The sequence below is a fragment of the Thamnophis elegans genome, chromosome 4 (genome assembly GCF_009769535.1).
Source record: "Thamnophis elegans isolate rThaEle1 chromosome 4, rThaEle1.pri, whole genome shotgun sequence".
Taxonomy (NCBI): Eukaryota; Metazoa; Chordata; class Lepidosauria; order Squamata; family Colubridae; genus Thamnophis; species Thamnophis elegans.
In genome coordinates, this window is record NC_045544.1 from 72,664,477 (window position 1) to 72,736,565 (window position 72,089).

Below are 72,089 nucleotides of genomic sequence, written 5' to 3' on the forward strand. Positions count from 1 at the left end.
TGCCTACATAGAAACATACAAGAGTAATTGCTTGCAAAAGATTACATAAAACTAAAGGTTATAGGAAAACAGCTGGAATTTATTATTTAAAGAATAACCAACCTTATTGGTTAGCATCTGCATAATAGTATTCAGTTCATTTGGAAGCAAGCTCACAGGAGAATCATGCAAACACACTACAGGATCTGAGAACATGGATCAGCTGTTTCAGACACAGAGAAGATGCTGGATTTTGTCATCTCTGTTCTTCCTTATCTTTTAGTCAACTGATATATGGAGCCAGAGCTGTTGTATGCAGTACTGTATATACAGAGAAATTTAGGTATCTCTTGAGAAGCATAGAAATTTTGCTATTAGCTTGGCCAGGTGGCAACAGTTTATCTTTTTTGTCTGCACTCTGAAACCGAGCTAAGTCAAAATTGGATCTGTGGGAACTACTCAGAAAACTCTAATTAAAAAGTAAAAGAAAACAAGAAAGTGCAATGAAGAACCATTCTGTGCTATGGATGCATTCAGTCACCAGATATTAGGCTTTTAACACAAAATACCTACCATCTAGATAGGAAGATGGGAGGTGGATTCCTATTTCTTGATTTGCCAAGTAAAAGTAAATGGATTTTTTTATTTAATAGGATGCTTTGTGTAGTGTTTTTTTTAAAAAATGTTTAAAGTTTTACAAAGCACATAACAAATAAAGAGTAGAAGAAAAAGAAATAAAGAAGAAAGAAAGAAAGAAGAAAGAAAGAAAAAAGTACAGAAAGAAAGCAAAGTGCAAAAAGAAAGAAAAAAGAAAGAAAAGCAAAAGTGCAGAAAGAAAGAAAAATGAAAGAAAAGCAAAGTGCAGAAAGAAAAAAAAAAAAACGGAAGAAGCTTCCAATTTTCTTTCCAGGAAATATAATATATATACACTATTAATTCTTATTCTATTATTATAACCAACCCTTTTTTCTATTATCCTTTTTTTCTAATCATCAAAACCACAAATCACAAGCACATTTTGTGTTTCATGCAAAAGGTCTGATTTTTATTTGATGTCATATGCAGCTCATGGATCACACTTATAAAAACACTATTACCAGTTAATTACCTGTTAAAATAACTGAGCGAGTTACATTTCATTTTTGATAATAATTATATACACCATAACTCATTTGAAGAAATACCAACAGAGCATTTATATACGTAGCTTGAAACTGAGTACACTTTTTATAGAATGTTTTTCTTTGTCTTTAGAGAAAGAACAAAGAATAGAGCAATAAACTATAGCTAACAAGCCCTTTTCCCCCTTAACTGATTTTTTCTTATTTTCACTTTCGTGAAAAAGTAGATAGTGCCAACCGTCCAATTTCTCAGACAAGCAGCACTAGTTGCCAACCTGTGTAAATGCAAGTACGATCATTATTTGCTGACTATCTTCATGCTTTTAAGAGCCAGAGGGATTCTATACACAAAATGAAATTATTCAAGGTCTTTATACATTATACTTAACAACAATAAAAAACATATGTAACAATAAAGAACAGATAACACCCTCCATTCGGATAACTGTTCTTCAAATATAAAGGAATCAAGGCTTTCTTGATTTTGGATAGGCTGTGAATGTCTTCAATAATACCTGTAAGAAAACAAACACAAACATGAAGATATGTACCCTAAATTATAATCCTGCTTTAAGAAGATACAATCTCATTTCTCAAATCTCTTCTGGTATGTGGCTCTTCAAAAATGGCTCACAAATGGATCCAAAGTTTTCAAAGAATGTTAACATTTAAATGATAAATAAAAATTACTTTTATATCCTCTCTATCAAAGGACCATCTGCCATGATGGAAATAATTCTAATAACATTAAAAACTCACTCTTTTATATTCAATATTTTACTGCACTTATTTAATTGTTGTAATATTGGTAATTTGTAATGAAAAATTTATCAAATACTACAAAAACTACATGTGACGTTATATATTAAGTTTCCTTTCACTTGTAAGTCGCTTGAGAAAGACTCAATACTTCTGGAAGACAAGATTTAAACATTGGTGTCTTCCAGCAGAGACGGACTCAACTGATATTATTTGTAGAGAACTCCTGTTATTTTGAATAGCGACTAGCTGGTAAATGTTGATCATCATTTGTCAGAGATCTATACTCAGCATTATTTATCCATCATGAGAAGTCCAAGAATAAAACAGTGGAAGAGTTGCCACAGGTAATCCTCAACGTACGAACACAATGAAGCTCAAAATTTCTATTGCTAAGCAAGGCAGTGGTTAACTGAGCCATGGCCCATTTTGCCACCATTGTTACCATGGTTGTTAGGCGATTTACAAGCAAACTGGCTTCCCCATTCATTTTGCGTGTTATAATTGTGGAAACTGGTCATAAGAACCTTTTTCGTCTCTGTTATAACTTTGAATGGTCATTATAAATGAATGGTTGTAATTAAGGATACCTGTATTTCGAGGTATTTTCTAACATGGTTTTTATGCTTGGCCTAAATGAAACTTAAGTAACAGAATAAAAAGTTATACAAAATACAACAAAAAGTTATGTTCCTTATTGAAAGTTTATAAAACCCTCAGCTTTAAGGATAACGTGAAAAGAAAGTTCTTATTCTAATTTTCTAAGTTGTCTATTCAGTGTGGCTCCTACAGAAAGCATTGTGTATATTTATATGACTACCCGATTCAGCATTTGAAGTTTCAGGGCAAAAGTAAAAAGACAATAGACATGCTGTGTGCGAGGTCCTATAAATTACACGTGAAGCAGATCTGTGTGGAAACAAAGAAATAAGGGTAGATGGGGAAAAAGCTATGCTTCAGCGGTTTCTATCCACTTGTAAAAGGCCAAAACTAGATAAATCCATTGACTATCTTTTGTGGTTTGACAATAAGTAAGGTAGCTACAAAATTCCTATCCAGAAACACACACATTTCCATAGACCTGTCTGACTTCTAGAATAAAATATAGAGACACATATGTTCTCATGTGCCTTGTGCGACAGGCAGCTCACACTTAGATTCCTAAAAGAGAGGAGCACAAACAAATTTCACCCAGGCTCACAATGCTCATCCAAACAGAACTGCAATCCACAGCTGCACATGTCAGTTTTAAGGGCCCACAGGAGATTATTTTAGCACACTGAAGTCAATTTGGATCAAAGGCAAAGTATTAATATTTCAAATAAATGGGCATCTTCTTACTCATCCTTTACTGTTTTATCTATTTTGACAGTTCTGGGAGACAATATTTGAGCAAAATAGATTGAAGCATAACTGCATATTGCTTGCTAATAACGCAGCATTAGTTTTGTGAAAAGGGAATTTTAGTGGAAAAGTGGCATCAAAGCAGTTTACAATAGAATAGAATGGAAATGTGGCTGAGAATGTGCACAATCTGTTTCCAGAACAAATGTACACACAGTCACAATATATGTCTGGAAAGGAGAAAGAGCACAAGCACAGCATATAAATCAGTGGGTGCAAAATGAAAAGAGGGATACAACTGCTTTAAGAATTGCTTTGGTTGGTACCCTTTTTCAGACGAGCAGAAGCCTGAAAGACAAATATGGGTTACTTTAATAAAGAGCAGAGAGGCATCACAATCATGAATATTCCGAAGTACTTATTCTGAAGCTTTCACAGTTCTGATCAATTGGCCCTTTAGTTTACTTATTTATTTATAAATCCAGCTTGATATAGAAAGGCTCATATATATTATTCCCTGCTTCTGAGCAATATTATTAACTAGAATGTTGTCAGATACCATATTGTATAATTTATACAGTATAAATACCTATGGTGATGATAAGCACGTGGTCCAATGCAGGAAAGTGTAAAAAATGCAAAGGCTAAAGCAGGTAGAGACCAGGATGCTATAGCATACCCGAACCATTCCAGGATTTCTCCAAGAAAATTTGCTCCTGAAACATATGCAAACAATCCTCCTGCACAGAAGAGATCCGTTTAAATACTCTTGAGAAACAACAGCTAATTATTAGCATCATCATTATTATTATTTGTTTATGGCTCCCTTGAAGAATTATATCCAGGGGTGGGATTCAAAAATTTTAGCAAGCCTGGTTGCTGGGTGGGCGTGACCGTGGCCTACTCAGCCTCCTGCACCACTGGGGGGGGGGGCATTTTTGCCCTCCCCGGCTCCGGAGGCTTTCCCTTGAGTCTCTGGGAGGGCAAAAAACGGCCTCCCCTGGGCTCTGGAGACCCTCCAAAGGCCAGAATGGGCACATTCCAGACTTCCAGGAGGCCATTTTTCACACACACTCCAGAATCTCTGTGTGGGCCCTGCACTTACCTGGCATCCAAAAGGGCCGTGTGGAGACTCGTGTAGTCCCTTGCCAGTTCGGTGAACAGATGTAAAATTAGCATCTGGTTCACCTGAACTGATTCGAACCGACAATCTCATTCTGATTATACCAAAACTGAGTGCTCATGTGAAAGGTCGGACAACACACATAGTTTAATACTAGGGTGTCAAACTGATGGGCAGTGGGCCGGATGTATCATTCATAGGCCATGCCCACCCAGCTCTGCAAATGGAAAAAAACATTGTGAAACGTCATGTGAAGGCATGTGATGCCGCAAGTTTGACACCCATGATGTAAGACAGTTACACTATACTGCCAAAAGTATTCGCTCACCTGCCTTTACTCACATATGAACTTACTGTAAGTGACATCCCATTCCTAATCAATAGGGTTCAATATGAAGTCAGTCCACCCTTTGCAGCTATAACAGTTTCAACTCTTCTGGGAAGGCTGTCCACAAGGTTTAGGAGTGTGTTTATGGAAATTTTTGACCATTCTTTCAGAAGCGCATTTGTGAGGTCACACACTGATGTTGGATGAGTTTACGTGGCCTATCACTTCATGGCTGAGTTGCTGTCATTCCCAAACACTTCCACATTCTTATAATACAGCTGACAGTTAACTGTGGAATATTTAGGACAAGGAAATTCCACGCTGAAATTCACTGAGCTCCTGAGAGCGACCCATTCTTTCACAAATGTTTGTAAAAACAGTCTGCATGCCTAGGTACTTGATTTATACACCTGTGGCCATGGAAGTGATGGAACATCTGATTCTGATTATTTGGATGGGTGAGTGAATTCTTTTGGCAATATAGTGTATTTCCATTTCATTTTAGGCACACCAAAGAGGCTAAATAAATGGTGATCAGCAGGAAACAGGGCTGAGGTGCCAAATAAGTGTGATCTCTTCCAGTTCTTCATTCTGGCATCTGATCAAGACTTTCTCAGAGAATCTCATTAACTGTGTTAATGAACAAAGGCCAATTAAATGATTTCACATTTCCAGCTAGTGTCTTCTTTATCGTGCCCTAAGGACAGGCTCTTGTGATACAAGCAAAGTTTTCAGAGTTATCCTATTTTTCATCAAGTTTGGAAGGAAAATTATATACCTTGTGGAATTTTGTAAGTGAACTCTCCAGGCTTTCTTAGCTGACGTAGAAGAAAATCACTGTAGATATTGATTCCCATGCCAGACAAAACAGCAAAAGACCTAAAGAAAAAAATATTTATGAATTGGATAATACAAATATTTGAATTTCAGACTTTATTCAAACAAATATTGCACTGCTTTATTCTTTGCCGTTGAGAAAATATACTCCCTATTTTTTGTGAAAAATATTCAGAAGAGATACCTCAAGAGCAATTCTACCAGGACCATGTAAGTGTCTTTCTTCAGCTTGCCTTATGGCAATAAAAGTGGTAAAAATACTGTATGCTTATTTCTTAGTCCTCTGTTGGCTGGCTGACTTGATCTCCCTAGTTGGAGGAACCAAGGAGATTCCTATACAGTAGGGGTGAGGAACGATGGCCCTTTTATGACTTGTGGACTTCAACTCCCAGCATGGCTGGCTCAGGAATTAACAGATAGAGATTAACAGAGTTGGAAGGAGCCTTATAGGTCATTTAATCCCACCCCCCTTGAAGCAGGAGACCCTACATCATTTCTGACAAATTGCAGCCCAATCTCTTCTTGAAATTCTCAAGTGATGAAGCTCCCACAACTTCCGAAAACAAGTTGTTCCATTGGTTGATAGTTCTCACTGTCAGAAAGTTCCTCCTTATTTCTAGGTTGAATCTCTCCTTCATCAGTTTTCCATCCATTATTCCTTGTCTGGCCTTCAGGTGCTTGGAAAATAGCTTGATACCCCCGCTCCTGTCTGTGATATCTCTTCAAATATTGGAAGACTGCTATCATGTCTCCCCTGGTCCTTCTCTTCATTAGACTAGCCAGGCTCAGTTCCTGTAACCGTTCTTCATAGGTTTTAGTCTCCAGTTCCATAATCATCCTGGTTGCTGTCCTCTGCACTTTTTCTAGAGTCTCAACATCTTTTTATAGTGTGGTGACCAAAAACTGGATGCAGTACTCTAGGGTGGTCTTACTAGGGCTTTATAGAGTGGTATTCGTACCTCATTTGATCGTGATTGTATCCCTCTGTTAATGCAACTTAGGATAGAATTGGCTTTTTTGGCTGCCGATGCACACTGCTAGCTCATATTTAATTGGTTGTCCACTAAGACTCCAAGATCCATCTCAGTCACTGCTATTAAGCCTGGTTTCACCTTATTCATATGTGTACTTTTGGATTTCTTATCTAAGTGTAGGACTTTATTTTTCTGGGGAGAATTCTGGGAGTTGAAGTTCATAAGTCATAAGGGGCCATGGTTCCTCAGCTCTGCTTTGCAGGATCATCAGGGTGATTATTATCAACATTTGATAGCGTGTTTCTGAGTTTTTCTATAGCAGCTGACACGTTAAAGCAAAATTATATAAATAGATAGTATGTATAATACTCTGTAAATGTTTCATTACAAATGTACCAAATATTTATAAAGTTAAATAAAAGCAATAAAAAATTGAATATAAAAGAGTGAGTTTGGCAGATGTCTGATAGAAACATACTTCCAAAAACAAGAGTATGAGTGGGCAAACTGTTTTATTTTTCTCAGTTCACATTTCCTCATTTCTCATTTTTCAAATCTTAAGTTCATTTTGTCTGCTTGCTGCATAACTTTTCCACGGAAATTATTCTGAGTAGTGAACTGTAGTATCAAATGCCGAAAAATGTTAGTTCTATATCCAACTGCAATTGGATCCATAAGCATAGATTTTAAAAGTACTAATTCCTATTAAACATCATTTCTTTCTTCCATTCTAGGGATAAAGCCCTTTTTATATTAGCCTGAAATGTGATCAGAATCCTCTCTGACAATTATTACCATAAGTACAGAATCCATTTTGTACCTTTGTTCAATTAGTATAAGATTGTGGCAGGAAAACAAGTGTTACGTTTTTTTTAATTCTCTTGTTTTGTTTTTCTGCCTTAAGATTTTCACAAGTACTATGCCTCCATCCCTCCCAATGTTGGCAAAGTTTGGAATGAACTGGAATAGCAGGCATATGACACATCACACAACACAGATAATACCTGACAAAAATCGTATGTCTTTACACCAATCATCAGGATATTCAGCACAATAAATCATGTAGTAACCTTGAAGGAAGCCATTATAGATGCAGAACAGTGTACCACAAAACATTATCTTCATTGGGAAAGGTCTGCCTCTTTGGAAGAATGGATAAATGAATGTCCTGAGGGACATCAGGAAAGAAAGGAAAAGAAACAGAAAATCACATAAAATTAATGTTAAACCTCAGATTTATAACAGATTCAAGATCTTAAATAATCTTACATGTTGCCAAGTATTCTATTTTCAGTAGCACCTTAAAATACTTACCACTATCACTTGGAGAGTGAGTCTGCTATCAGATGAAGTATATAGCAACCCAACCCCATCACAAAAATACCTAATAAAAGTAATCACACAAATAAGATGTTTGACACACTTTTTAAGCACAGGGCATCATGTATGCAAAATAGTTTTCTCCTTTTCAGAGACATCTGCTGCCTGAGTTAGATGTTTTATTTGAGCACTGTGATCCAAAAGAATTGTTGTGAATGGATTAAGTCAGGGCTTGGTTTAACATCTATATAAAACCATCTCCGCGCATGTCAATCTGAGTGATACTGTCTGTCTTCTCATGATGTATGAATGCTCTAGGGGTCTAGATTAAGGACAACAGACTTAGACTGAACCCAAGCAAAACTGAGTGGCTTTGGGTGCATGGAGCCTTAGGATCTGAATGTTTGTCATCCTTAGTTCTGGATGGGTTTGCACTATCCTGTTCAGACCCAGTTTGCGACCTAGGGGTTCTTCTGGGACTCAAGTGTCCTGCTTGAAGAGGCAGGCATGACCAGGAGAGCTTTTGCTTAACTCCTGGTTTGTGCACCAGTTGTGCCTTTCCCTGGATCAAGATTCCCTGTGCTCAGTTTTGGTCTCCACAATGTCAAAAGATGTTGCGATTCTAGAAACATAGAAAGCCACAAAGATGATTAGGAGACCTGAGGCAAAACATATAAAGAAAGCTTGCTGGAATTGGGTATGTCTAATTTAATGAACAGAAGTGAACTAGAGTAACATGATAGCAATATCCAAAACATCTCAGGCCATCCCCCAAAGAAGAAAGAGTCAAGCTATTCTCCAAAGCACCTGAAGGCAGGACAGAATTCATCCTTCTTTTAATAACCCTACTGATGTATGTATTCTTGTTGTGTTCATTTGTCGTTGTTTACTTTATTGTTCTATTCTACTTCGGGTTTTATGCCTTTTAATTTTCTTCCATGAAAATTGTAAGCCTTATTATTGGAAACCTCTCAGAGTAGCTGCATAGCAATAGCAATAGCAGTTAGACTTATATACGCTTCATAGAGCTTTCAGCCCTCTCTAAGCGGTTTACAGAGTCAGCATATTGCCCCCAACAACAATCCGGGTCCTCATTTTACCCACCTCGAAGGATGGAAGGCTGAGTCACCCTGAGCCAGTGAGATTTGAACAGCCAAACTGCAAAACTGCAGTCAGCTGAAGTAGCCTGCAGTGCTGCATTTAACCACTGAGCCACCTCAGCTGCATGGTGAGACAAGAGGCAAATAAATTTGACAAATAATATAACAATAAATAATACTTCAGAAAAGTATTGGCCCTTGGTTTACTCAACTTGACAAAAAATAAAATCCTGAATTCATTCTCTCTATATAGGACAGCAACTGCATTGTGTGAAGATTGTTATTAAGTAATATATATAGCATTTTTCTTTACAACGGCTTGTAAAATACTTTGGGGGGATTGTCATCCTGGAAGGTGGCATATTATAAATAAGTATAATAATTAGCTTAGCTTAGCTTTATTGATTAGCCTATAGGTCATATCAAAACAGAAGATTCAAATACGTATTACCAATAAAATCCAATAAAAACAATTTAAAGTAAGAGTAGGGTAAAATACAATAATTATGGGATAAAATACAATAATTTAATATGTAAATGTATAAAATAGAATAAATTAACATAAAATTATATTTCTGTATCACCCCTACAATCTACCCCAATCAGGCACACATATGCCAATCTCAATTGGACCATTTTAGTCATACTGTGCTGTATTAAATGTCGTTTTCAAATTCTGGCCACACATGAAGTATGTGTTTTAATATGGGCCTCACTGGGCCATACGTTTAATGTATGAATCAAGGTACTTATCTCTCACCCCCTTATACAGACAGCAATCAAATAATATATGATTCAGGTCTTCTACCTCTTCAGCTCTGCAAATACACGTACAGTCATTATATGGGATAGAATGGAATCTCCCATATCTACCATTGTATCAAGTTGTTCTAATCTTGCTCAGGTAAATATCTCCTTGAGATATTTTGGCAATTGTGACTTAAATAGTTGTCCATTTGGAAAGTGCATTTATATTTGCTCAGCCATTCAGGCTACCAGTCTTACTAAGTTTGACTATGCCATTTTTGGGGCTTCTATGTCCGTGATTCTTTGGGCAACGTTTTTAAAAAAAATCTGTTCTCCTGTATACAAGAGGCAGGGAGGCCACAGCTCTTTATGTAATTTGTCAATTTAGTAATCCAGAGGGTTTATGGTTGCCCTTTTATCTAGTAGACATAATTTAGGGAGTTTATAATAATTAAACATGTGCCAATCTGGACCCCAAGGCCATCAAGAAATACTAAGTTTGTTTTATCTGATCACAGACTGCATTCAGATGATTAGGTAAAGCTGTATAAACAAAGAGAAGCAGAACAAAAAACTACTAGAAGTTTCTGTGAAAGCAGATACTGAAAGCTCAACAAAATACATTCTATTGCAGCACAGGAAGATTGAATTGAGTTCTGATAGTCTCCATCGTGCTTCAGTTAAAATATTGCACAAAGCTAATTTGACAAAATAAATGTATTTCTGGAATAATTAGAAAAATGACATTAGAAAATGTATGATTAAAAAATCTTTGAGAAATTTAAAAACTGCAGGTGAAACTCGAAAAATTAGAATATCGTGCAAAAGTTCATTTATTTCAGTAATGCAACTTAAAAGGTGAAACTAATATATGAGATAGACTCATTACATGCAAAGCAAGATAGTTCAAGCCGTGATTTGTCATAATTGTGATGATTATGGCTTACAGCTCATGAAAACCCCAAATCCACAATCTCAGAAACTTAGAATATTACATGCAATCAATAAAACAAGGATTGTACACAATATCGGACCTCTGAAAAGTATAAGCATGCATGTGTACTCAGTACTTGGTTTGGGCCCTTTTGCAGCAATTACTGCCTCAATGCGGCGTGGCATGGAAGCTATCAGCCTGTGCACTGCTGAGGTGTTAAGGAAGACCAGGATGCTTCAATAGCGGCCTTCAGCTCTTCTGCATCGTTCGGTCTTATGTCTCTCATCTTTCTGTTGGCAATGCCCCATAGATTCTCTATGAGGTTCAGGTTAGGTGAGTTTGCTGGCCAATCAAGCACAGTAATCCCATGGTCATTGAACCAAGTTTTGGTGCTTTTGGCAGTGTGGGCAGCTGCTGCCCAGATCCACCTTGTCCCCCATCCTCCCCTCCCTTGGACGATATTGGCCTCCTTAGCGGAGCTCCCATTAAGGTGCTACCCTCCTCAGGAGAGGTGGAAGCAGAGGTGGGTTCCTACCAGTTCGCACCTATTCGGTAGAACCGGTTCGTCAAATCTACCGGACCGGTTAGAAGAGGTTCCACCAGTGGACCCGGAAAGCAGGCCACACCTACAGAAGAGGTTCCAAAATTTTATGAAACCCACCACTGGTCCTTGGATATGATTATTCTACACTATCATGCTCATATTTATAAAACTCAGTGCCTCTGTGAAAGGTAAGGATGACTACTGCGTTTGTGGTGCAATCAGAACATTGCGTTGTGTTGAAGTTGTTTTAACGCAAACCAAAGATGCTTTTAAAAAACAAGTTTACATCCTATTCTTATGCATGCCAGTGCTGTGTGTGAGGTATTTAAGGTGGTTCTGACAAGTGTCGTCGGCATCTTCATATCCGGTCACATGGGCGGCAAGCCACTCCCATCCGGTCACATGGGCGGCAAGCCACTCCACAAAGGAGGCCACACCCACAGAGTAGGTTCGAACAATTGTTGAAACCCACCACTGGGTGGAAGGCCACCTTTGGACTATTACGAACTGCCGCAACTTTTTCCTATATTTCTTTTAATCGGTATGTTGAGTGCATGGGATTGTTTGAGATGATATGAATGATCTCACTTTTTATATTATATAGTTGTATTGGTGTTTTTACTTTTTTAGTGAGGACTGTTTGTGTGGAGAGCTTGGGTATGAGTGATTCGGAGGACATGGCGGGGTATGCGGGGGCCCACCGGGGTGGTTGGGGGGGCTATATCCACGGGAGAGGGTCGGAGCATTGCGGTCATAACAGGGGAGAGGCAGATATGGCGGGGACTTTAGGGCAGGCCATCATTGGGAAGGAGGGCTCGCTGTGTTATAGAGATCCCTCCTTCCGGCCCTCAGGAGTCCCACTCCAAGGTCAGATGGCGCGAGTACTCAGGACCCTGGTCTCAGGCTGCTGTCGCTAAATGCCAGGTCTGTCGTTCATAAGGCCCCCCTCATCCGGGACTTGATAACTGATGAGGGCGCAGACCTGGCATGTATTACTGAGACATGGCTGGGCACGGAGGGAGGAGTCCCCCTCGTTGAGATGTGCCCAGCCGGATTTCAGGTGCTACACCAGCCGAGAGCCCAGGGAAGGGGTGGCGGTGTGGCTATTGTAGTCCGGGAGTCTTTAGTACCTCGTAGGATCCCTGCTCCGGAGCTTGTCGGGTGTGAGTCCCTGCTGGTGAAGCTGGACCTCAAGGGTCAAGTGGGTCTGCTGCTTACGTACCTGCCTCCCAAATGCGTTGCAGCAGCCCTCCCCTCGCTCCTCGAGTCAGTAGCCGAGCTAGCAGTTGAGTTCCCTAGACTTATAGTTCTGGGGGACTTCAACTTGCCTTCGCTCGGTGAACACTCTGATGGAGCGCAGGAGTTCATGGCTTCCATGACAGCCATGGGCTTGACTCAAGTAATCCGAGGCCCAACTCACTCAGCGGGTCACACGCTCGACCTCGTATTCCTCTCGGAGCAGTGGAGTTACGATCTTGGTCTGAGGGGTAATGAGATCATACCCCTGTCGTGGTCAGACCACTACCTACTGAGGCTAGACTTCCGGAGGCCAAACCCCCACCGTAGGGAGGAGGAACCGATCAGCTGGTTCCGCCCCAAGCGACTGATGGATCCTGTTAGGTTCCAGACGGAGCTTGGGGTTATTCCTGATACCCTCGCCCACAGTTCGGCGGAGACCCTCGTCGCTGCCTGGCACTCGGCAGCTTCGGAGTCTCTAGACCGGATTGCGCCGCTACGGCCCCTCCGGGTCAGCGGCCCCCGGAGGCCTCCTTGGTTCACTGAGGAGCTCCGGGAGGTAAAGCGCCGGAGGAGACGCCTAGAACACTCGTGGAGGTCCGATAGGTCCGAGTCGAAACGGGCACTTTTAACAGCATGCACCAAGGAGTATATTCGGACTTTAAGAACAGCAAAAAGAACATATATTGCCTCCTTGGTAGCGTCCGCCGAGTCCCGCCCAGCCACCCTGTTTAGGATAACCCGCTCCCTCCTAAATAGGAGGGAGACGGGGGACTCCCTACAGGGTAAGGCTGAGGAGTATGTCCAGTTCTTGGCGGACAAAGTTGCCCGGTTTCGAGCGGACCTGGACTCCACCCCAGTAGATCCAGCCGAGACACAAGGAGAAGACTTGGCAAACCATCTCTGGGTTGAGTTTCAGGGAGTTGCCTCCGGGGATGTGGACAAGGCTATGCGAGCTGTGAATGCCTCCACCTGCATACTGGACCCGTGTCCCTCCTGGCTGGTTGCCAACAGCAGTGAGGTGACACGAGGCTGGATCCAGGCGGTTGTTACCGCCTCTCTTCGGGAGGGGTACTTTCCCACCGCGCTCAAGACAGCGGTGGTAAGACCCCTCCTGAAGAAACCGTCCTTGGATCCAGCTGTTCTTAATAACTATCGTCCAGTCTCCAACCTCCCCTTTGTAGGGAAGGTTGTTGAGAAGGTGGTGGCTCTCCAGCTTCAGCGTACCTTGGAGGAAGCTAACTATCTTGACCCCTTCCAGTCTGGCTTCAGACCCGGTTACAGCACAGAAACCGCTTTGGTCGCATTGACCGATGATCTCTGGAGAGCTAGGGATGGAGGCCATGCTTCCATCCTAGTTCTCCTGGACCTCTCAGCGGCTGCTAAATAAATAAATAAATAAAATAAATAAATAAAATACAGCACTTTGGGAACATCCAACTTCTTTTGCAATTACCTTTTGAGGCTTTCCCTCCTTATGGAGGGTGTCAATGATGGTTTTCTGCACAACTGTTAGGTCAGCAGTCTTTCCCATGATTGTGATTCCTACTGAACCAGACTGAGAGACCATTTAAAGGCTCAGGAACCCTTTGCAGGTGCTTTGTCTTAATTAGCTGATTAGAGTGGGACACTTTGAGCCTAGAATATTGCATCTTTTCACAATATTCTAATTTTCTGAGATTGTGGATTTGGGGTTTTCATGAGCTGTAAGCCATAATCATCACAATTATGACAAATCACGGCTTGAACTATCTTGCTTTGCATGTAATGAGTCTATCTCATATATTAGTTTCACCTTTTAAGTTGCTTTACTGAAATAAATGAACTTTTGCACGATAGTCTAATTTTTTGAGTTTCACCTGTATGTGCACAATAAAAAGATTTATATAAAAACTCCATGTTTTAGAATTAGAATTAAGTTAGAATAAAGTTAAAATTTGTCTTTTTTAAAAAAAAGTCAACTTAAAACATTGGGAATAAGAACATGATGGACCAGAATTGAACAGTAAAACAGAACAGATTTATATTGATCCATGCATGACTCATTCCAGGTTATTCACAAACTATAATATCAACCTGTTCTAAAGGAACTGATTAGATAACTCCAGCGTAAACACAGCAAAGGCCATTTGTATCTTATCATGCATATTAAGCAGCAAATAAAACAAGTGCTTGCTGTTTTCATTAACTTATCAAACAGGACAAAAAGCCCCATTTTAGACAATTATGCAGGCCTTTCAGGGACAAGGAAAGCACACTGTGTTTTTAAAGTTAACAGCCAACGAACATAGTTTCAGATGAATATTTATGAACACCAGCATTAACCTGACCCTTTTCACCAACTAATTAAAAAAAAAACATACTTTGAAAATTATTGTAACACCTCATTTATTTAATTATTAATCACATTTGCACTGATCCTGTCATTGTTGCCTGTACATTTTTGGAACTTTTTTTCTCTGAAACCTGAGATCAAATAGCTCCTCTAGTGTTGTTTCCGCCTAACTACTGCCATGTAAAAAAAAAAAAAAAAAGGAAGTACATCTCATGAAAGTTTTTTTTCTTTTTTAATATACACTGCAGACATATCAATAAATTAGCTTCATTCACACAATAAATAAAAATAAAGATGACTGAGCAAAGAAAATCCTGTGAACATTTGCTATCATTTATTCAATAAAAAGTGAACAAGCTGTTTCTTTTTATTGCAAAAATAAGCATGCTGTTGGCTGTAATATTTGGTCGTCTTCTTTGGCAAAAACAAATTGAAGCAGGCATTCTTATAACTGTCTGGGGATTGGGAGGAATTTTTTCCTACTCTTCCATGCAGAATGTTTTCAGTTGTGGCCCTCTGAGCTTGCCTCTTTTCTTGCAGACCTTTTATAACCCTAACTAGGTAACATCGTCAGTGCTAGTAAGGAGTGCTGTTTGCTGCCAGTTTATATTCTGGTGTCTTACCTATATGTGTGGATGGAGGCAGTCTTAGGGATTCTTTGTTTGGGCTCTTTGGCAGTTTCTTGATTGGGGTATTGCTTACTTGATTGTTGGTCTGAAATTGACCTTGGAGTTAATCTCGATCCATGATGGTGAACCTATGGCATGCATGCCAGAGACGGCATGCAGAGCCCTGTCTATGGGCATGCACGCCCTCGCCAGCTGCTCTTTTGGTTTCCAGTGCACCAGGTGATCTTTGTGCGCAGCAGAGCACCAGAAACCCAAAGACCAGGTGACCGGCGCATATGCGCACACTGGAAATCTGAAGACCAGGTGGCCAGAACGCATATACACCAGCCAACTGGTCTTCAGGTTTCCGGCCCTCCCGCGCATGCTCTCTGTTTTGGGCACTCAGTGCCAAAAGGGTTCACCACCACTGATCTATACTGATTTGTCAGAGTGCCAGGCTTCTAGAAATTCCTGAGAATTTTTTATTTGGTCTGGTCTAGGATTGTCACATTTTCCCAATTGAAACTATGGTTAAATCTGTCTATATGTTGAGAAATTAAAGACTTTTCATCCTGTCTTCTGACTGCCAGTTGGTGTTCATGGATGCGTTCTGCCAGTCTTCTGCCTGTTTGTCCTACATAGCGGTTATTGCAGTTTTTATATTGTATGTTGTAGACGCCTGTTTTTTCTTCTGGGGCTGCTGGGTCTTTTGGTTTGCTTAGGATGTTTTGAAGGGCATTAGGTGGCTTGGGTTGCTTGTCAGCTGTGCAATCTTGAAGGATTTCTTGCATGCACAGCCCATTTCAGATCACCTCACAGCATCGTGACAGGGTTTAGATGTGGGCTTTAACCTGACCATTCTAGACTCCTCCTCACCCCCATTCCTTCTTTCCTTTCTTTTCCATGGTGTATTTCCTAGAATGTTTACAGCTGCTTTCATGTTGCAGCGTCCAATTGCAGTTGAGCTTCAATCTTCTGACAGATGCTCAATAAACCTCTGGTACAATGAAGAATTCGTGGTTAATTCTAGGATGCTGAGGTGCCCATACCCTGATGCAGCAAAGCAGACCCAAATTATAATATTTTACCACCATGCTTTACAGCTGGTATCGGGTTAGTCTGGTGAAATGCTGTTTTTGCTTTTCATCTAACATGTTTTCTGGTACTATACCAAATAATTCTATCTTTGCCTCGTCTGTCAGAGCACATTGATCCAGAAGTGCTGGTCTTTGCTTAATTATTCAGGAGCAAACTTGCAGATAGTCCTCAATTTGCAACCATTGTTCAGTGACTGTTCAAACGTATAACAGCACTGAAAATGGATTTATGTCCGTTTTTCACATTTATGATCATTGCAGCATCCCCATAGTCACATGATGAAAATTCAGCCACTGGGCAACTGACTCATATTTATGATGGCTGCAAAGTCCTTGGGTGGTGTGATCACCTTTTGCAGCCTTCTGACAAACAAATTCTCAATGAGTCCTCTGCTGATTGTCTTTCCTCAGCTCATTAACCTTTCTCATGTGAAATTCATTAGATGCTGTCATTGACCATCCACTTTTTTCTTGTTCACCACAATCAGCTCTTCCCAATTTATAATTTTCCTATGCTAATAATCATGTTAGAGTTTCTAGCACATTTGTGCTGTTATCTGTTGGTGACTGATAATACTGGTGCAGAGGTGGCTTGTTCCTGGTTCGGCCAAACCAGTAGTGGAATTCAGGCCTGGGTCGCAGAACTGACAGCGACCCAGGCCTGCCATGCCCCTGAACCAGTTCCCTCACCGCTGCTGGGCCGCCACCATTTTAGTTTTTAGTAATTGCGCATAGGCAGTTCACTGTAAATTGTTCTGCGCATGCGCAAAGAACAATTTTCATTGAACAGCACACATCTGGCGGACGGATTGCAAATTGGTAGTAAAACTGGCAGTAACCACCCCTGTGCTGGTGGCACTGTTTTTCATGCAATCTTTCATTTTTTTTCATGAATATTTTAAGCATAGTAATTGTTTACATTTCTTTGTGCCAAATCTGCATAGAAGTTTCAGTGCTATGTACTGAACAATAATTTAGTTAGCTGTCAGTAGCAGGAATATGACCAATTTCTTTTATGGTTTTATTCTGATCATTGAATGTATATGAAAGATATAAAATATCTAAATTTGGAGAATATACCTTCCTTCTTTCCTTTCTTTCTTTTTCTTTCTTCATTTCTCTCTCTCTCTCTCTCTTATCAAAATATACCTCTAGTATTTAAGATTTAGATCACTTTGTAACATGACAAATATCTCTCTTCCTCTTTTTGTCTAACAATATCCTCAATAACACTGCAAGTGAAAAGAGATAACTTTCAGTGTCAGATGTAAAATGTGCCCTTTAGAGAAAAGTTTTCATCATTCAATTATTAAAAAAGGAGTGCTGCCACCTAGCTTTCTCTAATCCTAATGATTTTTCCATAAATGTGAGAGAACATTTTTGATGCTTAGGAATATGTATTTTATTACAATAAACTGATAATTTTCCTTTTAGCCATGCATAATTATTATTAGAGCAAATGTTTTATTAATTCTGGTTCAATATTTTAATAGTTTGCAATGGACTCATCCAGTAGAGGTCTCTTAGAACTCAACAGTCACATATGTTTGGCTAATATATTATAGCCGTTTCCAACTTGGCGGCTTTCTCCTGGCTTTAACTACAAACTTGCCATGATGACTAGGAAAGACAGAAGCTGTAATAAAACATATCAGGTTTAGGAAGGTTGCAAATATAGGTCACATTCAATGTTCTTATTTTGTTTTCACAACTCTAAAAGTAGAGTTTTGTGGAGTGAATTGGGTTATAAATCTTGAAATCTCAACTCCTTTAGAATAGAATTTTCTTCAGAAAAAGTAACTGAAAGCTTAGAATTGCTTCCTACTAAAGTTCCCACACTGAAGATCCATCGACTACCTGTCAGAACACATGTACTTATGGCACTATTTCAAACTTCACATTTGCTGTAATTTTATATATTGGAAAGTAGTTAAGATTGATGGAGAGGACCAGTGGGCCACATAGCAGACATACAGACCAGCTACAAATATCTTGGTATCCCACAGTTTCATGGGAACCACAAGGAGGAGGCAGGGAAGACAACAATGCCCAAATATCATCAAAGGATAATTCATGTCCTGAAAAGACAGCTCAATAGAAAGATAAGATCCATGCCATCAGCACATACGCCCTGCCAGTCATCAGATATCCTGCCAGTATAGTGAGCTAACCAAAGGAGGGATGGACACAGCCTATTTAAAGACCTGAAAACTCCTCACAATTTTTAAGGAGGTTTCCATCCCAGGTCCAACACCAAGAGATTGTACACCAGCTGGAAAGAGTGCATGCATAGTCTGGTGAGTGTGAAAGCCACTGTCCTGGATAAAACCCAGAATATCCAAAAGTAACATCAGTAAGATAGTACTCAAAGATTGATTTCCAAGAGAATGCCCGGGGCAGCAACAGACATGGAAAAATCAAGCAGGGGAAATGCAGATATCCGAGGAGGCTGACATTGGGAAATCCTACCAGTGGTTGGAAAGGGCTGGATTAAAAGAGACCACTGATCAGAACATCACAAGAATGGGTACTAAGCACCAGATCCACAGAAGCAGGGGTCTACTACACTAGACAGGACCCTAGATGCAGACCATGCAGAGAGGCCCCACAGACAATGAAACACATAGTGATAAGGTGAAAGATGCAGGCAAGAAGAGTATACACTGAATAGCACAATCACATAGGTGGAATTGTGTATAGGAACATTTGCCCACTGTATGGGCTAGACCTCCCAAGTCCACATAGGAGATTCCACATGGGAATAACAGGGTCGAATCTTGTAGGACTTCCGGGTCTGGTCAGACATGCAGTAATGATCAATCAAGCAGACATTATGGTAGTAGATGAGATCCACAATTCAGCAGTTGTGGTGGATGTAGCAATGATAAGTTACAGCAACATCAGGAAGAAGGAGAAGGGGAGGCTGGAGAAGTACTGGGTCACAAAGGGGAAACTAGAAAGAATATGGAAAATAAAATGCTCCTATTGGTGGTAGAAGCACTTAGGGCTGCGACTCCTAAGTTGGCTCCAAGAGAGCCCAGGGAAAACACCAGAGCTCTCTGTCCAGAAGAGTGCAATATTAGGAACAGCTAAGATACCGCACAGAACCCTCAAACTCCCATGCCCCTGATAGAGGATCCAAGATTAAAGAAGACACATACCACTGATGGGATGAGAAGGGATTCCCCCTACCCCCAAAGAACATTACATGAGGGTAACATCATACTTTTTTTAACTATTTAACTTTCTTAAATATAAGATTTTGTTGTCAGGAACACATGTCATTGAGATATGTCTATTATGTAATATAGTCAGAGCTTTTTCTATAATTACAACTTAAATAAGACATTTTACTGCAACAGTTTGTTTCTATAGAAGAAATGATGAGTACATACTGTTTGGACTATCTGCTTATAACCTATACATGGGAATCTTCATTCTTGGAAAGTTCTACCAAACTTTCTCCCCCTCATCTACTTTCCAGCTAGACTTATTCTACTAGTCATTTTCTATCTATTAGTTTGAGAGAGAGATTAGTTTACAACCTGGCAGATAATTGAAAATTGCCCTTCTTTTCTTGCCACAAAATATCCCTTACTATTTTTCTAGAAAATAAATGCATGAAATTTTATGAAGATGGATCAGTTTGTTCCTGTTGCTTTAATGTGTCTCATATATCAGCTCAAAGGATGAAAGATGTGCCAGAATGACTTAGCCAGAATAGATACTTCAAAAAGCTAGTTGCTGGAATAGTGCAGAAAATTCTAAGATTTATTATGTGGTTTTAATTATGAGAAGAACAGAAAGGACTTCTTGCATATTAAAATGGAACATAAATGCCATGGCTACATATTAGTTGACTTTTAATCCTCATGCACAATTAAAATTGTGACATTCTCACACAATATGTAATAAGAAAGACTACATGTAATTTATTAACATATACGTATATTAAAATGTTTACAAATGGGCAAATGAAAAGAATGGAGAAATGAAGACCAACTTTTAAGAAACAGAATTTTTGCATTCTGGGTCTTTCATTACTAATTATTTTACATTTTGAAGATTTCGTCTGCAAACATGAAGCAGGATATATGAGAAAACTTTTCAAGGATTTTAAAATCCTTCTATTGTGAGATATAGAATAAAATTGACTCATGTAGAACTTATGATCTTATCTGTTGTTAGCATTCTTTACTGGTAAGCTGTGTACAAGTGAGATGTACAGTTTCATCACTGATGATTTCAAGAAGGCACCCAAACCACCAATAGATAATAGGACTCTCTTTTTTACAAAGAGATAAGTGATATACTATCACTTGTATTTTTAACCGGGTACTATAGGAAACTCTGTACCCATTCAGATATTAAAAGTACACTAGCCAAGTTGTTTACTCATGGCTCCCATTTAGAGTGAATTTCATGAAACAATATTTTCCAACTTAGAACTTAGTGCACTTTAGATATGTTGATGTGTTCCAAAGTCCAATCAATCTGAGGACACAAGGTTAGTTAAGTCAGCTTCAAATTCAAATTCAAATTTATTTGTTAAAGAATAGTGCAACAAAAGTGAATTTACTTTAAAAAATTTACTTTCTTATTTTCATGTAAACATGAAAAGCATTGGTTTGTTATCTTGAGGTCACACTTAGCCTTGAGTATGCACTTATTTTCTTTCATTTTGGAAACAATTTTTGAAGATTTATACCAACCTAACAAACTGACAAGAGGGAGTGCATCAGTATCCTTTCTGATTCTTGCACAATTCTGATGCTCGCCAAAATAAAGTATCCTATCCTATTCTATTCCATGATGCTGCAGGCTATGGTGAATATAGGACTGTTTTGTAATCATATATTTCATAGTCTGTTCCTATATTTATCATATTTATATTTATCCTTATTACTTGGTGATTTATCTCAGAAGGAGCTGCAGAAAATACATGAGAATTTTAAACATTCTATTATAGAGTATGGAAATTGGCAATTTGCAAATAACATTATTTTAACAGAACCCTAACCCACCTTCACTCCCATATTACAATGGACTTCTAAAGAACGTTGAGAAAGTCATAGCAACCTAGTTAAAGTAGTCATAATAGTAAACATAGGAAAGCTATCGTTGTTAGAATATTATTCTCACTGGGGTTTGTACATTCTTAATAACATTAAACCATAACATAGTTTAGTTTAGTTTAGCTTCTTATGAGTCCTAAATAAAACACTTCTTTGCTTGGGATTCTGGACACTAAATTCAGCTTAACAGTACATATGAGACTGCCAGGACAATGCACAGCATGCAAATTAACAAAAGGGAAAACGAATACTGTAACATGGGACTCTAGTGACTAACTTCCATACCACTGATACATGAATCTCATTTTAATTATCAGGCACTAATACTCTTCTCTCTGCTCTAAAGCACCGTGCAGGGTGTCCTACTCACAGAGGCAATGAACCCCATATACTGTATTACGTGACTCTTCTCTATAATGTGAATGTCAAAATAGAGCCCTCTAGGAAGGGAAGCCAGAAATGCAGAGAGAATGGGTAGAAATGCAAATGCATTGCCAAGTATCATTGCCAAGGATCACTCTTCTACTTGGGACAGGAGGAGGGGTTTGACAATGCCGGGAATACATTCTGTAACTGTGATAGGGACCTTGGAGACCTAGTGGACGATCATTTAAACATGAGTGAGTATTGTGCGACAGCAGCCAAAAAAGCTAATATAATCCTGGGTTGTATAAACAGAGGCATAGAATCAAAATCACGTGAAGCATTAGTACCACTTTATAAAGCCTTTATAAAGACTTTGGAAAAAGTGTAAGGAAGAGTAACTAAGATGATTAAAGTCCTGGAGACTCAAACATATGAAGAATAATTGCGGGATTTGTGTTTGACTAGTCTAGAGAAAAGAAGGACTAGGGAGGACATAATAGCAGTATTCCAGTATTTGAGAGGCTGCCACAAAGAAGAGGGGGTCAATTTATTTTCCAAAGGACCAGAAAGCAGGACAAGAAACAATGGATGGAAACTCATTAGGAAATTAATGGAGAATTAAGAAGAAACTTCCTAACAGTGAGGGCAATTAACCAGTGGAACAGCTTGCCTTCAGAAGTTGTGGGTGCTTCATCATTGGAGGTTTTTCAGAAGAGATTGGACAGTCACTTGTCTGAAATGGTATAGGATCTCCTGGTTGAGCAGGAAGCCAGACTAGGAGACCTCCAAGGTCCCTTCCAGCTCTATTCTGGTTCATTGATTTATAATGTAGGATTGTAAATGGGATCATGAATATATTGCCAGGAGTATCTACAAAGTAGAGCAAATTGCCACAACACAATATTCAGTGCCAGCTTGATTAATCATGCCACCTTCTGTCAATGCAGACTTGCATTTCAGAATGCTTTGGAAGGAGGTGCAGCATTGGCGGTGGCAATCAAGCAATTAGCAACATTCTCCAGCTCAAGCATGAGGCCAAAACAAAAGATATATCGGCATCTCTCACCAGCATTATTAGACCAGTATTTTTCAATCATGGCAAATGGAGTGTGTGTGGACTTCACTTTCCAGAATTCTTCAACTATTAGGCTGGCCAGTAGGGTGGCTGAGAATGACCATCACTTACCTGAAGGGTCCTTTTCTGTGTCCTGCAGGAGAGTCCAAGCAATGAGTTAAATTAGTCTGGTTGCCCTGGGACTGAGGAATCTTTTTTCTTTGACCACGCCTCCTGGTGCCTTGTGACGCCAGGTTTTTGACGATCTCTGGATCCAGTGAAGGTAGTAAATTTGTTGATGAATAGAGAAGAGTTCGATGGTAACTGATGGTACAGAATCCCTGGGCACAATAACCCAGGGTGGGTTCGACTCTCCCGCAGTGCACAGAAAAGGACCCTTCAGGTAAGTCAATGGTCATTTTCCTGTGCACTGCTTGGAGAGTCCAAGCAATGGGACATACCCAAGTTACATGTCATTAGGGTGGGAAGAAGGTCTGTCCAGGGATTCGGTCATGGAAACAACCCCTTGGAGAACCCACCTACCGAAAGATGCTTCGGCCGATGTAAACATGTCCAGTTTAGAGAGTCTGACAAAGGGTGACGGAGAGGACCACATAGCCACTCTGCAGATGTCATCTATGATAGCCCGGGTTGCCCAGGTTGCAGTGGTGGTGGCGCTCCTCGTAGAATGAGCAGTGACGTTCCGAGGAACAGTCCTGGACTGATGCTCATAAGCAGCTGCAATGCACGCTCTCAGCCACCTGCTGATGGTAGCAGAGGACACCTTCTTACCCATGGACCCCGGTTGGAATGACAGGAATAGGGCCTCCGATCTGTGGAATTCTGCTGTTCATTTTATGTATCTTCGCAGAGCCCGTCTCACATCTAGTGTGTGCCAGACACGTCCCCTTGGATGCTTGGGATGCGGGCAAAAGTTCGGTAATATGATCCCTTGTGCCTATGGAACCAAGTGTTGATCTTTGGGATGAATGCAGGGTCCAGGTGTAGAACAACCCTATCCGGATGAATGATACAAAGATCTTCACAGACCGAGGGCCGCCAGCTTGGAAATGCGCTTCTCAGATGTTATTGTGACAAGGAAAACTGTTTTGAGAGATAGGTGTTGGAAGGAAAAAGTGTTCAGTGGCTTGAAGGGAGCTGAAGTGAGCGCCTGGAGGACCATGGATAGTTGCCAAGTCGGGTATCGGTGGACCATCAGAGGGCATAAATTGGAAGCACACTTGAGGAAACACCTAATCCTTGGGATCATGCTGAGGGTCTGGGCTGAGCCCCCTGACCAAACGGTGGATAAGGCAGCTACCTGGCAATGGAGGGTGTTAGGAGCGAGTCCCTTGTCGAGGCCCCCCTGAAGAAAGTCCAATACACAGGAAACTGGTGCTGTGACTGGATCAATTTGGAGGTTATCGCACCACTTGGTGAAGCTGGACCACGTGGAATCATAAATCCTGGTCATTGAATGATGCCTGGATGGTATGAATCACCTTCTCCGACAGGCCATCCCTCCTCAGGAGGTCCCCCTCAAGTGCCAGATGGCCAACTGGAGCCACTGGGGGTCCGGATGTACAATGGCTCCCTGGCTTAGGGAGACCTGGCCCTGGGGAATTTGCCACAGGCTGGACACCGACAAGCTGTCAAGATCGGCGTACCAGGACCCCCAAGGCGAGTGAGGACCAACAGTACCTCCGCCCTCTCGGCGATGATTTTGCAGATCACTTGTGGTAGCAGGGGTAGTGGCGGGAAGGCATATAATAGATCCTGGGGCCAACGCAGTGGAGAGCGTCTGTCCCCTCTGCCTCCAATGGTGGAAGTGGGAGAAGACACTGCTGGAGTGCATGTTCTCGCGGGTTGCAAATCGGTCGACCATCGGAGTGCCAAATCTGTGAGACAGCTGGCGAAACATGACCAAGGTGTAATTGCCACTCTGTATTGTCTATGGTGTCCAGCTCAACCAGTCTGGCATGGGGTGTTGTTCACCCCTGAGATGTGATCGAGCGGAGGGACTCGAGGTGACGCTCTGCCCACCTGCCTCCTGCCTCCACCATGAGCTTTCTGGATCGCGTGCCCCCTTGGTGGTTTATGTGGGCTTTGGTGGCCTCATTGTCTGTCATCAAGAGTACGTGTTGGTATAGAATGTCCTGTTGAAAATGACGTAGCTCAGCCAACGTTCGGAGAAAATAGGCTCTTAAAGAGCCTCCGCTGCCATCCAAAGTGTCGCTCCTACCGTCACAAGCCATCGATGAAGTAGAAGAGGAATCAATGAAAAGGGAAACAAAAGGGAATAACAGAAAATAAGAGGCAATGAAAAAAACTGAATAAAAGGAAAAATGCTGAAATATAGAAAAGGAGAGTCCAAGCCTGGTCTAAAAAAGCTGGAGCTCAACTTTTAGTCTGTTATCAGGCCAGACTAAGGAAAAAATCTGGTGTCATGAGGCACCAGGAGGCGTGGTCAAGGAAAAAAGATTCTCAGTCCCAGGTCAACCAGACTAATTTAACCCATTGCTTGACTCTCCAAGCAGTTCACAGAAAATAATGAGAGTTGATATCCACATGTATCCTCCCATTGTTGAGAAACACTGTAGACTGACAAAGGCACAAAAATTTTGAAGTACTAGTTGGCCAAGATCTGTATTTGGTCTTTTGCAACGTTCTGATAAACAAGGTCAAGGCCAGATTTGCTTAACAACCATGTTACTAATGTAACAACTGCAATGATACTTAACAACATGGCAAGAAAGGTTATAAACAGGGCAAACGTCTGACCTCAGCAACATCAATTTTGGGCTCAATTGTGGTTATAAGTCGAGGACTACCTGTATTTCTCCCGGTTAGGTAATACGTAAGAAATACTTTCAGGAAGGAAAATGGGGCTTGAAAATCAGGAAGCCTAAGGCAGGCTTTGAAAAAAAAATGAATGAAGGTGAAAATATTGGAAAAACAACTCTACTGTTGTGGTTATTCCGGTACACAATGTAGTTTCTACCCTAAGAACAAAGTATGCAAACTAACTAATAATTAAAATAACACTATGTAGTAAAATCTGTCTCAAAAAAAAATCTTACTCCGAGACGTTTGCTATTGAGCAATATCTGGCTAACCCTCACAATTGTTCAAGCCTTAACACAGAAAAAATGACTCATATTTGCTAAGTCTATATTCCTTTCCTCAAAATAAATTTTGTCCAAGCAGAAAAGGCATACCCACCCCCTTTGGCAGATTGTTTCTGTGGATGGCATTGCAGTTTGAGATTACAGGGAGGGTAACTGCCTATCATAAACTATTCAATTTCATGTGGTTTTGCTGTATCAACAGTAATCCAGCACAGCTGGAGTCCAGAGGCAGTACATACTGTGAGGCAATTTCATGTGTGGCATATTCTGTTCCCTGTCCTGGGGCAGAGGGAAAGAAGGATATAATAAACCTGTATCAACCATTAGCACTTGTCAATGGTATTTGTGACACATCTTTAAATGTTCAGTTGACTGAGTTTCATGTTTAATGAATAAAGTATATAATAATAGCAGCCTTTATTGTCATTGTACATCATGTATACAATGAAATTGGTTTAGCCTCCACTGGTGCAATCCATAACAGAAAATACAAGACAACATGAATAGTATAGAGCCGTGATGGCAAACCTATGGTTCGCGTGTCACAGGTGGCACACAGAGCTCTCTCTGCGGGAACAAGAGCTCTCACCTCAGCTCAGTTCCATTGCACATGTGTGCGCGACTCCTGCCGGCCAGCTGGTTTTGGGTCGCTGCTGTACATGCGCAGGGGAGAACATGTCTGGTGTGCATGGGATGGCACATGTGGTGGGTTAAGTATGCATGGGGTGGTGGGAGCACTGAGTGTGTGTGCGTATGTGTGGGGTGCATGTGGGGGGGTCATGTGTGCATGCAAAGGGGTGGGGGAACACAGGGTTGCACATGCATGTGCGGGGGCAGGAGAAGTGCAAGGGAGTTGCATGCACATGCATGGGGGAGCATGGGGGATAGCATGCGCATTGCATTATGGGTGCATGTGCACACATGCACTTTCGGCACACAATTACAAAAAGGTTAGCTGTCACTGGTATAGAGAATAATCCTTATACAAGTAATGGGGGGGGAGAAACTAGTCATAGCTTCTATATGTACATGAAGTGTTTGTGATTGTGTTTAGGAGTCTGACAGCCCATGGGTAGAAGCTGTTTTTAAATCTGTTTGTCCAGCTGGCTATGCTTTGATGTCTTCTGCCCAATGGTAAGAGTGTAAAGAGATACTGGCCAGGGTGTGAATCCTCCCTGAGTATCTTCCTTACTCTGCTGAAACAGCGAGGTCTGGCGATATCACTGCTACTGTGTGGATGAGCCCCAGAAGAACCTCTAAAAAAACAATGTTTCTTCTCCTTGACAACCCTAAGATCAGTGGTGGGATTCAAGTTTTTTTACTACATGTGGGTGAGGCTTGGTGGGCGTGGCTTGGTGGACATGGAAGGGGAAGGTTACTGCAAAATCCCCATTTCCCCCCAATCAGCTGGGACTCGGGAGGCAGAGAATAGATGGAGGCGGGGCCAGTCAGAGGTGGTATTTACTGGTTCTCCAAAATACTCAAAATTTCTGCTACCGGTTCTCCAGAACTAGTCAGAACCTGCTGAATACCACCTCTGCTTAAGATGTATGGATTTCAATTCCCCAAATTTCCCAGCTAGCAAAGAGAAGTGCACACATCTTAAAGTTACCAAGATTGAAAAGCATTGCTCTAAAGAGACTTCACTCCATTCTCAATCACATTCAGTTCCCAGAGAATTGGGTGAAAGAGAACTGGCACACCACAAATTAACCTGCATGGTAAAGAGTCATTCTCATTAAATTAACCCTTTAGCATTCTTTGATTTTATCCCTTCTTACACTAGGCCCTTTTTGTTAAATGTACATTTCACATAACTTTATACATTTGAATCCTGTATCTGTCAATACCATACTTTTGTTTTAACCTTTAAAAGTTGGCACAAATGTCATATCTTTATTTAGCTGGAATATAAGCTGTATCTCCCAAAACCAATTTTAAAGGATAATTAGAAACATTCATTTTAATATTTTTATCAAGATTAAAGTGTCAATAACAAATATTTAAAGTGCCTTTAATCTCCTTCTAATGAAATTATGTAACATGACATTTGCACAGTGTCTTTGGCACACACACGTTGAAGGTTTTACTTTACTTGCCCTTTCAAAGTAACTATGTCAGTGGTGTAACGCCAAGCCAATCATTTGCCTTTCAAGAGATGCAACTTCCAAGCATGAGATATAACAATATAGCCTTAAAGTGGCAGTTAGAATTCATCTGCAAGGCTATTACCATTGTTGCTGTACATAGATGGTATTTTGGAAGCAGGTGCCGCTGAATCAGACAGTGTAAGGATTGGAATGGCTCTTCAAGATCATCTAGTCCAGTGGGTCTCAACCTTCCCAATGCCACGATCCCTTAATACAGTTCCTCATGTTGTAGTAACCCCCAATCATAAAATTGGTGTCTCGGTTTCTAAGACCATTGAAAATATGTGTTTTACGATGGTCTTAGGCAACCCCTGTGAAAGGGTCGTTCGACCCCCAAAGGGGTCCCGACCCACAGGTTGAGAACCGCTGATCTAGTCCCTCCTTCTGCCTATATGCAAGAATCCACTTTCACAATAGCAGGAGAACCAGTAGGATTTTGTGCACACCAACACTCATGGATATATCTGCAAATGGGGTTAACAAAAATCTTGGTAGTTCTGTCCCCCCCCCCCCCTTCAATTCCCACAAAACCTAGAGGCAGTTGCTAGATAAGAATTGTGGGAATTGTAGTCCACATCTTGCAGGATACATTGGGATTGGCTATCCTTCATAGGAATTTGGTTGGGGGTTTCTTTTCAAGAAACTTTTATTTTTATATTTTTATTCTTTCACTTTTAATGTAATAATAAAAATATAAAAACATAAGATCTTTAAAAAAAAGATTTTAAAGGATTAGAAAGGCAGCAGCTGAAGCTCTGGAAGGGTACTGGGCATAAAAGGTGAATGGTGTAAATTGTTCAATAAAGTGTTAGAAGTACAAAAAGAGTTTCTTATGGTATCAAGATCTTAGTATGCCAGGGAAAGCAAGCTGTTCCATCAGTACCTTTAATATCTTCTTTCTTCCTCATTCCTGGTTTTTAAAATAGAAGCTGAACATTTATTGCAATAATTGCAGCAGACAGAAAGACTAAGACTTCTCAAGATAACATCTCTACATTTATGGATATTTTTAGACTGCTCTCTTTAAAAAAACCAAACCAAACCATTAGAATTAAGGGTTGCAAAGCTTCAGCATTTCAGCTACTCGAGAATACTATTTGCGGGAACTGCGGACCCTATCCACTAAACCTGGCACTAAAATCACCAGAAATGAAGCTCGACTAGAAAACGTTACCCTATAAACAAACTTTCCTGCGAATTTATTTTGGCTATAGACTTCAATCTCGGCACGCAGGTTCATAAACTGAGCTCAAAATCTGACCTGAGCAACGGAACAAAGGCGATTTCTCAATAACCGCCTCGTAATTCCCACTGAGTTTCAGGCCGGCTTCCTGTACACCTGGCATACCGAAGAATCCCTCGCAAATCTCGGCGACTTTTGCGGAGCTGCGAAGAACGAGCATCCCGCTCAATCCTTCCCCCCCAAAAAAAATCTGCGCGGGGAATCAATCCGAAAGAAACGGAAAAGTTTAACTTGGATCGCCACTCCAGAGCAGAAGCGGAAGCTTCTTGAAGCTCTCCGCGTTCCTACTAGCCCAACGGGCGTTTGAACCTTGGAAACTCAACCCCCCGCCCCCCACAAAAGGATCAGGATGTGTAAGAAGCGCCTAGCAGACTCGACATCCCCACTGCGCTCCCCAATACTTAACTAGGCGAATTCGCCGCAGGCTTAGAAGAGCCAGCATAGACGATCCGACGCATTTGCTTAAAGAAGCGGCGCAAGGGGAGGTCGGCGCGCTCTCCTCTCCCCTCTTTCCAGCCCGACCTCCTTTCCACGCGGGGTACCTGTGGAAATAGTGGCCGCAGAACATGACTCCCAGCAGCCTGCAGCCCAGCGGCGCGAAGCGTGGAGGGTTGCTCAGCGCCAGCAGGAGCGCGGGCACCAGGAAGGCGGGCAGCTCCTGGAGGAACCAGGCGTAGCGGGACGGCAGGTGGGCGCCGCGCGGGGTCCTGGCGGCGTGGTTTTTCCCCGGGGTTGACTGGTGGGGTTCGTGCTTCCCGTAGCAACTGGGCTGTTGCAGGTAGAGCCACAAGTGCAGCACCCCCAAAATCACCAACAGGGCGCTCAGGGTCATCACCAGCTCGGGCAGCAGTGCATGGCCTCGTGTCCTGCCGAAGGGACGCTCAGCCGCGACGGAAGAGGTCAAGGCGAAACCTGCCATGGATTAGAACCGCCTCTCCTCCCACCTAAGACATAGCGAGGTGCGAAGAGAAGGAGGGGCTCGCCCGACCCTGTGTCGTCGGAACCCGCCTCTCTTCCTCGCCCGTGCGCGCGGCTTTAAATCTGCCGGGGATCGCGGGGATGGGACCTCTCCCCCCCCCCATGCGCACACCCCACGCCCCTCCCCACTTCTCGCTAAACTTCAGATTAAAGTTAGCGGCTGGACTTCGCGCCCCTCGTTGGTGACTTTGTCCTGCGCCACGGCATCCCAACAATGTGGTGCTTTCCTGATTCAGGCTGAAGTGCTGCCCGGTTTTCAGGTTTCCCAGCCCGGAGACTTGAGCCAGCTGCGCTCGGACAGCGTGGAAGCTGAATTATCCCATCCGGAGTCGGCAACAGGTCGGAGGAGGCTGCGAGAAGGGAACGCTTACTGAATTTGGCCGGCGTGTTAAAGTTGTAATGATAAACACAAGTCACTCCCGAGTCCCGGGGCGGTTTGTGTTTTCTGCTCCATCCTTATCTCACTAGAGAGAATCCCTTTCCATTCAATCCCATTGATCTTGGCACATTTAGGCATTTCAATCAATCAATCAATCAATCAATCAGAATGGAGCTGGAAGGGTCCTTAGAGGTCTTCTAGTCCACGTCCACCCCGTCCACCCCCTGCTCAAGCAGGAGACCCGATACCATTTCAGACAAATAGCTGTCCACTCTACAGACCCTTTCATATTCGCCTTTTCTTTCGACAGATTGATTATGTACCACCAAGACTTCCTAACATGTAGTGACCATGTATCTAGATTTTCTCCAAACCCCAACCTGGTTTTTCGGTCTTCTCAACTCATCACTACTGTACATCTTCCTTACTGGTCTTCTTCCTCTTCTCTTTCCTTCCACCTTTCCCAGCATAAACTAAAATGTGGAGATATGGCAGCCTCTTCCAAAGGGATGCTGGGACTTTGGGGTTGAGTTTTGTGTCTCCTTGGTGTAAGTGGTTTTCCAGCCCAGGTGGTCCAGAGACCACTTTTTGTTACTTCTCAAAATGGTTCATGCGGACAGAAGTCACCTACTGGTAGAGTTGCAGATGAACTCTCAGCATTCATAGTTGCTATCATGAGTCTGCTGGTTATGTGGCAACCACATCTCTGAACCCAATTTAATAAAGATAAAAGGGTGGCCTGTAAATGTTTATTCTGCAATCAGTCTCTTCCAAGGTGATGTGCAATAAATCATGGTTTACAATCTCCTGGAGTCCAGAGTATAATAAGTCAAAAATATAATAGTCATATAATGGTAGGAGGTGTGGCATTTTTTCTTCTCTATATGATCTTGCAAGAGACAGACACAGAGAGAGCGAGGGGGGGGAGATGGGGGGAGGTTATTGTTGTTGTTAGTCATGAAGTCGTGTCCGCCTTCCTGTCCTCTACCATCCCTTGGAGTCCATTTAAGCTCATGCTTACTGCTTCAGTGACTCCATCCAGCCACCTAATTCTCTGTTGTCCCTTTCTTCTTTTGCCCTCAATCTTTCCCAGCATTAAGCTCTTCTCCAGTGTCCTTCCTTCTCATTAGGTGGCCAAAGTATTTGAGGTTCATCTTCAGGATCTGGCCTTCTAAAGAGCAGCAGGGGTGATCTCCTCTAGGACTGACTGGTTTGATCACCTTGCAGTCCAAAGAACTCGCAGGAGTCTTCTCCAGCACCATAGTTCAAAGGCCTCAATTCTTTGGCACTCAGCCTTCTTTATGGTCCAACTTTCACAGCCATATATTGCAAACTGGGAAAACCATAGCCCTTGACTATAAGCACTTTGTTGGAATGCTATTTAAATGTTTCATGTTTTTTAGAACTTTAAAGTTTTTCACTGTGTCCCATCTCTAAACGATGGAGAAATGTAATAAATAAAATATTGATCATTATCACCAGAAAAGCTTCTGGGAAATATGGAAGTCCACACGCAATCCTGAAGGTTGAGGTTTCTACCATTCTACTATATCATTTGCTCCCACTTGATTCATTCTGATAATGTGAGAAAGTAAATCATTCAGTTTTATATTGCCTAATCTCATTGTTCCAGCTAATTCTAAAATAAATTAATAGTAGGTGTAGGACTGTAAAGGAAGAACAGCTGGGATCTAAGTAAGAAACCAGATGGAAATCATTGTTACCTCTAAATGGTCCATAATTCAGAGATCCCACACGTTTTATTTAACCCATTTAGTGACTGTTTCATTGAACAAGTATCCTGCTACTGCACAGCATTTAAAGATACTAATCAGACTTCCAGAAATACTTTCTTGTTGCCTGAAACAAATACAAACTAGAATAAAATCTCTTGTGTGATTTTACCAAAAGCCAGGTTACCATTTATTTCAAATTGGTTGGGTTTAGTAGCTAAGATGCTGATCTAGAAACTGGGAGACTGAGAGTTCTAGTCTCTCCTGGGCCATGAAAGCCATCTGGGTGACTGGCCCAGTCACTTTCTCTGAGCCCATCCTTACAGGGATGTTAGTGAAGAGAATATAGAAGGAAGAAAGACTATGTTCTCTACCTTGAGTTAAAGTAATAAAAATGAGATTAAGGATCTAATAAATAAATACATTCTCAGAAAGAGGTTTGTGATGCCTCTGGATTTTCTAGGCAAACATCTTGTTCTTGCACTAGGGGATTTTTTCCCCCTGCCCATAAAGTTGTGCATTGTATGTGAAAGATTTATATGTAGCCATTATTTTAAAACATAAAGACTCTTCTTTCCAAATTAGGTTGGCACAAAATCCATAACAAAGTGCTTCAATTGGCAAACAAGCTATTAAATATTTCTTCACTTGTTGAAAAGGAAAGCTGAATTATTTCTGTTTTCTTAGACTTCTGTAAGGCTGGAATGATTTGGCTCTTCCTCCAGGCACTGCTGTCAGGGAGCTATTGAAGTTCTGATATGGGTGCAGGTCAGCTGCTACAGTTTAAGATTTTTTTAAAAAGGGGTTTTGACTATTATTGCTATTTTTGTTATGCCATTTGTTTAATATCATGGATTCTATTATTGCTTTTATTTGCCACCCAGAGTTTTTTGATAGATGGGCAGCCATGTAAATATGTTAAATAAATATATTTTGCCCACATTTTTGAACTTGTAAATAAGGTTTCAACCCACAAAGAAAGAATCAGATTATTCCACCTGATTTTGAGCACATGATCTTCAAAGGGAGACCATGTCAAATTGACCAATACATGTATGAGAAAACACTATTATTATGAATATGAACGATCCCTTTTGAAATTGCTATCTCTGCCAGCAGGGTTTTTCCTAAATATAGAGAGAAGATTATCTTTCCGGCTCCACCTGCCCATCTTCACCGAAAACCATAAAGCATATGATGGCAAGGACTGAAGAAGAAATTGTGTGGAATGCTATTCTCTTAAAAAATGGAGTTGCTCTACCAAAACAGAACGTTTCTGCAAATAGAAAGAGTCATCTTAATTGTGGGTTGCAGATTTTGGACCACTTATTTTACAATAAATGCATAACAGAGGTGGGTTCCTACCGGTTTGGCCCGGTTTGGCCGAACCGGTAGTGGTATGTCGGCCTGGGTTACAGAACTAGCAGCGATCCAGGCTGGCCATGCCTCTGAACAGGTTCCCTGGTCGCTGCTGTTGCCATCTTTTTTTTTAGTTCTGTGCATATGCAGACCAATTTTCATGAAACTGTGCATGCACATGCATGCGTGTGCAGTGCACCCATGAGCAAACCATCAGTAACGCTGGCCAGAACCCACCCCTGATTCATGCTTGATTTAGCAACTCTCTGGTAGTGTCTATGACAATTCACCATGGCCAAATCACCATGGCCAACTCACCATGACCAACTCATTACAGCCAACTCACCACGGCTAATCACCTCAGACCACTTGCTGCAGAACAACTTGCCGCAGCCAACTTGCCACAGGACAACTCATTGTGGGACAAGAGTTACACTAATATCGAAGAAATGGTGGAATAGAATCATTAAAGAAAGGATGCAAAAGGAGGAACAGAACAAAATGTGAATGGCTTTAATTAAAATATTATTTATTTATTTTAAATAATTAAATAGAATTGTTGCATTGTCCCGCAGCTAGTTGTCCCATAGCGAGATGGCCATGGTGCATTGTACTGCAGTGAGTAGGCTGTGGCAAGTTGTCCCATTCCCCTCTGTGGTAATGCCTTTCTACCGGTTATGCCTCAACTGCTTTGTTGTGTTTTCATTCCACCAATGACAATTCAGTGTCCAGTTCCTCCCACCAAAATGGACTCTTCTTCCACTAGCAAGCTTGAAAAAAGAATGCAGAGTAGGTTGTCCTTGTAGTCAGAAATAGCCATCACAATTAGTGGTGGGTTCATACCGGTTCGGTATTGGTTTGGTGGCCTGGGTCTCTGGAACCGGCAGCGACCCATGGCTGCCACGCCTCTGAATCAGTTTTTCTGGTGGCGCCATAGGTGCCACCATCTTGTTTTTTGCTTCTATGCATGTGCAAAACATTTTTTATTGCATTGCACATGCACACGCAGCGCGCATCAAGTTTGCTTGGGCACCGCGCGGCCATGAGCAAACCAGCAGTAGTGCTTGCCAGAACCCACCCCAGATCACAATATAATGTTCCTCAGCAATCACAGAGGAAACAAATTTGGTTATAGTTTAATCCTCAGTGTGGAAACCTATTATGGAAGGATAGACCCTTTTATGTACTTTACTGTTGCTTGATTATTTGAAAACCATTAATGTTAGCAGTTTAAAATAAAAATATATAGATTAAAATAAAAAAAAACCTGGCAGTATACCAGTACCCATTGTTCTAAGCATTTGCCTACGTTTGCCCAACATGTGCTCAACTTTGCTTCCCCTGTCAGAAGATGGGAAAACAAAGCTAGGTACATCCAACCAATCTCTCTCTCTTGATCTTGGCCCTGAAAAGGTTTGTAAAAGCAGCACCAGATCAGTTTCTGTTACAGTATAGTGCTAAACAACGGAGTCAGTGCATAATGTCAGCATTTTTTTCAGCTGGTTTAAAAACTAAGGGATGGTGTCTGTAAGGGATGACTGTGAGAGCTCTAAATACCCACATTTCTATGTTAAGTTTAATGTAATGAGCACAAATGTGTGTGTGTGTTTGTGTGTGTGTGTGTATGTAAGTATGTATGTATGTATGTATGTATGTATGTATGTATGTATGTATGTATATTTGTTTTCTGAGGGTTTCGCGGGTGTTAGTATGTAGGTCTTTGGTTATTCTATTTTTACATAGGAGAAAACCCGAATAATCAAACACACACACACACACACACACACACACACACACACACATATATGTCTCCCTTTATTTATTTATCAGCACAAATATAACTAACATACATACATACATACATACATACATACATACATATATATATATACACACATACACACACACACACAAAAAAACCTGCGTGTATCACAGCATAGAAAGGGTTTTCTGAGAAATCAGGGCCACACTTCGTCCTAAACTTTTAACCATGTGAACATTACAGGTGTTGTGGAAAAACTAAAGAGTTGATAGAGAAGTGTTGCCATTAGAGCACCTGGGAATGTAGTTTTTGTAATGGCCTATTTTAAAAGGTTCTGTCCACCATGCTTTTGAAGGTGGACAAGATGTTTTGGTTAAATCTAAGTTCCTCCACCTCAGTGTTGGATGTATGTCTCTTCTGGCTCTGAATGGGACAACTCTGCTTGACCAGCTCAGTGCGACCAGCTTGCCACTACTTAGCCGTCTCTGCCAATTCACTACCACCAAGTCATCACAGAACAACTCAACATGGCCAATTCTGCCAGAATAACAATTTGCTCCGGGCAGCCGGTGGGAGAGCTGGGTCGGCAGAGTGCACAGCAGCAGTGGTGGTGGCCGGGGGCTTCCATTTTCACACACACATGCCACCATGCCACCACTATGCCAAGCTTTGATCATTCAGAATTCAGGCTGTTTGGCAGTGGCAGTAGTGTTTGGGCCACTCGGGCGTGGCAGCAGTGGGCACAGCAGGTGGTCAGGAGCTGACAGCAACTAGGCACATTTAATTTTCGCACCCTCTGCCATTGCTGCCACTGCTCCCATGCCAAGCTCCTATAGAGTTGGCACAGGAGCAGCAGTAATATGGTGTGTGTGATAATGGGATGCGCCCGGCCTCTGCCCTCTCTCTGCTTCCTGATCTGCCCACCACCACCACCACCCCTGAATGACCCAAACACTGCTGTTGCCATGGAGCAGCCCATAGCAGTGATGGGCCACAACTATCAAGCAGACTGAACTCTGAATGGCCTGGAGCTCAGTGCAATGGCAGCAGGGAGTGTGAAAATGGGAAGCCCCCAGCTGCTGCCATTGCACTCTATGCTCTACCCATCTGCTTGCTCACACACATGCCCTTCCGTCCAGCTGCTATGATGAGTTATCCCCAAGGCAAATTGATCATGCTGAGTTGTCCTGTGACATCTTGGCAGTGGTGAGTTGGCAGAGGTGACTTGGAGTTGGCAAGCTGGCTATGCTGAGCTGGCCAGATCAAGATGGTCCTGCAGAGTTCTCCTGGACTGTTCTGGCTGCCCAGGGCTGCCCAGAGCTGCCCATGAGATGATATGTAGTTAGATCTGGGTGATGATGAATGCATTCTTGTGTTATTCCTTAAGGAGGCAGAATAACCCTTTTCCCCGGAAACCATCCCTAGATTTAGCTTTAGATAAATATCATCCTGTATCCCACTTCTCTTTTTAGGAAAGACTAGTGAGAATATGATTGCCTTGCAGCTTTATAGGGCCCAGAAAGGATTGTCTGTTCCTCTTCCAAATGCGTCCAGGCCAGGATGTGGGACTGAAACAGATTAGCTGCACTTGTGGATAACTTTCAGAGGCAGCAGGATGGGGAAATGTGTCTATTCAATCTCTCCTTGATCTCCCTGTTACTTTTGATACCATGGTCTATGACTCTTAGGTGGGGTGCCTCCAGATTCAATTCTCACTCCACTCATTTTTGACATCTATATGGAAGTTCTGGATGAAGTCATTTGATGGCATAGGGTGATGATACCAGTAGTAGAATTCAAATAATTTAACAACCGGTTCATTGTCCTAATGACCAGCTGGGTAGATGTGGCTCGATGGTCATGTGGCCATGTGAGCATGGCCAACTCAACATTACTCACGTTGATGGGCGCTTTGCCTTAGCTGTTACAATGTAACACCACGTGCCCTCTGCAGGAAGAGGCCCGAGAACTATGGGCCTCATTTGCATACTAATTTTTTTGCTTTTAACCCTTGGTTAACCCTTAAAAGGCAAAAAAAAATCCTTATTCAAAGGAGGCCCCAAATTCTCTGGCCTCCTCCTATACTTAAACACTATGCACACTCCAAATCCCTGTGAGTTGAAGTCTGGTAGCAACTAGCTTCGTCTTAATTATATATATAAAAAAATTTTAAATTCCTTCCTTTCCTGAGGAGACTGGTGAGGCCCCACCTCCCTTGCCTCTAGTGAGTGCACGTCCCTGGATGATACCCAATAGTGCATCTCTGGCCCTGGCTGGTCAACTGGTGCCATTGATGCTCAATGTCAGTGCCTGGAAGCTGTGAGACCTGGATAGAGATGAATGGGCTTCAACTCAACCCTAACAGATGGAGTGACTTTAGATGTTAAAACTTCCTAAATCCAGTGATATCTCATCTTTAATTCTGGATGGAATTGCATCAGCCCAGCTAGAAGTGGTGTTTAGTTTGGGAATGCTCTTGGACTCATAGCTCCTATTAAAAGAGCAGGTGGCAAAACTGGCCAAGGGGCCTTTGGGCCCCTTCCTCAGTCTTGAGCACTGCATTCAGTCACTTGAGCTTTGGTCATTCTTGAATGAATTACTGCACTATGCTGTATTTAGGGCTGCTTTTGAAGAACACCCAGAAGCTTCAATTGGTCCAGAATCCAATGCCCCAGGGAATTATGGGCATTTCTTGCTATATCCATGTAACATTTTTGCTCCATGAGTTGCTCTGGCTTTCAGTTTGCTTCCTGATATAATTCAAAATGCTACTTTAAATCCCTACATGGCATGAGTCCAGGGTATTTGAAACACTTCATTGTTCTATCTGTTAGTTTAGGTTAGGCAGGAAAAACATGCTCTAATCCCATTTATTAAGGACTGCCATCTAACGAGGTATGCCTTTTCTATAGTTGTGCTTTCTCTCTGAAATATATCAATCATAATTAGACCTTGGAGGACTTCTGGTCCAATCTCAGCTCAAGCAGTAAACCCTGGCCTATACCATTTCAGACAAATGGAGGTTTTAAAAGAGGTCAGGTGTCTGCCATGAGCTACTGCCAGCAGAGACAAGAGGCATATTCTTAAGATAGTCAAGAATGCAAGTAAGGACTGTGATGTTGGTGCTATTAATACATCTTGGCACAAATGATCTGTCCCAAAAAGATGTATTTCTGTGAAGAATGATTTCCAGAGCTTGGGGTATGAACTTAGAAGTGTAGGTTGTAGGCTTATCTTTTCAGAGATTTTGCCAGTATATAAAGAACAAAAAGGGAAGGACTAGCATGTAGCAGAGGAAAGGCTTTGGTTTTATTAGTCATGATGCCTACAGTTGGTCCAATGAAAAACTATACAAAAGAGATGATTTGCACCCGTCCAAGAAAGGGACTGAGTTACTTGGCATTAAATTCACAGATTTTCTGGATAAACATTTAAACTGAACAGCGGGGACAGAGAATTAATTGATACAGAACATTTCTGTCCCCAGCAATCTAAAACTCATAGGGTTATCAGTGCATGTAACATAGATGTTTGTGTGAGTAAGATTATCACTCCTGCTGTCAAGCAAAACCAAGCATTTAATAGTGAGTGCCATACCATGTGCATGAATCATACAAGTGGCAAGAAAATAGGGGCAGTCAGGCATAACACACTCCAGAAGATAGGCTTAAGATACAGAAGGATCTTGACAAACTTGAACATTGGCCACTATCTAATAAAATGAAATTCAATGGTGAAAAGAGTAAGGTTCTACATTTAGGCAAGAAAAACGAAATGCACAGGTACAATATAGGTGGTACCTTGTTCAATAGTAGTAACAGTGAGAGGGATCTTGGAGTCCTAGTGGACAGCCATTTAAATAAGAGCCAGCACTATGCAGCAGCTGCCAAAAAAGCCAACACAGTTCTAGGCTACATAAACAGAGGGATAGAATCAAGATCACGTGAAGTGTTAATACCACTTTATATAAGGTGACCAGATTTTAACATTGGTAAAGAGGGACACCATTGACCCGGGGGGGGGGGGGGGTTTCTTGATTAAAAATTTAGTCTATATGGAGCAACAAAAATTTTCATAGAATGCAAAAATAATATTGTAATATATATTTTTTAATATCAACGTAAGTACAATTTACAAATATAACATTAAATATAAACAATTTACAAATATAAACATTAAAAACATTATTATTTTATTCTTTGGCATATTTCACATTTGAGTGAATTTTTTTTAGTAGATTGCTGTCGTTGTTTAAAAGGTCATGAAATTTTTCACAAGAATTTGTTAAATTATATTTCACACATAAAATGGCTTTCAAAGTCTCAACACTTAATTGTGATTTTTCTGATGTCCACACTTTATTTACCATAAAAAAAACACGTTCAGTCGCAGCATTAGTTCCTGGTAAGGACAGCGCGTATTCCACAATTTTTAGTGCATTATTGTATGGAACATGGTTTGTTTTAAAATGATGAAATATTTCTAACCATTTGTTCTCTATTGTGATTTTTGCTGATGCCCAAGATTTAACTTTTCCTTATCAATATATATTTTTAATAATGATACCTCATTAAAAAGATCATTTTCAGAAATATTACTATAAGGGAAATTTTGAGTAATATGATCGAATGATTTTTGCACATCATTTCAATTAAGTTCTTGTTTTAATGCAACCCAATGAAAATGTTCAATATCATTGTAATGTACCGTCCACTCTTCTAAATAATCTATGGAGTTACAATAGAACTTTTTAACGTGATTCATGATATCTGCATGATTTATTGCACCTTGTTCTTCTAGCTGGCTTATACTATTACAGATAGTTAACGGAAGAAAATTATTTTCTAACCGCTCTTGATACTGAAATTTTAAATTATTAACTTCATTTGCTACTTCGATTACCAAAATTTTGTCACCTTCAGTAAGTTTTATAGCATTTTGAAAAAGAGCTGCTTGATTGTGTACAAACTAGCCAAATTTTTGAAGATTCTTTTTCAAAAAACTCTTCTAAAATTCTAGGACATTTATCCTGTGATAGAAAGTAGGATTTCAAAGGATCGTATATTTTCAAAATTCTTTTGACAGCTGGAAAAAGAGCTAACCAGCGCGTTTTACTGTATCCAAGTATTTTGTGATATTCGACTTCCGCAGTTTCACAAACTTCTTTAAGCATTTCAACGCGCACAGTGTATATATAGAAATAAGAATATATTTTAATAATAATATTTTTCACATCTACGGGCAACAAGTCAGCAGCTGTTTGAATGGCGTTATGTATTATGTGTGCTGCACAACCAACACCAATAATGTTTGATTAAGGTTTTGTTTAATTTATAAAAAATATTATTTGTACCTTTTCTCGCTTTTTCTCCAAAATTTGCGTTCGTGTTGTCTGCACAATATGCAATCATTTTATGTTTAAAATTGTTTTTTTTCCAAAATATTAATAATGGAACTGAAAATTATTTCAGAAGTTTCACCGGGCAAAGAAATAAAATCTAAAATTCTAATTTTTATTCCAGTTTCTGAATAAAAAAAAATCTAATAATGGTTGGAAATAACTTTATATCCTTATGATTAGATGCGTCAGAATATATGGATATAAAATTAATTTTTTCTAGATTTTTGTTTAATTCTGAAAATGCTTATGGGGAAAGCACATTACACACAATTGCCTCGGATTTTGTTCTAGCACAGGCAAATTTTTTGTTGAATAACTTTTTGACAACTTGTGATGTACAGTCCATAAATCTGAAGGAATGATTGTGATTAATAGCATGAAAAGATATAAGTCCTTCTGCTAATTTCTTTTCTTCATCTCCATAAGTTGTTTTCCGAAAAAAATCCTGTATTTTGGAGGAAGATGCAGCAGTATTTAAATATCTTTTATGTTTCTGTGTCTCCAAGTGCTTTGAAATATCATTCTTCCTGCTGTGAGAAATAGAAAATTCACCATTACATTTCTCACATTTTACCATGTAATCGCGTTTGGTTTATTTTAATAAAAAAGGCCTTCCCTTGCGAAAGCTAGGCCGTCGTGGCTACTGCCAGCCCGTGGCTTTCGCTAGGAAAGGCCTTCACTAGGGAAGGCCTGCCTGAAGGTCTTCCCTTGCAAAAGCTGGGCCGCCGCCACCCACCCGAAGCCTCCCGAGTCCCACCGCTGGGGTTTAGTTGCTCACCTGAGGAAGAAGCAGCAAGCTCCTGGAAGGTGAAGGGAGTTTTCAAATGGAGGTCAAGCATGAAGCTTTTAAATTTAAACGCTTCGCCTCCAGCCCGCTCACTGATTGGCTGGACTCCAAGCCAAGCGGAAGGCTGGGCTGGCTTAGTGCGGATGGGCGGGGAAGCAAGCGAGTGAGCTGCGATGTGCCAAAAAAATGGGACTTTTTAAAAATGCTGTGGGACGCGGGACAAATTGTGCAAAATCGGGACTGCCCCGCCAAAAGCGGGACGTCTGGTCACTTTAACTTTATAATGCCTTGGTAAGGCCGCACTTGGAATACTGCATTCAGTTTTGGTCACCACGATGTAGAAAAGATGTGGAGACTCTAGAAAGAGTGCAGAGAAGAGCAACAAAGACCATTAGGGGACTGGAGACTAAAACATATGAAGTACGGTTTCAGGAACTGGGTATGTCTAGTTTAATGAAAAGAAAGACTGGGAGAGACATGATAGCAGTGTTCCAACTCAGGAGTTGCCAAAAAGAAGAGGGAGTCAAACTATTCTTCAAGGCACCTGAGGGTAGAACAATAAACAATGGGTGGAAACTAATCAAGGAGAGAAGCAACTTAGAACTGAGGGGAAATTTCCTGACAGTTAGAACAATTAATCAGTGGAACAATTTGATTCAGAAGTATAGGGTTTCCTGCCCAGGCAGGGGCTTGGACTAGAAGACCTCCAAGGTCCCTTCCAACTCTGCTATTGTATTGTATTGTATTAAATGTTGTCCCATCTCTTCTTAAAAACTTCCAGTGTTGGAGCACCCACAGGTTCTGAAGGCAAGTTGCTATCATGTCACCCTTGCTTTTCATTAAACTAGACATACCCAATTCCTGCAACCATTCTTCATATGTTTTAAGTCTTCAGACCCCTATTGTGAGAAATTGTGAGAAAAGATTTGGTGTTTTGGAACTCTGTATTTGTCACAAAAGACAATAGGACAGATATTAGGAAATTATGATTGGAAAGCTAATTAAATATACATACATAAAGGGTCTCCTGAGAAAGTTTTTATCCATTTTGGTTCGAAAATCTTATAAATCTATAATTTGTCACTCTTTCACTTGTCTGGATACAACTCTAGAATCTGGAAATTAGAACAGCTGATTAAAACAAATTTCACTTTAGATTTCATAGACATGGATAAGTAAGTGCTTTGGAATGCTTGTTTTTTCAATTATATTTAAATGGGGGCATTTTTTCTCCTTGGAAAAATCTACCATTGGTCCTCCAGAGCATGGACATATTTGTGAGCAAGACGTGGATCAGAAGTTAAAGTACTTATCCTTTTTTAAGGAATGGAAACCAGTTGTCCATTTTTTTTACAGAAATTTAATGCATTCATGAGTACTTCGTTACTATTAAAATTATGGTGAGGCAGATGTAAAACATAGTTTGCTGCTACCTGCTCACAAATCATTGGGGTGGGGGTTGTTCATTCCTTGTCATTATTAATGAAAATAATGTCATTAGTATTAAAGTAGCTAAATTCTTGTGACTAAAAGAAACGGGGACCTTTGAACTGCAGAAAAATAATATTGAACCAGAGACAAATCAGTGACAAAAGTTTGTAAATTTCTTGGGGACAAAACCTCTATTCATTCATTCATTCATTCATTCATTCATTCATTCATTCATTCATTCATTCATGTTGGATATCATTCAGAAGCTCAGCATTTTTCAGTCACACTCTTTCTCAGTGTGAAGGGCAGAAGTTTGAGGAAAACTAATATACAGAAGATGATGAGGGCTAATTAGATGGACAAATTTGAAAACAGTAGAATCCACTTCCGCTACTGAAATTAGAAGATGATGTCACCTTGAATAGGAACATAAATGTACATGATTGCATCTTGCTAGGCTGGTTTTTAGTACAAAGATTTGTTTTATCTTTCTTTTTCATTTCCCCTGGAAGAATGCTCACCTGAAAATTAGTTTGAATCTCCACAGACAGAACCAATATTACATATATAGGTAGTCCTCGACTTAAGACCACAATTGAGCATAAAATTTCTGTTGCTAAGTGAAACATTTATGAAGTGAATGTTACCCCTTTTACGACCTTCCTTGCCACTGTTGTTAAGTGAATCATTGCAGCTGTTAAGTTAGTAACACGGTTGTTAAGCGAATGTGGCTTCCCCACTGACTTTGCTTTTCAGAAGGTCACCAAAGGAGATCTCACGACAAGGACAGGTCAACCGTCATAAATATGACTCAGTGCCAAGCGCCTGAATTTTAATCACATCACCCCCGGGATGCTGCATTGGTCATAAAGTGTGATAAACGATCAAGAGTCACTTTTTTCAGTGCCGTTGTAACTTTGAATGATGACTAAATGAATTGTTGTAAGTAGAGAACTACCTGTATTTGAACTGTAGTTAAGAACTCGGGAGATATATTGCTGAGATTTAAAGTTTAAAAGTAACTAACAGTTTCTCAAGGACATGAATTCAGAGCTTTCCTGATCCACAGTCCATTGAAAAGGCATCTTCTGTCTGTCTTTTTATTCTTCTTCTTATGCTATATCCATCATCGGATGTTAGTGATTATGTTGGCAATCCTATTTTTGTCAACAGCCACACAAAAAAGTGCTGCTGAGTTTTGTCCAAACCAGTTCCTTAGGTTTTGAAGCCATGATGTTCTTCTTCTGCCTAGATCTCATTTGCCTTCAATCTTTTCCTGGCGGATTAAGTGAAAGATGCTGTATTTTTCTGGGTGTCGCATCACATGTCCAAAATATTCCAACTTTAACTCTTTAATGGCTTTGATGATTTCCCTTGGCTTTCCCAGGTGGCTTATCACCTCCTTATTTGTGATTTTATTAATCCAGTTTATACCTAATAGCCGTCTGTAAATCCACATTTCAAATGCTTCTAGTTTCTTCAAGTGGTTTTCTGTCAGAGACCAACTCTCTACTCCGTAGAGCAGGATAGAAAAGATGTAACATCTGAGTGACAAGATTGATTTTCAGTCTGAGGCTTATGTCTTTTCATAAGATGACTCAAAATCAGTGTTTATCAGCTTGTGCCTGTCCAGTTAGATTTTTCTGCTTAATTCCATTGTAGGCCACCCTCTCCAATTCATTAATGTGCATCGTGGCAGGAAACTTCCCTTCCTCTCCAGTCACTGGTCGCAGTCCTAGTAGCAGATCCCTTTTGGATTGTAGAACTGATGAAACACTAGAATTTCTCTTTAACAGGTCTCAGCTAAAAGGGTGATACAAGGAATGGTTTCCTTCTAACTAAACCACAAGTGGACAAACTAAGAAGGGAACATGTCAAGCATGAACAGAAGCCAGCAGCAGTGGGGCATGTACAAAGTTTGATCGGTGGAAACCACAGGGAAAAACAGGTAAAGAAAAATGGTGTTTGCTTTCCCAGCATGGGTAGGGAGTCTAAAGAAAAAGAAATATTCAACAGCATTGTCTCAGCCAACCATTATGGTTAAAGCAGAAGAACGGATTGAATGCTCAAAAGAGATATCTTAAGCCGCCTTCATTTTTAGCCATTTACACAGAAAAGTAAAATAGCTTTTGGTTGCAATGTGGGAAAGTTATCCATATATAGTCCCAAAGGTGCTTTTTTTCAGGAGGCAACTGGACTTTCTTGTTTTTACTTTGCAGATGTTTAGCTTCTCATCCAAGAAGCTTCTTCAGCTCCGACAGGATAGTGGGGAATGGAAGGATTTATATTCCTTCCATTCCCCACTATCCTGTCAGAGCTGAAGAAGCTTCTTGGATGAGAAGCGAAATGTCTTTAAAGTAAAACAAGAAAGTCCAATTGACTTTTGAAAAAAGCACCTTGGGGAAAACCATGACCTAGATGACTGAGAATCTCTATACAGATATATATTCTGCTTTAATCATAATTTAAGTATGATTTTGGATGTTACATCCTATGGTTAGGCAAATTTAATTTGAAATGGAAACCATATTTGCTCACTCATTTATTTCAAAGGTTCATATGGCTTCCCAATCTTAAGCACCTCTGGGCAGTTCACATGCAACATTATAATTATACAAGGATTAATTGAAACATCTAATTTTCTTTCTACAGTTTGAAGTGGTTTCAGTTTTGCATCTATCTAACCTACATCTTAGATAGATGCAAATGCTACTAACATAGCCTAATAGCAATTTTACTATCATAGCCTAGTAGCATTTTTGGTTTCTGCCATGTCCCAACCTATTGTAAGTCATCCTTAGCATCATGTATTAATGCAATAGTTTCCTCATTACGCTCCATCAAAGAACTGCCCTAAAGTGTGCTAATGTGTGCAATCAAGTCACTATAGATTCTTAGCAATCACACAAATAGATTTTTCCCCATCACAATCTGTCCCTAAACTGGTCCCTCATGTTTTACATTACATGTACTGCCTATGTATAAGTACTCCTTGCTTACCAACTGACCATTTGAAGTTGCAATGCGGTTGAATGAGTGGTGCTTTGGTATTTAAAGTTTTGGCTGTTGCACCATCTCATGACTGCCTAGTTAAGAGAGGGTTGTTATTAAGTTAGGGCTACCTATAACATAGGTAGCTCAGTGGCTAAGACTCTGAGTTTGTCAATCAGAAGGTCAGCAATTCAGCAGTTCAAATCCCTAGTGCTTACGGAGTGAGCTCCCGTTACTTGTCCCAGTTCTGCCAACCTAGCAGTTCAAAAGCACGTAAAGAATGCAAGTAGAAAAATAGGAACCACCTTTGGTGGGAAGGTAACAGCGTTCCATGCGCCTTCAGATTTTAGTCATGCTGGCCACATAACCACAGAGACATCTTCGGACAGAGTTGGATCATTGGTTTTGAAATGGAGATGATCACCACCCCCTAGAGTTGGGAACGACTAGCATATATGTGTGAGGCAGGGATGGGTTTATCACCCCGTTCCAACCGGTTTGGTTGGAACGGGGCCGGCGGTGTCCTCGTGCACACACACAACGCGCACGTGCATGCGTGCGGCGCATGCATGCATACTAGCATCTGTGCGATGCTCCAGCTGCTCCTGGAGGATCGCGCAGGCGCTGTATGCGTCCTGTGCATGTGTGGAAGCTCAGAACTCATCAAAACCGGGTAAGGAGCGCGGGCGGGCGTGTGCGCCCTTCGCTGTTCCCGGAAGTTACTTACTTCCGGGTTCGCCGACCAACCGGTTCGCAGGGACCGCCGCGAACCGGTTGAAACCTACCCCTGGTGTGAGGGGAACCTTTACTTTACCTATAACATCCACCTTGCTGCTAATTGTCCTCTTCTTCTCTTTCCTTCCACTTTCCCAGAGAGAAAGATTAGAACTTTCTCCAGATAAACTATCTTTGCATAATGTATCCAAAGTAAGATAATTTGAGCCTGGTCCTGTGTGCCTCAAGTGAGAACTCTGGGATGATTTGTTCAATGATCCATTTCTTTTCTTGGCTGTCCATTGTATCCTCACATATTTTGTCCAACACCAAAGGTGTCAATATTCTTTATATCATGCTTCTTCACAGTCCAACTTTTGTGGCTCTATAGTGTCACAGGGAAAAAATTCCTTGCATCATTCTGATCTTTGCAGCTATAAAACATGTATATGAAAGAGAGGCAGATGATTGCACAAATGTAAAAGAAAAACAGCAAAGACAGGAAAGAATAAGCAAGGAGGACAGTCAATTTCATGCTGATATAGATTTCTGCTGATCTAAGGATGAGTGGATTTTATAAGTCTAATAGTTGGGAGGGCGCATTTTTTTAAAACCCTTTTTTTGTCTTATTCCATTGTTACTGTAACTTGCTGTGGTATATGTATAGATCAAACATCAAATACAGCCAAAGTGAAAATAAGGGAAATGTGTAATTGGTTTCCATCCTATATCTTCATGTTTATTCCAGGATGGTGATAGCCACTGACATTTTTGGCACTTTTCCTTCATACTCAAAATAGCAACTTTGGCAGAAAAGCTCCCATCAGGAGAGTGGTGGGTGAAGGAACATTAAATACCTTTCCCATACACTGCCTAGTCCCAGTTCAAATTCTACAACAACCCAGACAAGATAAAATTAATTTCAAATATGCTTCTCATTACTTATAAAGTACAAGTAAGAAAATAGCTGTTAATCAAATCTAAAGAAAGATGGTATTGAGAGATAATACAAGCATCCTTTTCAAATTCACATACTTTCCCCCCTCAATGTTGTCTCTTTTCTGTCATTCTCCCATTTTCCTTTATTATTCCATTTTCTTTCTTTCAGGGTCCTCAAAAACAAAAAACCAGAATCTCCCCACACATTGAGAGAGATTCTAATGTAAGAATATTATGCATATTCTTTGTGTCCTGGTGTACTGCCCGAAATTGCTTCAGTGAGTAAGTATTGTGGGCTATATACTTGTTTGCTTAAACTGGGTTAATCAAAAAGATTCTTATTCACATGAACATGTAATTTAGTTTGATCAAAAAATCTTGGTAAATGCAAAGCAGTAATAGTGAATACAATAAATATTTGAAAACATATGCTAGAAACAGGTAATCACTCCATCATAGTTTAGTATTATCCATTGCTGTTTTATTCTATTCTCTGCCTGGGCAAAGGAACATCAGTTATGAAGGAATATAAACAGGGCTGAGTTGCTACAGGTTCACCCAAGATTGGGCGAATCAGTAGCTAACGTTATGTCTGGTTTCGAAAACCTCCAAATCCCACCCTTGGCTGGCCCTGCCCACCCCATCCCGCCTCTTTCACCCCACCCCTCCCAGAGTCTCCATACGGCCAGTTTTGGATGTGAGGTAAGTGCAGGACCTGTGCGGAGCTCTGGTGGGTTTCAAAATTTTTTAGAACCTCTTCTGTAGATGTGGCCTGCTTTGTGGGAGTGGCTTGCTGGCCATGTGACCATGTAGGCATGGCTTGGCAGTCACGTGACTGGGTGGGCATGGCCAACTTGTAAAATGTGGTGAAACTCACTTAACACCGTGCTTGCTTAGCAACCAAAATGTAGGCTCAGAAACTCTGGCATTTGAAGCACGCAAGCTGTCAAGTTACAAGACCCTTTGCACCCTAACCCTTTAGAAAAAAACCTCCAGGGGCGTTCAAACTTGACAGCTTTAAGACTTGTGGACTTCAACTCCCAGAATTCCTTCTCCAGTCATGTTGGCTCAGGAACTGAGCATTGAAGTGTGCAAGTCTTAAAGCTGTCAAGTTACAAGACCCTTGCACCCCTAACCCTTTAGAAAAAAACCAGGGGTGTTCAAACTTGACAGCTTTAAGATTTTAAGGTTTAGATAGGACTCTTAGAGGTGGGCGAAGCAATTGGTGAGCCAGCCAATCATTGAGTGGCGGGTGGGGCAAGCATGATGCAGACGGGTGAGGGAAGGGAGCTGGAACCGGTTCTAAATGGCATGGTAGATTTGTGGAACCTCTTCTATAGAAGAGGTTAGAACTGGTATGAACCCACCCCTGGTGTGGAGGCTCGGGAAGGGGGAAAAATGGGCCTCCTGGAAATTTCAGAAGGGCAAAAATGGGCCCATTTCCGGTCTCCAAAGGGCCTCTGGAGCCCAGGGGAGGCAATTTCCACTCTCCCAGAGGCTCATGGAAAGCCTCTGGACTCCGGGGAAGCCAAAAATGCTCTCTTGCCATGGTGCAGGAGGCCCACTAGGCCACACCCACTATGGCCATGCCCACCCAGCAACTGGGCAGAGAATCTATTGTTGAAATTTTTGAAACCCACTCCTGAATCCTTTCATTCCCCACTATCCTGTCAGAGCTGAAGAAGCTTCTGGGATGAGAAGCAAAACATCTTCAAAAGAAAAAACAAGTACAGTTGCCTCCTGAAAAAGCACCTTTGGGACAACCATGACCTGGATGACTAAGAATTTCTACAGACTACGAGTTATGATGGCCTTCAGAAATGGATTCAGTCATATGGACTCATAGGTTATAGGAAGGTAATCAACAAACTGGCTAGACATGGATTACCAATTTGGTTTAAGGATGAACAATATTCACTTAAGCTCAAATTTACAGGCCATAAAATCTAGCTCTGCTCTCTTCACCCAAGGTATTAATAATTTCCGTAAACACCTGTTTTCTTTTTAGGCCATGTCTATTGTGTTTGGAAAGAGTCATGATGGCTCAGCGGCTAAAACGCTGAGCTTGTTGATCAGAAAGTTGGCAGTTTGGTGGTTTGAATCCCTAGTGCTGCATAACAGAGTGAGCTCCCGTTACTTGTCCCAGCTTCTGCCAACCTAGCAGTTTGAAAGCATGTAAAAATGCAAGTAGAAAAATATGGCCCGCTTTGGTGGGAAGGTAACAGCGTTCCATGCACCTTCAACATTTAGCCATGCCGGCCACATGACCACGGAGATGTCTTCAGACGTCGCTGGTTCTTTGGCTTTGAAACGGAAATGGGCACCGCTCTCTAGAGCCTGGAACGACTAGTACATATGTGTGTGTGGAACCTTTACCTTTATTGTGTTTAGTGATCCTCTGTTGAATGGGAGACAACAGCTTTTGGGGCAATTTGGTGAATTAGATATTCAGGAGTGTTGCCTGTTTGGCTGAACAAAGATGCTACGTTCTGAACCAAAGCACTGTATCCCCTGCTCCCGAATCTCATTCTGTTTGGCCATGACACATGGATCCTATATGGCTACTTCATCTGAATTAAATTGTGGGCTAAGGGCTTTTTATTGCCGTATGTAATTCATCAAACTTACTTAAACATTCAGCAAACTTACTTAAACATAGAGGAAGTGAAGGACCTCATACTCTGCATTTTTTTCTTCTTCTTCAAATCTTGACATTTAGTAATGTATTCTATAATGAAAAGCTTAGTAGTAATGGGACTGAACATTATGATAATGCATACCTTATGTGCCGCTAATAAATTTTGGGTTGTACCAGCAACACTTTGTTTTCTTTTTAAATAAACCAAAATGTTAATGTAGCCATATTAATTTTATAAATGATGGCTATTTGAATTGTTCTTATTGGCAGAAATTTCAGGAGGGAAATAAACTGCAGTCACATTTATCAAGTCTAATGGCCTTTAGCAAAATTTAAATTGCAGCACTGAATTAAGTTACAATAAAAATAAGTTAGAGTAGCTGATGTTTAACTAGGCAAAAATCTCTGTTTTGTAAAAGAAAGACTTATAAAGAAGCCATGTAGATCAGCCATCTAGCAAGAAAAACTTCCAGGATCTACCAATTTAACTTCTGATATAGGAATAGCTCTCCATTCTAATTGTTAGGCGACACTTTACTATATATTATACTACATACCAAAAAATAACAGCAAAACACAGGCTTAGAACTGAAGCAACTTTAAATTTACTTACCATATTTTTCTCCAGCTGATGGCGCAGGAGGGTCCAGGAATGGGTTGTTCAATCCTTATTTGCCCAAGAGACTGAGTCAGAATTGAAGCCACGCCTCCAGCTTCCCCTGCTGATATTCAATTTCGACTCAGTCTTGCACGAAAAGAGATGTAAATTTTTTTACTGTGAGTGAAAATTGTTTTCTTTCTCAGAATAGTTTTTCATTTATTTATTTATTTCGCTTATCTTTAATGTTATTAGCAGAAGGAAGGTGTTTGAAATTGGCTCACAAGTTCTTTCCCACCTGTTTGTGTTAGGATAGTGAATTGTGCGGGTTGGATCCTCCTGGAGATTCCCAGATTCCTTGCAAGTAAGCAGCCAGCTGTGCCAGCCGTCGGAGTCTATTGCAGCTCCGCTCGGCTTGATTCCGATTACAGGCTCATAAGATGCCAGGGAGGTTTCCCTGCATTGCTGCTGGTTGTCAGGGGCTGCAGCGGGCGGACATCGAGGCTGCTGGTGCAGGGAGCGCTTGTGTGGCACGCTGGCGTAACCGGAGAGACAACAAGAGGGCGTGCAACGCCAACTGGACTCACGGGAGAGTTGCACGGCTAACCAGACGTTCTCAGGGGCGTTTGCTCACTGGCACTGCTGGTTTTTCCTGAAGGCTTCTCCCTCGTGAGTATGGGGCCCTGGAGTGGCCATTTTTGGGGAGAGGCCCTGGAGTGGTCATCTTGGGGAGGCCCCTCGTGGTGGTGGCCATTTTGTTAGTGGCCATGAGGTGGTGGCCATTTTGTTTGAGCATCTGGTGGGTCACATGGTTTGTGGCCATTTTGTTGTCCTTTTTCACTACCACGAGGCTCATTGCAAGTGCCAGCTCCGGTGAGAACAGTTACAGATTACTGTGCTGGTCCTGAACTGGGTAGAGTGAGGCCTTGGGGCACAGAGATCGCTACAGTGCCATGGCTGATTCCTTCAGTGAAAGTAGCTCTGGGGCAACTTTGGCAGCTCCCTCGAAGAGGTCAAAGAAGAGGAAGAGTTTCCCCCAGGATCCTCCTCCACTGGTAAAGCACGCTCCACCCAGACAAGGAGGTTCAGGGGATTGGGAGAAGTCCAGGCAGGGAGGTGGAGATAAGGCTCCTCTGTCTTCAGTGAGGTCCCCCCGCCTCCTCAGGGGGCTCCACTTTCTCCATCCTCTTCTCCTTCAAAGATTTCTGCATCCCCCAAGGGCCAGTTCCATCTCACCCCCACTTTCGAAGGTTGAGGACGAGGAAGGCGAGTACCATCCACTTCCACGTATTATGCCTGCTCCTGAACCAGGACACAGGCACTTGCCTGGTTCCCAGGCCTGGGCTCAGTCATAACATTGGTGAATTTGAGGACTTGCCTGATAACATTCAATCTCTTATTCATCAAGCCATTGCACATGGCATAGCCCTCCAGGGTCGCCCACCTGACCAGGCGGACGCAGAGCTGTTGGAGGCCAAGCGCAGACATATCCAGGATCCAGTTGCTTGCCCAGACAGAACACATAGAGAGGTCTCTCCTTCGCTGAGGAGCAAGGTTTCACTCCAGGAAGAGGAGGAACAAAAGGAGACGGAGCTTTCTGATGATGAAGGTTTAGCATTGGATTCCCCTGCCTTTGTCAGTTTGTTTCCTCCTAATTTGTTCTATTCCTTGCTATTTAAAGCCAGGAACACTGCAGCCACTGAGATGGAAGAGGACAAACAGAAGGAGAAGGAGGCCAGGACCGAGGCTTCGACTTCTAAGGCAGCACCAAAGAAAAAGCATTTCTTTGTGGAACCTGCGGTGCAGAAAGAGGAGATCCCTGCACAGAAACTGTTTCTGGATGTCATCCAGAAGCAGTGGGCCAAGCCAGGTACTTTCCCCACCCCTGGTGGGAATGACAGATGGTTCTATAATATAGTGCCTGATTTCTCCCAGGCATTACAGGTTCCAGAGGTGGACGCTCTTGTAGCCGCTCTGGCTTCTCCAACTCCCATGGTGGCAAGTGATGTGGCTGACAACTTGAAGGCAGAAGATAAGAGGACTGAACTGGTGTTGCATAAGACCTTCCTGGCGGCAACATGGGTGATTAAGGCTGCTTCCTCTGCCTCCTTCTTCAGTCATGCCACGCTGATGTGGCTTGAGCAAATGCAGGAGCGTGTCCCAGCGCACGATGTGAGACAGCTTCAGGACATCAGCAAAGTCATGGCTGTGACTCAGTTTTCTGTGGATACGACCTTGAACGCTGCTAAGTTTGCCTCCAGGGCTCTTTCTTCCTCTGTTTCAGCTAGGCGGATGGTGTGGCTTCAAAACTGGCAGGTGGAGGCCAAAGCGAAGTGGAAGCTGGCGGCCGGCCCATATGCGTGGAAAAAGCTCATTGAGGATAAGAACAAACATAAGGTTTTGCCTGCCACAACTAAAAAGCAGGAACACAAGTACACACCATGTACACATAGGGCGCCCTATAGGGGTACTGACACAGATTATCATTACCAGCCTAGAAACTTTCAGCCATGTCAGGACAGGGGGCAGGATAGGTCTTCCTACAGGGATAGGTCAGGTTTCCAACCCCAGGGTAAATGGCCCTTTTGGGGGGGGGCAAATGCCCCTTCCGCTGGAATAAATGAGCGGGTCTGGATAGCTCTCATTGGAGGCCTGTTGGCATTGTTTGCCAACTGATGGGAGAATATTACTTTGGATCTCTGGGTCCTCAATATAATAACGTTTGGCCTGTGACTGGAATTCTTTTCCATCCCCCCAAATTCCTTTCGAACGTTTACGTCCTCCAAATGCACACTTAAGAGACAGCTCATGCGCCAAGTGATAGACCACCTGATGGAGATCCAGGCGGTAGAGGTGGTTCCCCAGGAGGACCGGGGCAGGGGTTTTTATTCCAACCTCTTTGTGGTTCCAATGTCCTCTGGGGTTGGAGGGCGATCCTTGACCTTAAAAGGTTGAACCGCTACTTAGTTTACAAACAGTTTAAGATAGCCTCCCTTCGTTCCATTCTGGAAGATGTCAGGGAAGGTGACTACTTCACTTCCATTGATTTGACGGAGGCTTAACTTCATGTATCTATCCTCCCTGAGCACAGGAAGTTCCTTAGGTTTTCCTACACTGGTAACCACTACCAGTATAGGGCTCTTCCCTTCGGCCTTGCTTCGGCTCCCAGGACCTTCACGAAGGTCCTGGCAGCCCTGGCTGCTCACCTTAGAATGGTTCCCATCAGACTTCATTATTTAGATGATATCCTCCTCCAGGCGGAGTCGCCAGAGCGGTCCCTTCAAGATCTAGGCCTGACAGTGGAGACCCTGCAGAGGTATGGGTTCTCCATAAACTTCCAGAAGAGCCACATGCAACCTTCTACCAGACTGTTGCATTTGGGAGCGATCATAGATTCCTCCTCCGGCATGGTGTTCCTATCCCAGGATTGCAGGGCTAGTCTAGTGAAACTGGTCAACCAGGTGCAGAGAGAACGGTGTGTGCCCATAGTCACCTTATTTCAGTTGTTGGGGAAGTTCATTTCATGTATAGATCTTGTTCCCTGGGCTAGGCTCCATGCTAGAATTCTCCAGTGGTTCTTGCTCCCATACCAAAGGAGCAAACACAGCACCTCATCTTTTCAAGTTCAACTACCCCTCCTACGTGAGACTCTCTCTAAGATGGTGGGTTTCCCCAGCACTAGCCAAAGGGTGTGTGTTCAGGGAGCCAGAAAGATTTACTCTGACCATGGACGCGAGCCTTTGTGGCTGGGGGCCGTTGCTGGGAACACAGCTGGTCCAGGGTCGCTGGTCCTCTCTGGATCTTACACATAACATAAACTGGCTGGAACTGCATGCAGCTCCTCTGGCCCTTCGACACTTTCAGGCCCTTGTAGAGCAAAGACACGTCCTACTTCTGATGGACAACGTGGCCACGAAGGTGCATGTAAACAGGCAGGGAGGGATTCACTCCACAGTTCTCTGGGTGGAATCTCAGTGCCTGGGCCATTGGACAGAGAGGCACCTGTTGTCCATCAAGGCAGAGCATATATATGGAGACACCAATCACCAAGTGGACTGGCTCAGCAGGGCCACGGTGGACCAGATGGAGTGGCAGCTGGAACTGGAACTGTTTGAAGAGATTTGCAGGAGATTTGGATGGCCAGTGGTGGACCTCTTCGCGTCCCTGGAAAACGCCCAGCTCCCCAGGCTTTTCACACTGTTCCCGACTCAGGGAGGGGAGCAGTGCCCTATGCAGCAGGTGGCCCCTGGGTCTGCTTTATGCATTTCCCCCACTTCCACTGATTCCAGGGGTGTTGGGGAAGATAGTGAAGGAAGGGGTGGAGGTAATAATGGTCGCCCCATACTGGCCACGCAGACCTTGGTTCATGGATCTCTTAAGTCTGTCCATTGTCAAACCCTGGAGAATCCTACAGGAGAAGATCTCCCTACACCAGGGGGTCCTGGTCCATCCGGAGCCTCAATGGCTCCAGTTGACCACCTGGTATTTGAGAGGGTGATCTTAAAAGAGGCAAGGTTCTCCTCCCGGGTGATACGAACCATCTTGGCTTCCAGATGCCCTGCCACGACCAGGATTTATAGCGCCACGTGGTCCACTTTTTGTACTTGGTGCCGTAAGGCGCGTGTGGACCCCAAACGTCCCTCACTCCCTAATATCCTGGAATTCCTCCAGGATGGGCTTGATAGGGGGTTGGCCCATAACACACTTCGAAGACAAGTCTTGGCCCTGTCAACTGTCCTGGTTTTGGACGGCCGGGAGGGCCTGGGCCATCATCCGGTGGTGAAGAGATTTCTACGGGGGCGGCTAAGCTTTGGCCCCCGGTAGTTCACAGGTTCCCATCTTGGGATTTGTCCACGGTCCTCCTGGCCCTGGTGGATCCTCCCTTTGAACCACTGAGGACCGTGTCCTTGCAGTTCCTCACTTTAAAGGTGGTCTTCCTAGTCACCATCATATCGGTTATGAGGATTTCAGAGTTAGGTGCCCTCTCTGTCAGGGATGACCTTTGTTTTTTCCAACCTAACACGGTTGTACTGAGTCTTGATCCCGCCTTTATCCCCAAGATAAATTCCTATTTTCATAGGGCCCAGGAGTTAATTCTACCGGACCTCTGCCCTAACCCCTCTCATAGAAAGGAGAAGTCGTGGCACAAGCTGGACGTGCGGAGAGCCCTCTATATTTACATAAAGAGAACGGTGCTCTCCAGGAAAATGGGGGCATTGTTTGTTTCTTTCCAGACTTCTGCCATGGGTGTCCTCCTCTACTATTGGATGCTGGTTGCGAGCTTGTATTGCCAGGGCTTATGAGGCGAGAGGCAAACCGGTACCACAGGGGATAATGGCTCATTCGACTAGGAGTGCGGCACTCAGGCCCCAATTGTAGAGCTGTGACATGGGTTTTCCCTTCACCTTTTATTAAGCATTATAGATTGGATGCGTTTTCATCTGCAGAGGCATAATTTGGGCGTTGGGTGATGCAGGGAGTACATGCTCCATTGGGTGCCACGAACCATTGAGTTCCCGTCCCAGGGACTGCCGCTTTGGTATGTCCCATTCCTGGACCCTCCTGCACCATCACCTGAACATTCTTCTCAGCCTGGTGCAGGGCGGTCCAGGTCCCACCCTAGTTGTTGTTTTTGGTTAGGTCCATATCGGAATTGGATATCAGCAGGGGAAGCTGTAGGCATGGCTTCAATTCCGACTCAGTCTCTTGGGCAAATAAAGATTGAACAACCCATTCCTGGACCGTCCTGTGCCACGCTGAGAAGAACGTTCAGGTAGGACCAACGTTTCTTTGCTCCATAAGATGCTCCTGATTATAAGATGCCCCTAGGTTTAGAGTAGGAAAACAAGAAAAAATATATCTGCCTTTGCCCATCCAGTTCCATTCATCTGACTAGCGTCCTCGCAGCAAACAGCAAACGGCCTGGTCAGCTTCCTCCTCCGTGTCTACTGCATCTGCTGGGGAACCCTGGAGTCTTTGCCTCCGAGCAGGTGCTCAGTGGTTGTATCGACCTCCTGGAATACTGCCAATCAGCTGACCCAGATGGCGGGGATCGCTGCTGCTGTTCGCCGCTGCTGCCTGTCACCCTTATTTGCTCCATAAGAGACACAGACATTTCCACCCATTTTTGGGAGGAAAAAAAGTGCATTTTATGGAGCAAAAAATACGGTAATTCTTGATTTGCAGCCTTGATGTAATCTCTTACCACTGTAGTTTTTAATGTTCCAAAATGTAATGCACTGTAGTTGCCTTAAGGAATAGTTGGTTACATCAAAGAGTAGATTTGTTCAAAATAAAAGCTTTGTTAAATAATTAAAACCATGAAGCATTGTTTCTTTTTTTTTCCCCCAAAACAAACAGAACACAAAGAATCCTCCTTTTTTTACATGCTGAGGATAGTGTATCAGTTAGTTACAAAAAACTTTTGTGCATCTCTTCCACAGTCATCAATCATAATTCATGTTAACTCAAGTATTTTAACTCAGATATTTATATATATTACCATCATCATACCTCCATTTTCATTTGACTACAATTGTTTAAACGTCCTTCATTATAAAATATATCAAGATTTAAAACATAACCACATACTGGCATTTCATTTGCTATTTCTAAAATCCTCCAATAACATTGAATCCTTATGGCCTATTCTAGCTAACATCCATAATATCTAGTAACAAAAATTTCCAATCCTCCTTACCAAATCACTGTTTACAATTTACATCCAGTTTCCTTATGTTGTACCCATACATATATATTTTCCTTTGTATCATTATCCCTCCTTTATTTAACTATCCTGTATCATAACATTTCCTCCCCAATAATCAAAATTTAACTAAATTTAACAGTTCTTTTTTATTAGCCTTTATATATAACCAAAAAGATTTCTAATCTTCATTTCATGGGTACCATTCAAATATTCATATCCAATTATTACTTATCATAACAATGCATATGTATATATTATTATCATTATCAATTATTTATTTGACTATATCTATTGTCACTAAATTTCACTAAGTTTAACTAGTTTTAAATTATGCACTTCCATCTATCAACCTGTATCTTTCCAGTAGCAAAACAGTTTCATGTCTTCTGCCAATTGTGGTATCCATCCTCTAATCATCTGCTTAATCAAATTTGTATGGACTCCTCTTAGCAACTCATTGCTTATTAAGTCTCTCATGTAATTTCGATGCCCTTCTTCTGTTTCCTTAATCAGCTTATCTTTAATTGTCAGTGGTGTTATCAATGATGTTGCTAATAAAATTTCTCTCTTTAAATTCATAAATTATTTTGTTTTTTCTTCTTCTGTATCTTGCCATCTGGGGTAGAGTTCCCCTCCATTTAATTCCTCTTTCAGTGTTCCACTCTTTCCATTTCCAGACATAAGCCAATCACCATAGATATCAGTGGATTTAATTTCTTTATGGTCATTTTCCTCTTTGGTTTTTAGGACTCTAACCTCCACTTTTTCCACTTGATAAACATCTCCAACTTCTTCATCATATTTTACTGTTAGATGCTCTAGATTTTCCAACTTCTCCGTTCTCTCAAATGTATTTGATAATTTCTGAATTTCTAACAATATCTTTTACAGACTTAAAATTTCTTTCTGCTGTTGAAGTTGTGTCATTATCTCCAGCTGACAAACACTGCTGCTCTGGTTTAGAAGATTTTTACAAGATTAAGCATAAATTCACAAGAAAGTCTTATTTTCACTTTTCTCTGGTTAAAGATATACTTCAAAGGAACATCTGTATGCTTTTCTTCTTATCACTCTCTATAAACAAACAGTGCGACCTTGAAGTGCCAAGCACAAATAATGAGTGAGGAAAGTAAGAGTGTTTTGTTTCCAATACACAAACCTTCAGCCTCCAAGCAGCAACGTTTTTCTTTCCCTCTGTTGTAACAATTTTATTTGTTTCCTTTTGTATCTTTCTTATATTCCAAGTTAAACAAAATTCAAATTCTTGAATGAGTTAGAGAAGAAAAGGAGAAAAACACCCACAGTAGTGAAGAAATAGAATTTTAGTCCATAGGTTACAAAGAACAATAATAAAAGGAAAAAGAAACTTAATCCATTCATTTTAAAAGGCTTGCATAAATTCCATCCATGAACATAGCATTTAAAAAGTAAGATAACCCACTGTCCAAAACCATTCAAAGCTTAATTCTGCCACTTATTTCTTCTGTTCTCAAATTTAAATTAACTTTAAGTTTTTTATAGGCAGTCTCTTTTAAAATGGCAAAAATTCCTCACCAGCTGGAAACACTTTCTCTTTCCGTATCCTTCCGTTTTGGAGCCGCCCTGACTTCATCAGCCTAATGGCTGGATTTTTTGGCTTGGATCCATCAGGGACTTTGCAATGTCCCTGAGATCAGCAAGAAGTATTCTTCCTGTTCACCATCTCCGCGGGACAGTTTAGGTCCGATTGGACCACCCAGCAGCAAAAGTATTGGCTACAATCTTGGAGCATGAAGACCGCATGTCGGCTCCTAAGCATTAATTGTTTCTAATTACAGTAGAAACAAATGTCAGGTTTTGACAGGACGGAAATGCTCGGAGGAAGGTTTCATTGAGAACCGACAACTAAATGCTGAGTTTGCAACAATTATGAAAATTATCCACCTCATTGTGCAGACTATTACAGTTAGTCCTCGACATGACCATAATTGGGCCCCAGATCTTTTGTTGCTAAGCAAGGCAGTTGTTAAGTGAATCACATGATAATTAAACAAATCCTGCAGCTTCCCTCCTTGACTTTGTCTGTCAGTAGCCAGGTAGGCAAGTCACAAATGGGTAACTGTAATGAATACAAGCTGGTTGCCAAGTGCCCAAATTTTGTTCACATCATCATGGGGATATTGTGATGGTTGTAAGTGTGAGGCTCTTTCTATTTTGACTGCTCAGTAGCTAGAATTTATAGGCAAAAGAAATAAAACTCCTGAAAGAAGACGACAACAACATGCTACCCTTCTTGGATATCCTCATCAACAGGTGATCAGAGGAGCAAATTAGAAACACAAGTCAATTGAAAAATAAGCGGCACTAACCAGGTGTTTCATTATCAAAGTAACCATCCAACCTTCCACAAGAGGAGATGGGTAAGAATATTATTCAACAGTGTCGGAAGAAATGTCCTTCTGGGTTCAGCTCCAAGTGGGGAAAAAGACACTGGAAACTGCTTGGAAAGATGGTTTAATGGTGGACAGGATCACCTGAACAGAAAAGTGGGTCACATGCTTTCAGAGGTTGGATTAAGAAGAAAAGAGCACAAGATGCTGAAAGTTCCTGGCTTTATACTCTCTGTTCGGCCCCACCTCTCTGTTTCCTGTTCCTGTGTAAGAAATGCATTCTGATTGGTTGTCAGACTCCCATGGGGCCATGCAAGGGCAACTCTCTAGGCTGTGTTTTGAGACCAAGTTTGGTTGAGTTCCCAGATGTCATGTGGTGAGTTTCTGTAGAAGGCTAATCCTATCTTTGTTATGTAAACTAATTCAGTGCCCCTAATGGCCCATTGACAAAGACCGGGGGGGGGGCTATTAAGAGTAAGTCTGTTTCCTGCCTGGAGACATGGAGACATGTTTCTCCATTTCTGATCCAGAGAAATATAATATTCTGCCTTTTCAATATTTCCCAGGATATTTCATTTTTCTAGGAGAGGGGTGGGTGCTAACTTCCTACAATACACATGCACTGCAGCAATCCTGAAGACCAGAAAATGGAAACAGACCACCAAGCAACATCTTCAAACAAAACGATTAAACATCCCCCCCCAAACCAGGCACTGATGTTATCTACTTGTCTATTGAAATGTCTGCAAGCAAACAACCAAGTTCAGAAAGCTCCCTGAAGCGCCCCACTTCAAATGGTAGTAGAAAACCTGTGATGGTTGGTTCAGTTAAGTACGGAAACTTTAAGTAAGTTTCCTTACTTAAACAGAGAAACAGAATGACCAAAGACGAGCAAAAAGAATCTGTACAAGTGGCAGCAACTTCTAACTTCCTGTTGGCTTCCCCGTTGGGTTTCCTTGAGGGAAACTGGCAGTGAATATGTGTGAAATCCTTCCCTTCCCAGCATGGAAGTAAGTGGATGCTGCCAGATGGGGGAGGGAGCAAGGGATGCATGGGTGGCCAGCATGGTGCCAGTGCAGAATTGGCAGAGTATGCAACATTACTCCATTGACTCTCTCCAAATTCCCACATGGAAAACTTTGCTGACAGGAAGGTGGCGAGGAGCTTTGGCAATCATAACAGTTCCTTCTGACTTCCCCATAGATTTCTGGGAAATTGTCAGCAAACACGGAGAATGGGGCTCTTGTGACTGCAGCTAACTGCAATAGGATGTGGTGGTGTTGAAGTAGCAGCAACCTGTCAGCACCAAAGCTGCCAGAGTTTTCCCAAATTCCATTCCGCCTGTAATAATGACTCCTGGCATTATGTAAATTAATCTGTTTGAGGTGTCATTGTTGACAAAGTTTTGTCCTATGATGCATTGTTCTGTCCAACTGAAGGTTACAAAGTATTAAACAGACACAATAGTTTCAGTAGTAAATAGATGTTAGAAAAATACCCTGAAATGATATTTCAATAAAACTGTTGAATTGAGATGATTTAGATTAGATGGCAGGAAGTTATTGGACTGGACCATTTTTCTGGAATATAATATACTACTTGAAAGAGATGGCTTTGTGTTTACTGCTGTTTTCTACCTAGTCCTATGATAGAGCAATGTAATTGGTTTTGCAGTCAGTTGGATCCGTGTGTGAAGGAGTTAATAAAAGTGTATTATCACAAAGACTTAAGTCATAAAATATAATTCTCAAGTGCCTCTTAATACATCCCACTGTTTGTTGGCAGTTTTATTAATAAAGGAGCTGTTCTGTTCTGTCTTTTATACTTTCCCCATTAACCATGGGATGCACTTCCTGGCTTTTTATATGGAGAACAGCATGTGTCTTCTTCCTTTTTGAAACTGTCTGAACAACAAGCTTGTTGGAAGCCATATACATCCCTGGGACTCTGTCCAGGCAAAATACAATGTCATTCATAAGGCATTTTTGTTTCAGGGTAACTGCATTTTTTCACAGGTACAGCTATAGTGATAGATATTTGAAAAGGGAGAGTTGCCTTTGTTTTCTTTTAAAATGCCCTATCTTCTATATTGATGTCTCTGAACACATTTTATTGATAATCACCAATTGATATTTAATAACTATAGATTTAATGAAGAAAATTCAGGCTCAGCAGGGAAATAACATTTGGGTACTCTATATTTGCTTTCTGTTCTCATTTTTTATGAGCTGATTATATTTTTATAGCGTGAAAGTTTCATTTTGTTATATGCATTTTTATCACTTTTGCTGGAAACTGTAATTGGGTACACCCATGATGCTAAAACATAAAGTGGCATGTTTCAATTTGTTTTCTTACAGTTAGACAGAAAACTGAATCATAAGTACAGGTAGTCTTTTTAATGACTACAGTTGAGACCAGCAATTCAATTATTAAGCAAAGCAGCCATTAAATGAAACTGTGACTGTGCTTATGATGTCTATGGAGATTCTCAATCATTCAGGTCATGGATGTCCCAAAGGTGCTTTTTCAAGAGGCAACTGGGCTTTCTTGTTTTTCTTTGAAGACATTTCGCTTCTTCAGCTCTAACTGGATAGTGGGAATGGAAGGATTTATACTCCTTGCTGACAGTTGGTCATTTGCATTCTTTTAGTGAGTGGTTAAGACCACCTGGAGGTTTATCTGTGTCATCAGGGTCACCTCAGTGGTGCAAATGGGTGTGGAGCTTTCTTGGAACTGTTGAAAGAACTGTATTGTAGACTGGAGATAGATAATGTGGTATTCCTCCCCTTCTGTTGAGAGAGGACTGCTCAATTTTGTCATAGATGGCCTCTTTGACCCATCTTTCAAACCAGCAATCCTCTCTGGCCTTTGTCTTTTAAATGTTGATGGACTGCTGAATCTAGTCCTGATAAGTTTGTTCTCCTAGGTTGTGCCATGCATTTATGAAGTGGTTGTTTTGTTTCCCCAAAGGACAGATCTGCATATGGCTCACTTCATTGTATTGCATATACCATGTTGCTCAATTTGTGTCTAGGCGTTTTATCCTTGAGGTGGACAAGCTTATGATCTTACTTCAATTTTGGACCAGACAGTCTCTTTCCAGACATCTCATCTCACAAGGTGGTTCTGATGGGAAAAATAGGAAAAGGAAGGAGTATACATAGTGCTTGATTTACCACAGTTCATTTAATGACTGTTCAAAGTTACAACGCCACTAAAAAAAGTGGCTTAAGACCATTTTTCACACTTACGACTGTTGGAGCATTTCCATTGGTCATGTGATCAAAATTCGGACGCTTGGCAACTGGCTCATGTTTTTGATGGTTGCAGTATCCTGGGGTCATGTGATCACCTTTTGCAACCTTCTTGCAAGCAAACTCAATGGGAAAATCAGATTTGCTTAACAACCGTATTACTAACTTAACCACTACAGTGGTTCACTTAATAACTGTGACAAGAAAGGTCATAAAATGGGACGAAATTCATTTAACAAATGTCTCATTTAGCAACAGAAATTTTGGTCTCAATTGTAGCTGTAAGTCAAGGACTACCTGCATTAGGTATGTTTTTTGTTTAAATAATTTCTATAATTATTAAAGATAATATTAAAACATAATCTAAAAAATAAAAAAAGATCTCCCCAATACTCAAAGATGCTATCAGGTTCTCCCATTAAATTGAAAAGTTAGACACTTTCTGACTCAGTTAATTTCACTTTTCCCAAACATGGAGAAAAACTATTTTTAAATGAATTAATGGATTATATTTAATAATAAATATATTTATCTTTTTGCTGTGGTGTAGAGATATTGATTACGTTCTATGTAATGTTCAGATGAGAACTATCTAAGATTACTAAGAAAGCATTTTAGATTCTGTATAATCAAATGAGGGAACAAGAAAATAGAACTACAACAATTAACAATAATTACTAACAATTAATTAGTGGAATGACTTGACTCCAGAAGTTGTGGGTGTTGCATCACTGGAGGTTTTAAGGAAGAGATTGGACAGCCACTTGTCTGTAAATGGCATCTCTTGCCTGAGCAAGGAGTTGGACTGGAAGACCTCCAAGATCTCTTCCAAGTCTTTTATTCTGTTTTCTGTAGTGATAAACATGTATGTATGTTTGTACCTTACAGTCTTTGATAAATAAACTCTTGGGGTGCTTTGGGATGATGGCTTTACATATGTACTAACTCACAAAAGCTACTGCTTATTGCTCATTATTTATTTAATTATTCTAATCAACATTTTCTGAGGAACATATTGACTTCTTAGAAGGGTGAGTTTACTTGGTGTTTGATGCTCTCCATTGGTCAGTAATCCCTAGAGATTATTCTTTTTTCTGGCAGCTTTAAAATTGGTGTATAGCTTGTTCACCACCAGCTAAAACTGCTGTGCAGGATATGATATGAAACAGCATGCAGATTTAGCTGGATCATTTTCCTTCAACTTTTCTTCTCTGAAGCAACATTAATTAACCTCATTAAAGCAATTAGTTGTTGGCTCTCTAATTAATAAACAGGCATTGTGGATAATACTCTGCAATTAAGCCAGATATTTTAATAAAAGTTGTGTCATACTATCTTAATATATCACCACTGTGAACTGTTAGCACAGCAAATATTTCTTTAGATATATGAATACAGAATGTATTTGTGTATACTTTCTCTCTGTGTATGTTTGTACATGTGTGTATGTAGTACATTTGTTTTTCTTTTTATGACCCTGTAATCCCTTTAATTGGAGTGGAGTGAGATTGGCCAAATGGAGCTGAACATTTACTGGACAGATGACCTTCCTGATATCTACACAGAGTTTGCGGCAGATATTTTCTCTTTGATAAACATCTGTTGCTGCCTAGGATTGAATTCTCAATCTCCCGAGTGTGAGGTGAGCATCTTCACTTCTATGCTACTGTGCTGCTCATGTATATACTACCTATATACACATGTATATGTATATACATACTATATGTATGCATGTGTGTATGTGTATGTGTATGTGTACGTGTACGTGTATGTGTATGTGTATGTGTATTGTATGTGTATGTGTAATTGTAATTAATTGTAATTTAATAAATTTATATGCCGCCCAATCCCGTAGGACTCCAGGCAGCTTACAAAATACAAGAGTAAAAATAAAAAGTTCAAATATAGGGAAAGAGCAAACAGATTTAAAAGCAACACACCATACACTCAACCTAGGTGAGGCTGGACCTCGTTCATGGGGTCAACAGCCCCAGGCCTGCCGGAACAGCCAGGTTTTAGTGGCTTTTCGGAAGACCGAGAGAGTGGGAAGGGTCCGGATCTCTGCGGGTAGATTGTTCCACAGGGCCAGAGCAGCTACAGAGAAGGCCCTCCCTCGAGAGGTCGCCAGCCGGCATTGTCCGGCCGACAGCACCCGGAGAAGGCCCAGCCTGTGAGATCGTATCGGCCATTGGGAGGTATGTGGCAGGAGGCGGTCTCGCAGATATCCGGGTCCTAGGCCATGTAGGGCTTTAAAGGTGATAACCAGCACCTTGAAGCATGTTCGGAGACCAATAGGAAGCCAGTGCAGCTCGCGGAGGATATTTGTAACATTGGTGTATCTAGGTATACCGCTCGCGCGGCTGCATTCTGGACCAACTGTAGTCTCTGAACACTCTTCAGGGGCAACCCCATGTAGAGCGCATTGCAGTAATCAAGCCTTGAGGTGACGAGGGCATGAGTGACCATTGAAAGTGCCTCCCGGTCCAGGTAGGGCCGCAACTGGTGCACCAGGTGCACCTGGGCAAAAGCCCTCCTGGTCACAACTGAAAGGTGGTGTTCTAATGTCAGCTGCGAGTCCAGGAGGACACCCAAGTTGTGGACCCTCTCTGAGGGGTGTAAAATTTCACCCCCCAGGCTAAGGGATGGAATATCTGGACTATCCTTGGGGGGCAACATCAATAGCTACTCGGTCTTGTTTGGATTGAGTGCAAGCTTGTTCACTTCCATCCAGACCCTGACAGCCTCCAGGCACTGGCACATCGCTTCCACCACTTCGCTGAGTTGGCACGGGGCGGACAGATACAACTGGGTATCATCTGCATATTGGTGGTATTTAATCCCGTGCTGGCGAATGATCTCACCCAGTGGCTTCATGTAGATATTAAATAGGAGGGGGGACAGGACCGAGCCCTGCGGCACCCCATATTTAAGGGGCCTAGGGGTCGACCTCTGTCTTCCAACCAACACCGACTGCGACCTGTCCGAGAGGTAAGAGGAGAACCACCGTAAAACAGTGCCTCCCACTCCCACCACCCCCAGCCGTCGCAGAAGGATACCATGGTCGATAGTATCGAAGGCCGCTGAGAGGTCAAGAAGCACCAGGATAGAGGAATGTCCTCTATCCCTGGCCCACCAGAGATCATCGGTCAGCGCGACCAAAGCAGTTTCGGTGCAGTAACCAGGCCTGAAACCCGACTGAAAGGGATCTAGATAGTCTGCTTCATCCAAGGTCCATTGGAGTTGAAAGGCCACCATCTTCTCAACAACCTTCCCTACAAAAGGGAGGTTGGAGACTGGACGATAGTTTTTAAGGATAGCTGGGTCCAGAGAAGGCTTCTTAAGGAGGGGTCTTACCACCGCATCCTTCAGAGGCTGTGGGAAAGATCCCTCCTGTAGAGAGGTGTTAACAATCCTCTGGAGCCAGCCTCGTGTTACCTCCCTGCTGGTTGAGACCAGCCAGGAGGGACACGGGTCCAGTAAGCAGGTGGAGGCACTCACGGCTCCCATGGCCTTGTCCACTTCCTCAGGAGTGACAAGCTGGAACTCGCTCCAAGAAATCCGATCAAGGCCCACCCTCAGCATCTCCACTGGTACTATCCAAGTGGAGTCCAGGTCCATCCGAATCTGAGTGACTTTGTCCAACAGAAACTGAACAAATTCCTCAGCTCTTCCCTGTAAGGGTTCCCCCGCATCCCTCCCTTTCATACGGCCGCCCGTATCGCCACTAAATAAGTCCTAATGAAGACTCTTAGTTGTGTTCAGTCAGATTTGGAGTTACTTGCCCTCCAGCGTCGCTCTAGGCGTCTCTTTTGGTGCTTCATTTCCCGGAGTTCCTCGGTAAACCAAGAGGCCCTCCTGGATCCACTGCCACGGAGAGGCCGCAAAGGCGCAATCCGGCCTAATGCCTCAGCCGCCGCTAGATTCCAAGCAGCGACCAAGGACTCAGTCAGATTGTGGGCAAGGGAGTCAGGTATCTCTCCAAGCTCCATCTGAAATCCCAATGGGTCCATCAGGCGCCTTGGGCAGAACCATTTAATTGGCTCCACCTCCCTGCAATGGGGGAGTAGTTTCCGAAAATCAAGCCTCAATAGGAAGTGATCTCACCATGACAAGGGCGAGATCTCTATGCCCTTCAGTTCCAGATCACATCTCCACTGCCCCGAGAGAAACACGAGGTCGAGCGTGTGTCCCACTGTATGAGTCGGACCCTGAATTACCTGGGTCAAGTCCATGGTTGTCATGGAAGCCATGAACTCCTGCGCCCCATCAGAGCGTTCGCCGAGAGATGGCAGGTTGAAGTCCCCCAGTACTATCAGTCTGGGGAATTCAACCGCCAGTCCGGCTACTGACTCTAGGAGTGCAGGCAGTGCTGTTGTAACGCAGCTGGGAGGTATGTGTATGTGTATGTGTATGTGTATGTGTATGTGTATGTATGTATGTATGTATGTATATACACATATACATACATACATACATACATACATACATACATACATAGGTGTGGATGGATGGATGGATGGATGGATGGATGGATGGATGGATGGATGGATGGACGGACAGACAGACAAATACATACACATGCACCAGTGGTGGGTTAATAGTTGTCCTTTGTGTGCCTCCAATGCAGGAAATAACTTGATGTTATACAGCAATCCTGCCAAATCCAATTATTGAACTACAATATAGACAACATAACAGCTATTTATTGTGGCCAGGATATATTTTCTCTCAGACTTTAGAGCTAGAAGAGTAGTGGAATCAGTGTTTTGTTCTGCATTGTTTGATAGTTTTGGTGAGGAACAGATTATATTTACCAAGCACGTTTCATTTTTGTTGTTTTACTAGTTTTACAAATATGTTTGTGTTTTATGATTTGCTAGCTGCCCAGGGTTATTTGATTAAGATAAGCAGCCTAATAAATTTGCTAAACAAGCAAGCAAACAAATAAAAGTCAGGCCACAAATTTATGGAGGGTGGGCATATAGGATTCAAGACGTTGCAGGTTACTATAGGTACTATACTATAGTTACTATATATATATAGGTTGAAAAGTGCACCTGAATAAAAACTGTTCAACTGATCTCTTGCTTGGGATATCTTCCTTTCTATCCTTGACAATCTTCTTTCTCCTTGCATTGGTTTGCATTTTGTTAAGTGGGATTTAATATGGACAATTTGAAATGTTAGGAGAAAATACACGCTCCGGATACATTCATTTTGAATGATGACCTTAAAGATAACACCTTCCTTCCCTCAATCTAAAAAGATCTGTGTGTCCTGCCAAACACCAACACTGAATAATGTCATCCCACCATGAAAGATACCACACACAGACACAGTGCCCTTCACTGTTTGATGGATACTATATTCATTGTGAAGCCTCTAGGAAAAAAAGAGATAGAAAGAGATATTCCAGACTGCTTTCTAAACCCTTTTTTAGGACATGCTCAGAGGTTTTAAGGGAACCTATGAAAGAAAGCTGATTGTGCATTTCTTGATTTAGAACAGTGGTTCTCAACATGTGGGTCGGGACCCCTTGGGGGTCAAACGACCCTTTCACAGGGGTTGCCTAAGACCATCGGAAAACACATATTTTCAATTGTCTTAGGAACCAAGGCACCAATTTTATGGTTGGGGGTCACCACAACATGAGGAACTGTATTAAAGGGTCACGGCATTGGGAAGGTTGAGAACCACTGATTTAGAGGAAGGGTAGGCTAAACTCAATAGTTGCAATTTGTGTAAAAATTAAATTTTGTTACTGAATGTTATTGAGTATGGATGGAAGTAAAGAACGTGGGAGACTATACAAATACATAGTAAAAGATTTGACACTGAGCAAGGAATAAGACATGCTGTACAAAGTACCCTCGATTAATGTATTTAAGGATACATAAATAATTGTGATGGCAAACCTATGGCACGCATGCCAGAGGTGGCATGCAGAGCCCGCTCTGTGGGCACATGCACCATCACCAGCTGCTTTTCTGGTTTCTGGCACATGCATGTGCATTGGCTACCTAGTCTTCAAGGTTCCAGGGCTCCAGCGTGCACCCACATTCTGGTTGGGCATTCGGTGCCTAAAAGGTTTATCTGTCAGCCCTCAGGCTGCCATCCAGGGGGACCTTGTCCATCACCATGCCCGCTCGGCCATGCTTACATGCCACTAACGCTGCCACATTGATGTTGCCTCTCTGATGTCGATTGAGCCTGTAGCTGCATGTGGCTCTTCTAATCGGGTGCAACTGCCTACTCTGATGTAACTATTTTGCTCGGATGCGGCTAACCAGGAAAGAGGCTGTGATGACACTGAGTGGGGATGTGGCTGAGGGTGTGGGTCATGGTGATTGGTGATGGTGGGTGGGTGTCATCTGGGTGGAGTTGTAGGTGGAGCTGGGTGGGGTAATGGTATATATATATATATATATATATATATATGTATGTATGTATGTATGTATGTATGTATGTATGTATGTATATATATATATGTGTGTGTGTGTATATATATATATATATATATATATATATGTGTGTGTGTGTGTGTGTGTGTGTGTGTGTGTGTGTGTGTGTGTGTATATATATATATATATATATATATATATATATATATATATATATATATATTTATGGATGATGGTGTTAACTTGGTTAGAACTAACTTGGATTTGATTACCTTTGTATCATTGTCATTTAGTGCTGGTTATCACGTAGTTTCTTAGATAAAGATAAAAGTTTTTCACCAAACAAACTGAATCTCTGTTTGTATGTAATGTGAACACCGGAACATGACGTTTCCATCACTGATATATAACAAATACCTGTGGTAATGTTAGAGTTGCGCTAGTTAGAGATACAAATGGATATATACAATTGTATGCAGATGACTCCATATTGTTGCCTTAGAACAGTAATGATTTTAATTGGATATTTGTTTTCTATATACAAGTAGTCCAGTGGTGGATTTCTGCCGGTTCGCACAGGATCGGGTGAACTCGTTGCTGAATTTTACCGATCCAATGAGAGGAGGTTCGACCAGTGGACCCGGAAGTTCAGGCCTTCCCTAGCAAAAGCTGCTGGCTGTCATATGCCACATGGCCGAAAGCGGGTGGGCGGCGGCGGCCTAGCTTTCATGAGGGAAGGCCTAAGTTCAGGCCTTCCCTAGTGAAAGCCACAGGCTGGTGTGCTCCACACAGCCGACAGCCCCCCGCACCCCCCTCTACAGCCTTGCCTGGCTAGCTAAGCCTGCCAGGCGGCGTGCTTAGCGACAACCCTTGTCCCTCCAGTCCAGTCTTATCTGTCCTGCTGCCTTGCTGCCTGCCTGCTCCCTGCTACATCCATCCATCGCATCGAATCCATCGCATCAGAGAGCTGCTGATTCTGCCTGCTGATAAGTGACCCTTTTTTCCTTTTATTTTTTAATGTATTTTAAAACTAATATTTCATTTATTGTGCATAGAATTTTTTAAAATAGTTTTACTTAAAAGTATTGAGTATAGAATATTTTAAAATGGTTTACTTCAATTTATTGTGTGTGGATTCTTTTTTAAAATTGTCTTAGACTATTTTAAAAAAGATTCTGTCCAAAATAAATTAAAATTAAACCATTTTAAAATATTCTATACTCAATACTTTTAAATAAAACTATTTAAAATAAATTATATGCACAATACATTTTAAAGTATTGAGTATAGAATTTTTAAAAATGGTTTATTTTAATTTATTTTGGACAGAATTTTTTTTAAATCTAGGACTATTTTAAAAAGATTCTATTCAAAATAAATTAAAATAAACCATTTTTTTAAAATTCTATACTCAATACTTTAAAATGTATTGTGCATGGAATTGTTTTAAATCGTTTTATTGTAATTTATTGTGTATGGAATATTTTTAATGGTTTCATTTTAAATTATTGTGTGTGGAATAGTTTGAAATGGTTACAGTATACTATTGCTGTTAAAATACCTTAAAATGGTTACAGTATAAATTATTGCTGGTGGAATACTTAATAATGGTTTTTAAGGATTTTTTTATTTATAGAGTATCTTTTTTAAAAATTATTTTTAGGGAATTTTATTTAATTGTTTATAAAATATATTTACTACAAGAAATGTTATTCCTTTTTCCAAATGTTTTCTTTATGATGCAATAAGTTGCTTTTAAGTGTTCAGACCAGGTTTATGAGTCTCAAAGTGGCTGCTTTTCTATGGGCAGGCCAGGTTGGTGCAAGGCAGCTTTGCCAGATTTCGTGTGTTTCACCCTTGTTGTTTAGGTAATTGTGAGATGGTTGCTGGTTCTGTGTGCTTCCTGGCACTGTCCTTTATAATTTCCCACAATGCCTTGATGGTTTTTATTCCAGTGGCTTTGTCTTTCCTGTCCTTAGGGTTAGGGAAAAAACTGGTATCATTTGCAGTCTTTTGGGGGGGGGGGATCCTTATTTTTTGTTGTTTTCACCAAATAGTTTGTGTGGGTGTGGGTGTGTAATGTCCTGGAGTTATCTACGCATTAATAATGATTTAGTAATATTTCTTTATACGTTTTTGGGACCTTTCCTTAAATAATTGGTGTTTTCTTTCATACTTTTGGATTTCTAATTTCTGTTTCCATTAGTTAGCAATTGCTAAAACAAATCCCACGTGAAAAAG

At 41.6% G+C, this 72,089-nt stretch overlaps 1 protein-coding gene and 1 long non-coding RNA gene across 2 annotated transcripts; one reads left to right on the top strand and one right to left on the bottom strand.

Annotated features, from left to right (window-relative positions):
• Positions 1-995: 995 nt before the first annotated feature.
• SRD5A2 (steroid 5 alpha-reductase 2) lies at positions 996-30,455 on the bottom strand. The gene is given in 5 exon segments (XM_032214840.1): positions 996-3,943; positions 5,433-5,516; positions 5,519-5,533; positions 7,470-7,633; positions 29,945-30,455. Coding segments are annotated over 5 exon segments (840 nt in total). The 5' UTR covers positions 30,322-30,455; the 3' UTR covers positions 996-3,743.
• A 14,576-nt stretch (positions 30,456-45,031) lies between these two features.
• Positions 45,032-49,586, top strand: LOC116508370. The gene is made up of 3 exons (XR_004255313.1): positions 45,032-45,180; positions 48,046-48,158; positions 49,551-49,586. It is a non-coding gene; the product is annotated as an uncharacterized LOC116508370 (long non-coding RNA).
• Positions 49,587-72,089: the final 22,503 nt, after the last annotated feature.